This window comes from Rissa tridactyla, chromosome Z (assembly GCF_028500815.1).
Source record: "Rissa tridactyla isolate bRisTri1 chromosome Z, bRisTri1.patW.cur.20221130, whole genome shotgun sequence".
NCBI classification, from domain to species: domain Eukaryota; kingdom Metazoa; phylum Chordata; class Aves; order Charadriiformes; family Laridae; genus Rissa; species Rissa tridactyla.
The window spans coordinates 36770448-36831395 of record NC_071497.1 but is presented as its reverse complement, the minus strand read 5'-3'; the positions used below and the strand labels follow the sequence as shown (position 1 = coordinate 36831395).

Sequence of the window (60948 nt, the reverse complement as noted above, 5' to 3'; positions counted from 1 at the left end):
GATTTTCGCCAACACTGGATCCCCTGGTGGAAAATGCAGCTCAGTTATCTAAAGAACTAGCAAAGTCAGGTGGTAACACCTTTAATAGCAGGGGTAAAAAGAGAAATCTTCTCCATATAACATGATAGGCAAAATTGCAGTATTTCCTTCTGTAAAGGTCTTTCAAAGCTGAGGCGTATTTCATCTGGACTTCAAAGTTTGTTGATACATCAGAAATTCTATACTGAGTCACAGCAAAACTGTATCTGTCCCAGTGCTTAGTCTCCAACAGCAGTTTTCCTTAAATATTTGCTACCTAAGTATTAGAAATTTGTCATATAGAAAACTGTTCTTCGTTCATAGATACTTCCAGATCTGCAGTTCAGCTGATTTATTAGTTTATGTGACTTTTATTACGTGTATTTTCCTAGCACACACTGGACATGAAATTAAAATTTGAAAAATCCATCAACAGCTAGACAGAGTAAGTCCATTATCTTATTAGCATGAAAACAGCCAAAGATAAGAACGCAACAAGAAATGTTATCCAGACACTTGCTTTTATTAGGACACTGAAACAGTTTAATATAAAAATTCTTAGTGTTAGTGGTAAATATTTCCTCTGTTTAAGCAGCATTTACAGCTCATGTACATTTCTCAAGTCATCTTAAAGACGCAAGACACTTTTGCGGTAGCAACTTCATAGACCAGTGAATGCCAACACACCCACCACCCTGTTTAAAATAATAAAGTCCAGATGGAGTGACAGAAAGGAGACAGTACACCATTCTGTGCAGTGACTGGGATCATATTTCAAAAGAGAAAAAAAATAATCAAAGTTATTCAGCCATACCTCCCTCTCTTTCTTAATACTCTCCTTATGCATTTCACCTCCTATTAAAAAATGATTACTATAGTAAACAGAAAAGGCATCTGTAGGTTTTCCTATAAAAGCAATGAATCTACACAAATAACAATCAATTATTTTTAAGTATTCAAGAAAAATAGATCTGTTTAAAAAAAAGAGTATATATATCATGTAGGCATGTTTCTCCAAGCCAAAATACCTTAAAAGTATACATTCTTTCCAGTCCATCCCAGTCCCCACATATTGCAAACAATTGCTTTCATCTGGACAATTTCAATAAATGTCCACCTTATTACAGTTAAAATGCATTCCTTCTCAACTACCAGATACCAATCTTCAAAAAAAAAAAAAATTAACATTTATTTTTGATCACTATTTCTTATCCTGATGCTTCCACTTAGCTGAAACTCTGTTCCAAATACCTGGCAGGGCAAAATACCTAAGTTAGTTGAATTCGAATTAAAAATCCAGATATTTGTTTTCAATAGAAACTTTGAAGTTCAGGATAAGGCCCTTATGTGTTTCATTCACCTCACGGTATCCTGCTGAATAGCTTTCCACTTATTTACTAAGACCCCCAGCCTAGCTCCCACATCTGAAGAAGAGGATGAAAAAGTCCCGCTTCATACAAACAACCACAAAGCAACTAAAACAGCCTTGTTCATATATTTTTCAGCCTAGAGCACTGAGAATTTAAGCACCTTAACAGGCTTCTGATTTTTTAAATGTCAAAAGTTTAACGAGAATCACTTGCTGTCTCCCAAACCCCAACCAACTTTTTTCCCCAGAGCTGTCCTTCCCTTCATCTGTCTGCCATGTCAGAGACATTTATCAAAAAAGCCAAAATAAAGAGGGACAGACATGCTTAACTTGACCAGGTATACCTCTCTCCATCAGCTAAATCTCATAAGTGTCTTAACTCCTCACAGAGACCACGTATATAACCTGTCATTAAAAGACACATTATAATAGTACTTTAACTGCTATCACCCATAAGGTGTTCACTTTACTGTGACTTAAATGCTTCTTTTCTATACACTTATAAACAACAAAAATGGACAAGGCGGTTTTACCGGTGTTTTAATGCTGCCTATGTGTTTGCCAAATGAATTGGATGATAGTATCTCTTAGTAACGTACTTGAACTTTTGTTTCATCAGAACTGCAGCTTTGAAACTGTCAGAAAATCCATGCTGCTTCCTGACAATTTAGGTGTTACCACTTCATTTTAAAGCAACAACCAAAACCCACAAAACCCATGTATCTAAAGATTGTTGCTAGTTCTCAAAACTGAAACAAAAAAATTGCCCCCACTTGCAGACAACCTAAAACAAAATGCAAAAAGTGAAATAGATTCCACAACCTAGTATTTCAATGCTAACTGGTGATTTGCTTACCTTCACAGGTTTACCTTGAACTCTAAAACCATTTATTACGCTGCACTGGAATCCAAGTACCTCTTTTGTTCCCAGCTTCTACATCAAAAGCTTGAGTTTACTTGAATATTCAGGTTTCAATTATCAAACCAAAAATGGCTCAAAAGTTTGAAGTATAGCAGTAAATTTTAATTTCCATTTCTCACAATCTCTGAAGGTCTTGAGAAGGTTGACTGTTCCGCACTTTGGTTCCAGTCTGTAAAATGGGAATCGGCTTCCTTCCCCACATTTTTGTTCTTCTAAATTGTCGGTTTCTCACAGGCTTTTACTCACAGTTAATTGTGAAAAACATAAGTGTCAGTGAAACAGGAATACTCTTTCACAGTGGGATGAAGGTTTCTCTACATTGCACAGATGATGATTAGACTATTTCAAATAGTCAAGCAACAATCACAAAAGTGCCCCAACACAACTTTGGACGGTTTATCTGACTGTACACAGGTGAGAAGTTTTGAAAACCAGTGCAGAGACAGTCACTTTGAACTGAAAGAGGCGACACGCTATGCTTATCTGATGCAGAATATTCAACAAAATATGGTTGATCATGCTACAAAATGTAACTATATAAGAAATAAAAATCTGAAACAAACATGATTAAATTTTTATTTAAACAATGATGTTTCTCAAAAATAGTCCTGTAGTCCTTGTAGCAGCAACCAAAAAGGCACATAAGTACAAAATAACCCAGAATACAGATCAGGCAGAATATAAAATTTTAAAATGGGCATTCTTAAAGCAAAATCCTGAAATACATGGCTAGGTTTTGTTTTTTAAAAAGGTACAGCTTACTGTCATCCTTCCTTAGCAGTTTTCTATGATTGGTGTAGTGTGTCCATCTGCATAATGTCCATCTATGCTTACTGAAAATCCTGACAGCATAACATCCAATCATTACTAGCCAAATACGTGGGGGTTTTATGTGCACATATTGAATTGTATTTCAGTAGTATTTGTACCATCTAAACTCTAATTAGCTATCTGTGAGCCTTTCCCTCTAAGGTGCAGCTGTTTAGAGATAAAAGTTAGCATACGCCTTTTTAGTACTTCAAAGTAGTTTGACTAAGCTAGTATTTAGTTGCTGTTTCAAAACCTTGGTTTATTCTTCATTTTGCTTATGATTCCTCTTCAAGACTGGTGCAAAGCCCCCCTGACTAACCATACTATAATGGAATTACACCAGTTTCACAAGTCAGAGGTTTCAGTTTAAATGTTTTAAAGTTAATAATATGAAAACCCTCGCCCATAATATCAAACATGCACATAATTACATATGAAATGCAGGAAGAAAGTCATATTTAATATGAATTTACCATTTAGATGATGGTATTCTCTGGCCAGGCATTTTTAAAAGCTGGCTGACCAAAATGGTTAAAGAAAGATACAAACAAAAAAGAACTGAAGTTCCTCCTATAATTCAATAATAAGTTATGTAATATAGCACAAAATTATCTCTTAATTATGTTATCTTCTCCCTTTTGGCAGTATTAGGAACTGTCTTCGTTTGGGGGGAGCAGGGAATAATTCCTTGAAATTTATTTGAAGTTCCTACATTCTGAGAACATGCAGAGAAAACGATACATTTTAGATGTTTTGGGAGAAAACTAAATGTTCATATACATTTTTGAAAATGTTTAAGGATTTGAAGAAATAAATTTAAAACTTTTTAAGATGCAACTTATGAAAGTGTCCTGTATGCAAGAATGATATCCCATTTTAAGGAATGGAGGTAAATGCTAGAGTTTAAATTGCGAGTACACTGTGTCATTCACCAGTTCCAAAATTCAGCATTCTTCCCCTCACTGCACTTGTACTGTTCTGGGACAATCTTGTTACTCAGTCAGGTTTCTATGCCATCAGTGGAAGAACTTGAATATCTGAAGTGAAGTCACTATACAGTGTTAAACACCTATCCTGATACTCTGGGGAAAGAGTAATCCAAAACAGCAGTCTAATTCAATACAGCCTGTGCAGCTTCCTTAAGAAGTGATGCAGCTTTGTCCAGTTCTTGTTCTGTTTGTTCCACTGTTATCACTACTCGAATACTAGAAAAAGAAAACCAGAACATACACAAGAAACATTACTCCTTGCCAGCTTTAGACTTTTCTTGTACTAATTTTAACACATTAAGATCACTATCTCTAGGGAAATTATTACAAATTAAAATTCAACCAGAAACAAGACATATGACTAACCAGAAATGGCCAGACTACTTTTTTTCCCCCTCCTATACATACCACAGAAATGTGATTGTTACCTTTTTTACCTGTGCACGTGCAGGTCATGGAAACGTGCTCAGTAACAGGCAACATGCTGATCACTGAGATTCATGTAGTCACTGAAAATATACTTCAAAATGGAGCCTCTTTCATTTTTTACAGGATCAACTATTCAATCCAGTCTACTGAACAAAACGCCATAAATGTATAAAAAGAGACAGAGAGTCATACCCAATAAAATGAAATAACGTATCGACTTTCTACTAACCTGGGTGGAGGAAGACACTTTTCTTCTTTCTCCAGATAGCGGGCCTGAGTTAAGGCAATACCACTATTCATGCACTATAAATAAAGAAAATACAACAGTCAATCTGGGAACTTCTGATAGCATATCTTTATTATCACCAAATAAATATAACTAACTTTCAAGTTTGATGTCAGGATAACTCTTTCCCAAATGGAAGTTTTAAAGGTTGGGCAAACACATAAAACAGATTAGGGAGTAGCTTCTTTAGCTTTTACCTCCAAGTAATCATATGAAAATGCTGTATTAAATAGGTTATTAAATTATATTTAAGCATATTTTCAAGGAAATCAACTTCAGAGTTTCTTTTTGTTGTGCAGTCTTGTTTACCTGCCACCTGAAATATAAAACTTCCTCATCGACCTTCACCTCCTTCATGTGGGAGGAAGAGAAACAATGTGTATTGGAGATGGAAAAAATACTACATACAAAAGATGAGATTCTTCACACAAAAAAGCATGTTCATGGACTCAAATAAGCAAAATTACAGAAAGCTAGACCTCAAATGGTCAAAATACACGACCAGAACTCTGTTCAAACGAAAGCCTTTATTCTTACAAACATCATAAGTTTTCTAAGCAACAGTTTATATGCAAATTTAACTTGAGTTTTGAAGTACATAACAGGAAATAATTATTTTCTGAAGTAAAAGGTCTAATATATGTTTTTATCCAGTGCTACAGACCTAAGCATCTACAGCATGAAATGGTTAGAAGATGGTCTTTAACGTAGCCCTGATATAGCAAAGAAAATGAGTGTCTTGCAGCATTCCTGCAAGACATTCCAACAAGCCTCCCTACCTGTATGCAATTCATTCATTATTCACAGTCAAAGGTAATGATATATTTTAATTGCTACGGGGTCACTTACATAATCCACAACTCTTTTGAGTAACTTCACATCATTTTGTCGAGATCCACAGCTCTCTTCCAACTGTAGGTGCAATGCTGGAGAAAAAGATTCTCCCACTAATTTTAAGCCAGAGATCCTAAAACAAATAAAATACCTTTAATGCACATCCTACTTGAATACACATGTTAAAGATCTATACAGTACAGTAAGTGTTTCCCCTTACTAGGTGTCAAGTGAAAAGAGAGGGATATTTCACTTTAGTAATATTAATGCAGACAAAACATTTCAGCTCGCAATAGGTAAAGATAACAAAACTTATCAAGTGAATGCCTTTCCTAAGGGGTTTACTAAATGTAGTTTCAGCAAGTTTGTGTAACAATAGCGACTCCTCCTTTTGCAAAAAGGATTAACAATTCAGAAGTTTTGTCAGGATCCTTATTAAGATGTAAGGGAAATGTTAGTGTTAGGCCTGTATGTTGCTGATAAAAACACAGCTAGCCAGGTCAAGTCTTTGGAGTCTATATTAAGAAAATAAATAATAATAAATCTTTTTACTCACTTACGTGATAAAGACGAAACAAGGTTTATTTTTCTGGCAAATTTTAAGTTATTTCCTGTAGAAAATCTTTACAACATCATTTGCCACCTAGTCAGAAGCTCCTCTAAAACTAGCTGTATTACTAGAATTGCTCCCACATCTGTATGTAGGGACAGCTGTTAATCAGGTTCCTAGAATTTGACTGAATGATTGACATTTGATTGTTGCTGTTCTGACACATATCATCATATTCAGGACTGAGTTATTCCCCACCAAAAAAAAAATAAATGTATCCAATACCCAAGCAAGACCTCTTGTCTCCAAAATTAACACGTCCCATAAGCGCGTGTTTACCTAATCAGCCATAATTTTGATTTCCAGACTTCGATGGGCTTGCCTCATCCATTCTAAGTTTATACCCCCGTTTTCAAATAAGTTTTCTATTTTTACAAAAAGTCCAAGACCCATTCAGAGCAGAAGAGATGTTAAATCCATAAACACCAGAACTGGAGCCTACAGGAGAGAGAATTGCCACTACAAACATACTGAATCAATTATAACCTTTGAAGAATAAAATTATACCCTAGCACAGAAAGCATCTTGCATTATTTCTACAATACTACTTCAATTCCCAGTCCATTCCAGAAAAACAAATCAAACTGATATTCTTCTTCAGCCACAAAACTGCAAACATTCTGATGTCATTCACCTACACTTGCAAGCTTACCAAACACAGGCAATTTCTTTAATACAGAAGAACACACACAGCATTTGCTTCACGTATCTATGGATCAGGGATACAACATTTGGTAACACAAGGGACAAGGAAAAGCAGTCCAAGGTCCAGCTACAAGGCAGAAAACCAATACACAGTATAGCCAAATAACACACCCATTCTTAGTTATGTTCCCTAGGAGTGACCTAACTTGTAAGAAGTGTTTACAAGTAGGGGGATGAGAGTAGAAGTCAGATGAAGTTTCACTGTAATTTAAATCTATTTTACGGAGAACAGAGTTTAAGACAAGCTAATAAAACAACTAGGTTTTGTTTAGAGAGACACAGTATTAGCTTCTAGTTATAAAATAGACACAATTCTTTAACTGAAACAGATAATCATAAACTGCCCCCCTCCAGAGTAAATGAGAAAAGATGAGTAGGAAGCAAGCTTACTATCATAGAATCTTCATGGTTGGAAAGGACCTTTGAGATCGAGTCCAACCATACACACACAAAAAAAACCAAACCCCTACAATCTCTGCCACTAGAGCATGCCCTGAAGTGCCACATCTAGATGTTTCTTAAATACCTCTAGGGATGGTGACTCAACCAACTCCCTGGGCAGGCTGTTCCAGTGCCTGACCACTCTTTCAGTAAAGTAATTCTTCCTAATATCTAACCTAAACCTCCCCTGCCCCAACTTCAGACCATTTCCTCTGGTCCTGTCATTATTCACCTGGGAGAAGAGGCCAACACCCCCCTCTCTACAACCTCCTTTCAGGTAGTTGTAGAGGGCAATAAGGTCTCCCCTCAGCCTCCTCTTCTCCAAACTAAACATGCCCAGCTCCCTCAGCCTCTCCTCATATGACTTGGCCTCCAGACCCCTCACCAGCCTGGTGGCTCTCCTCTGGACCCGCTCCAGCACTTCAATGTCCCTCTTGTACAGAGGGGCCCAGAACTGAACACAGCACTCGAGGTGAGGTCTCACCAGTGCCGAATACAGAGGCACGATCACTTCCCTACTCCTGCTGGCCATGCTATTCCTGATACAAGCCAGAATGCTGTTGGCCTTCTTGGCCACCTGGGCACACTGCTGGCTCATGTTAAGCTGGCCGTCCACCAGTGAGCACACGTCATTTTCTGCTGGGCAGCTGTGGAATAATTACTAAATTGGCCAAGAATACAAAAATACAGCATTGTTCACACTTTAAGGAAAGTCATAAAATCAAGAGGCTTTTGAGGTAGAATACAGCCACAGTTGGCACGCGAAGAATGCAACATCTGCAATTCCCTGTACAAGGCTGTTTGCGAAACTACACGAGGGATGGAACGGAACGCGATTGTTCTGTGGCCTCCCCTTGTGATGAATAGCAGATATGGGGACGAGATGGTACTATGGAACAGATAAGCGGCCTACACGCTACCCGAGCCAACATTTCGTCAAATGTTGATGAAATGCTGTCCTTTGTGCGAACTTTGCTCCCTACAATGTACCAAAACACACCTCCATCCTGGAGGCTATCCGCCCCCGAGGTGTGAACACTCCTCCTTGAGTACATTAATCATAAAAAAAGTATGTATGACTAAAGTCACTCAAACTCCACTTTGAAGATAAAAAAATAGTATACAAATAGCCTGAGAGAGGGGATGTCAGGGAAGACACCATCGCGAAGAATTCCATCGCTGATTTCTGGGATCAGTCGACGGGCTGAGCCTTTCTTCCCCCTCATGGGGATGCCTTTGGGTAAGACTTCGATTACACCGAGTGCTTTCTCAGGGACTTAGAAATTTCTCTAGAGAATCTCTACCCTACATTTCTAGCCAGGCTGTATCGTTTATAATTTTGTCACGCGTTTGTATACTTAACAATATCTTTATTTGCACATGCTTTGCAGACAGTGTATTTATCACCAGCAATCCTAAAGAACCTGTATATCTGTTGTTTAAATAAACTGCACTGTTTCAGTAGCTAGTCGTTTCACTTTCTCACTGAACGCGACCAAAAACTTGAGAGAGGGCGTGCTAGTTCATGAGCACGACTAGACTGAAGGTGCAGTCCACTATTAGTGTATCCAAATCATAATAGTTTAATACATATTAAACGCGATTGGACTGATAGTGCTGCATTGGGCATCACTCAGAATTTAAACCTAGCCACACCTAGCCTCCCACCTCGGTGAGGAGTGTTAGAATGCAAGGGGGTTTATCTTCTGCCAAAACCGCTTGGCCCCTTTTCACGCAACAGCGGCTTTCCAGCCACTCTTCCCCAAGCTTGTAGCGTTGCTTGGGGTTGTTGTGACCAAAACGCAGGACCCGGCACTTGGCCTTATTAAACCTCATACAGTTGGCCTTGGCCCATCGATCCAGCCTGTCCAGGTCCCTCTGTAGAGCCTTCCTACCCTCAAGCAGATCAACACTCCCACCTAGTTTGGTGTCATCTGCAAACTTACTGAGGGTGCACTCAATCCCCTCATCCAGATCATTGATAAAGATATTAAACAAAACTGGCCCCAAAACTGAGCCCTGAGGGACACCACTGGTGACCGGCTGCCAAGAGGATTTCACCCCATTAATCACAACTCTCTGGGCATGGCCATCCAGCCAGTTTTTAACCCAGTGAAGAGTACACTTGTCTATGCCATGATTCGCCAGCTTCTCCAGGAGAATGCTGTGGGAGACGGTGTCAAAGGCCTTACCAAAGTCCATACAGACAATGTCCACAGCCTTCCCTGTGTCCAGAAGGAGAGTCACATGGTCACAGAAAGAGATCAGGCTGATTAAGCAGGACCTCCCTTTCCTAAACCCATGCTGGCTGGCCCTGATCCCTTGGCTGCCCTGCACTTGCTGTGAGAGCTCACTCAAGATGATCCTCTCCATGATCTTTCCTGGTATCGAGGTCAGGCTGACGGGCCTGTAGTTCCCCAGATCCTCCCTCTGACCCTTCTTGTAGATGGGCATCACATTAGCCATCCTCCAGTCACCTGGTACCTCCCCTGTTGACCAAGATTGTTGATAAATGATGGAGAGAGGCTTGGTGAGCTCTCCTGCCAGCTCCCTGAGTACTCTTGGGTGAATCCCATCCAGCCCCATAGACTTATGTGCATCTAGGTGCAGAAGCAGACCATTGACTACTTCCTCCTGGATTATGGGTCGGTTGTTCTGCTCTCCATCCTTATCTTCCAGCTTAGGAGGCTGAGCACCCTGGGGATAGCTGGTGTGACTATTGAAGACAGAGGCAAAGAAGGCATTAAATATCTCAGCTTTCTTCTTGTCCTTGGTTGCAACTTTCCCCCCCACATCCAGTAAGGGATGGAGATTCTCCCTGGCTCTCTTTTTGTTGATGTATTTATAGAAACCTTTTTTGTTGTCCTTAATGTTGGTGGCCAAGTTGAGCTCCCGCTGGGCTTTTGCCTTCCTAATTTTCTCTTTGTATAACCTAACAAGATCTCTGGACTCCTCCTGAGTTGCCTGTCCCTTCTTCCAAAGGTGGTAAACCCTCCTTTTATTCCTAAGTCCCATCAGAAGTTCCTTATTCATCCAGACTGGCTGTTTTCCCCACCCTTTAGACTTGCAACACTTGGGGACAGCCTGCTCCTGGGCCTTTAAGATTTCCTTCTTGAAGAGTGTCCAGCCTTCCTGGACCCCTTTGCCCTTCAGGACTATCTTCCAAGGGACTCTCTCAACCAGTGTTCTGAACAAGCCAAAGTCCGCCCTCCAGAAGTCCAAGGTGGAGGTTTTGCTAACCCCCCTCCTTACATCACTACGAATTGAAAACGTGACCATTTCATGATCACTAAACCCAAGACGACCTTCGACCACCACATCTCCCACTAGTCCTTCACCGTTTGTGAACAGTAGGTCTAGCAAGGCACTTCCCCTGGTAGGCTCACCTACCAGTTGTGTCAGGAAGTTATCTTCCATGCACTTGAGGAACCTCCTAGCCTGCCTGCTCTCTGCTGTGTTGTATTTCCAGCAGATACCCGGCAGGTTGAAATCCCCAACCAGAACAAGGGCTGGCGATTGCAAGACTTCAGCCAGCTGCTTACAGAATACTTCATCTGTCTCTTCATCCTGGTTGGGTGGTCTATAGCATACCCCCAGCACAAGATGTCCCTTATTTGCCTTCCCCTTTCATCCTTACCCATAAACACTCGACTTTATCATCACTGGAATCTAGCTCTATACAATCAAAACATTCCCTAATGCACAGAGCTACACCCCCGCCTCTCCTTCCTTGCCTATCCCTTCTGAAGAGCTCATAGCCATTCATCGCAGCATTCCAGTCATGACAGTCATCCCACCACGTCTCCGTGATGGCAACTACATCATAGCTGTCCTGCTGCGCAATGGCTTCCAGCTCATCCCGTTTGTTGCCCATGCTGCGTGCATTCGTGTAGATGCACCTGAGCTGGGCTACTGATTTCACCCCCATCCTTGGCCCTTTATCCCTAGGCTCATTACTTGTGGGCCTGGTTTTATCCCCTTCCCCCTTCGATTCTAGTTTAAAGCCCTGTCCATGAGCCTTGCTAACTTTTCGCCTAGTACCCTTTTCCCGTTTTGGGATAGGGTTTTCCCATTCTTAGCAAGCAGGCCCGGTGTCCTGTAGATCAAACTATGATCACAGAACCCAAAGCCCTGCTCGTAGCACCAGTTTTGGAGCCAGGTGTTGATCTTTCCAATTTTCTCTTTTACCCATTCATCAGTCCCCAAAACTGGAAGGGCAGAGGAGAACACAATTTGTGCCCCTGAACCCTTGACAAGCCGTCCCAAGGCCCTGAAATCTTTCTTCATTGCCCTCAGATTTCTACTCTCCAGCTCATCACTGCCTGCCTGTAAGATCAAAAGAGGGTAATAACCTGAGGGCCGTATCAGGCCAGGAAGCTTCCTGGTTATATCCCTAACACGGGCCCCAGGGAGGCAGCAGACCTCCCTGTGGGAAGGGTCTGGCCTGCATATGGGACCCCCAGTTCCCCTCAGAATGGAACACCCTGTGACTATTGCCCTCCTCCTGCTTTTCACAGAAGCAGTCTTAATGCGTGGAGCTGGCTGCTCTGACAACTCCCTGGATGGGGCTTCCATTCAAACCAAGTCTTTCCCTGAACAACCTGCTTTATATTTGTAATATGCTTACTCATAAAGGCTGCTTACAAGTTTCAAACAATTTTAATCTTAAAGCTTTTTCTGTCTGTCACAGCTGTAATAAACTGAACTACATAATTCATCTTGCACAATTATTTGAAGAAACCCAGGAGTTTACCGTGAGGTCTTCTGATGGCAACACTTTAACTTTCATATGAAGTATTAACTACATTTTCCTAAGCCTCTGCCAAATAAAGATTCAACAAGTATTTGAGAATCCAATGCCTGCACACTGTAACTTTCCTGGAATAAGAATTCCCTTTCCTAAGACATGCTGAGAAAGTTTCATTTTCAAACAAAAATACACAACTTCTACACAAAAAAGAGAGGTCTGAAAGATCTGATTTTGAAGTAACAAAGGATTAAAACTAGCCTCCTGAACTCCAACGTTCCTTCTAAGGCTAGTTCTGCATTAGTAAATTAAATATGCCTTGGACCGTTTTCTGGCCCTGTGGTGAATGGGTATGGAATGACTCACATGCATATTTCTAAAATCTGAGTCTCCACGTCAGGGTGGCCACATCCAAACTGACTACTGGGAACAGCTCCTGGCTCATGCCAACTCTTGAACAGCATCCAGGAGTCCTTTCAAAGAGCGTTGCTTGGCCTGGGCCAAAAATATGCCACAGATCAACAATTTGACAGAGTAGACAATCAAGATCCAGTGCCCAGAAATGCTTCCTGACGTTAACAGACCAGTATGGATGTAGCCTCGGGGAGCTCTCTCCTCATAGCTCTCCACGCCCCACCTACAAGGGCGGGCTGCAGAATTGAGTGGCAGGACCAGTCCCTTGGCGGTAGGGAACCCTGTGTAACCGGGCTGCCCTGAACTCCATAAAAATTTCAGCCATTTTTGATAACAGAAAACTAGAATGAGATCTCATTGAAAAAAATCATCACATTCCTCTGGAAGGGAAAAATCTTTAAAAATAAATCTGCTTTTCCCCAATGAAAACTTGCTTTATTGGAAAATTCTCAGCCAGGTGTGCAATAAGCAATATACTATTTAAGGGATACTACCTACTACTGTCATGCTTTTTAAAAAAACCACAAAATTCTGTCCTGTTCATCCTGTCTTCCTGCAACAGAGCTTCTTCATTTCTATTTACTAAGACACAAATATTTTTAAATAAAAGACAGAAATCTACTTTAGCTAAGATTGTTAAGAAGATTAAAAACATTCCTGATTTGTGTTAATCATCCCACCTCTTACTGGATTTTCTTACGCTTTATAAACTGCCATAGACAATTAGAAATTAGTTGTATGCACGATTCAGAAGAATTCTTCCTTTTCTTCCACAAACTGGCACTTGGGTTTGTACCCGGAACAGGAATAAACACCAGTGGTTCCTCTAGCTTACAATACTACGATTTCTTCCCCCACCATAGTCCATATAAAGACCAACATTTTTTGGAACCGTAAACATGCACTGATCCTTACATATCAATTCCTAAATTTCATGGGTTAGTTGCACTTTGGCTAAAAGAAAGGTTTCCTTTACTTTTAATTTGTCCCTCTTGCTGTATTTGTTCTATTATGAGAAAGGCTAAAGGCTGTGTATTCTTTCACACTTTCTTTGTGTACAGTTCTACCACCATTTTACGCTCTCTTTTAAACCAACAGTTAGTTCCACTCTATCATAGTGAGAGCACCACAAAGAACTGGAGTAAAGCAGCAGCCATGGTTCAGGATGGAAGATGAGTGCATTTAACACCACAGTATTAAAAAAAGCTTCTTCTGAAAACTTTGCCTCCTCTTCAAACCATCACATACTTTTTCTAGTGTGGTTATTAATTAAAAAAAAGAAAAACACACTGAACCCTTGCAAATACTGGTTCAAATCTTCTCTCTGATATCGCTTTATGCAATTGTTAGGATAGTTTTTCTGCTACAGGGCTTCCCAATTTTCTGATGCTGTTAAACCTTTCAAGTTCTTTCCCAGTATGACCCAGAAGAACTATTTCCTTTGCAATTTTTTTGGACCTCTATATTACCACACTGTTTTGCATCAGGGAAAAATATAAAACTCCCATTACAGACACTAAGGCACTTTGCCTACCTGTTGGTTTGTGACTATACTAATCACTGAATTTAAGTGAAAAGTAGAATCAGTCACAGGATAGAAAAGTACCAGCCATGGCTTATTGACTTCTGTTTTGCAGTAAATATTAAAAAGTAAAAGATTGACAATTTTTCCTTACCAAAACACACTTACCCCTGTAAAGCTTTATGAATTCGTTCGCATTTAGCCCGGAGAGTCTGAAAAATGTCTACATACACACACAAAAAAAAACCAAGACAAAAAAGAAAAAGGAAAAGGCTTAGATATCCCGTTCCTACTTTACGTTTCTATAAGGCTAAGGTTTAAAAAAAAAAATAGCATCTGTAAGGAAAACTAAGATATACATATGTATTAAAGTACTAAGTCTCTTCACTACTCTTCATAATGTTCCTGATTCCCATTTCTGCCAGGAATGACAGGCTTTTAAGATCTGACAAATGCATTACTTCCCTTTATCTCATTACTCCAGCTGCATTGGTTCACGATCATATGAAAAGGATGACACAAACACTTGGTAATGGCATTGAAATAGCAGATCCAACTTATTTATATGTATAAGATATCTATGGCAAGGCATACTCTGCTCCTTGATCCTTTCACCAACTCACTGCAGATTCTTAAATGGGAAACTTTGACTCCTGGATCTGCAAATCTTGGTTCTTTTCCTTGGTAAATGCTAACCCTCCACTACAGCTAACAGTCCCATAATTTACTCTTAATTTTTTCTTGCTTTTGTTTAACTTCTGAGGACCAGGCATGGGCTACCCATTAGTTTTTATTTAATTTGTGACAAACTAAGTACTACATCTCTCCAAAGATGTCCTCCAATCTGTTTGTGCTAACGAAGGTTAAAAAAAAAAATACAAGATTTGGGCAATTTTGTCCTCCTCATATGCCTCTCACCCTCTCCACCTCGGCGCAAAAAAAAAAAAAAAAAAAAAAAAAAAAAAAAAAAATCTTTCTTAGGTTATAGCAACAAGTTTGCTGACTCATACAGCAGTCCTCCTGCCTGCCAACTTTATCTAAATGTTCTGTACTTGGTCCTGCCAAAATTGCAGTTGTTTGCACGATAATCATTCCTGAGATTCTTGCCTGGATTCTCACTTGGAGAAGAAAAAAAAATAATTATGTAGTGCAAGTGGAAAGGACAGGGCTGAGCAAATACACTCCTATTTGTTTCTCTTTAGCCTTCCCTTCCGCCATTTGTCTTGAAGGAATTTGTTTCCAAGGAAGAAACATATCAGTAGTCTATAAAGCAGAATAATAATTTCTTATTTGATTAGTGATAGCCATTTCTCTCCCTCCCAGCCTAACCTAACTCACTTATTTGCAGCTGGAAGAAGGAAAGGGGAGGAAACATTGAAGAAGAAAAGCGGGATTGGAAGCTATATGAATAAAAAAACCCATACATGCAAAATTAATTATCTGAACAAAAGAGAGGACTTAAAGTAAAACGGTGAGGAATCAAAGTAGGGAGAGGTATGAGTTATTAGTTTTGGGTGAAAAAAGACTGAAGAATAAGATTTTCCTGAATTAAGTACCTGGATTATCTTCCATAATATTTAGAGCCTCAATAGCAGCAGCAGCTAACAAAGGAGGTAGGGATGCAGAAAAGCAGTAGCCTTGACCAGACAATCGCTGTGTGAGAAAAAGAAAAAAAAAGGAAAAAAATTCCACTTTTTTCTTTGTAGCAGTATAGACAATGTTTTAAAAGTTAATTCACATACAGTCAAACAACCTCTTCTCCACATCTACAGGTTCACGGAAGGATTTAAAAGTAGGTCTCCAATTCATCTACATATTTCACACAACCAGACAGTTTCTGTATGGAATCAAATGTTGCATAATAATTTATATCATAACACTCCTTGCAAATTGATATTAGTAACTAACTCTGTATTTCTAAGTAATTAATCTTGCCACACCACATAAAAGTGAGACCTGGCTTACCTGATGGTCAATAATAAAAGATCTTCCACAGCAAAATCCTCCAATGGAAGCCAGTGAATTTTCCATGTTTGCACTAATAAGATCTATATCATCAATCTGCCAGTTAAATTAACAAGTTACTAAAACATGCTTTTGATTACGTCACAACAATTTATAAGACAAATCTATTAAAGACGTATCATTTTATATTATCATGAATACTAGAGAAGATCCAACAAACTACCACATATTAAAATGAAGCTACAATTGAAACAGCAATTTTAAGCAATACAAAAAAGGACTTTAGAAATTGAGATTTATACATCCGTAGATAGTTTACTTAGGATCACTCTTTTCCAGGCATTGCAATGTGAAGAACAAAGAAAAAATGTATTATATACATACTGGTGACAATTCCTCAAAGCACTCAGTCTGACAGTGTCCTTCAAGAATGTAAGTAGTCCCACTGCAGTCAGCAGGAGTTAGAATGTGATTAAAATTGAGCATAAGTCTAGTTAAATCAGAGTTTGAACCTTAGAGACACAACTGTCTTATTTAACTTACTAGTTGCAAACATTTTTTTTGCCAGGCTCTGTAATGCATGATGACGACCACTGCAAATTCCCATCCTGAGCTGACAAGACTGAAAGATTATGTTTCTAAGGGAATTTAACATAGAAGCCAATTAATCAGATGGTACTTGGCAAGCATCACAGCAGCACTGTTTATTTCCTTATCTAAAGCTGCTTAACATTCATTTTCTCTTTTCCACATTTGGTATTAAGACACTTAAAGTGAAAGCAGTAGGAGATAGCGGAAGACCGAATGAATTCTCAGAATTTGATATTTCACTTCCAAGCTGAAGTCAGACACTGTCAGAATGCAGTGAGAGATACTCCATACTAAGACAGCGGAAACCAAAAAGCACTTCTTCCTTCCCCAGCTCAGGTGGCTGTTGTAGCAAACAACTGCAAGGACATTGCTTTGTATTTCCAAAGTACTCCTCAGCTGAATAAGCACCACAAAAGGTTGACTCTTGGAAAAATAGTTTGTCTTAATCTGGCAGTAAAGTAGTAAGACAACATCTTTGAAAGGATCATCAAAAGCTTTACCTGTTTTTTCCCCACTGGAGTAAAAGGCAATAGAGCGAACTAGGCTGGCTATATACACTGAGAAGATTTCTCTGACTTACCCCTAGCCCCCAAATATTTCTGTGTAAGCATGACACTTTTAAGTGTATCTGGCTGGAAAATACTGCAATCATCATCTCACTGAGTGTCGAAAAAAAAATAAAATTATGCATTGCAAAAGTTCTTTTGTTATCTTAATAACTAAAAATAAGTAATATTATTGCTATCGTACACTAAATATTGTTAATGCTACAGGTATAAGAAATCAACTGCACAATTTGCTTCTGTACAAGTCTCTTGTTCACAGTAGCACTCACATTTATTCCACTTACATTTATTCCAAAGTGTTCAGTAATTCCTCTTCCATGTTCTCCAAGGACTCCAAAGGAAAGACTCTCCTCCAAAAATATTCTAACTTTGTATTTATATTTCAATTTTATCTAAAAGAAAGCAAGTGAAATAAAATAAAAAGCCTAGGTCATCAGAACATGGAAACAAAATGGGCGAGGGAGATAAAGTAAAGACAGACAAGTGCAGTATCCTGACTACTGCAAAAATGTCAGCTCTGGAGTTGTGCTATGTCATTAAGACATTTTAAAAGCCTTCTAAATTCTTCCACCAGGTAAGACTAGGGTAATTTTCATCAATATTCATGTACCAAAAAAAAGTTGTTTGTTTTTTTAAATTGGCTATCAGATACTTTCAGGATGATGCCTTTTCTCAGCATTTCTTCAATTGCCTACAAGAATATAGCCTGCACATAAAGCCAATTTATGCTGAATAGCAAATGTTTTCCTTGAAGTCACTGTTTGTGACAGCTGTGTGTGGGTTTCTTTGAAACATCATTGTTTTTTTTTTTACATATAACTTAATTTAATGATTTAGTATCGTACAGCATAGCTGAAAGTTCAGTATGTTTTACAGGTTAAAAACTTAGACAATAACCAGATATTCATCTGCAAGTCTCATTGCATATAGTTTCAGTATCCTAATCCTGATCATAGGTTTCAAAACAATGTAAGACTTGGGATCACCATTTCATGAATGGTTGAGAAAGCAAGCAGATAAAAAAAACTGCATGCAGAGCTTTTCATCAGCCACATGTTTTCAGATGCAGAGTTTAAAAGACAAACTGCAACCACTTACCAATTCTGGAAGAGGGCAAACGTCTCCTGTGTTCATATACAATCCTTCCACAACAATAAACCTTCGAGTTACACGGGCCTTGCGAGGATTCTTCAGAGAAATATATGGTTTCAGTTCATATCAATTGCTACTAACAAGCGAAGTTCTGAATATTTTTTACAGGGAGGACAGTAATGGCAAGGGAAGGAAGATAGTGTCTCTTTTTCAAGTGAGCTTTTAGTTTAAACTTAGTATTTATCATTTGTAACAAAAGTTGAAATGCCTTATTGAAGTAGTTTTTCTTCATTTTGTAATACTTTTATAGCTTTTAACTCTTACACAAGATTTAAGATGCCTTGTTTTCAAACAGATCATAACAAATTCATTTGAATTTTATGAATAAAATGCAAGCAATACAACTACAGAACAAATACGACAAATCTTGGTCTCTACTATATTCATCATTAATCTGAGCAATTAGAAGGGTTTTCAACAAGTGGTTTGTGCACCAGCATTCTCAGTGCAGCACAAACCTCCCACAAGTAGCATCTTCATAAAACACAATCCAAAAGAATTCATAACATTCAAGTTACAATCTCCCTGTCTGATCTCTGGACAATAGAGGCCATAAATATCCCACACTGGTTTCTGTTTAACATTCAATGGTATGATTTGAGTTTAGTTGTCTTAAAATACCATTTGCCTGGTATTTACTATAAACCTGGTTGATATCTTCTGATCAAGGACATTAAATCATGCTTCTTACCATTTCCAGTCTTGTGAAAAGACTCAGAGAACATCTATTTCACTTTTCTGAGTGCTAGGCACCAAAACTACCCACGGTCTACTAAACAAGTTGGACCACCTCTAGCGGTAAGATCTACCTGTTCCTAGTCAGTATGTCTTAGTTATACACACTTGGTCCGTATTAAGCTCTTGGCCACCAACTTTATGTTCACATTCAGCTAATTACATTAAGAAACTTTAACCAAGCAGCTAAATTAAAGCACTGTGCCCTAACAAACCAAATGTGTTACACAAATTGCATCACCCGTCTGTCAACCACATCTAAAAACTCGTGTAAAGATTATCTGACAAAAAGTATTTTCCATGAAGATATGTTAACTATTAAGTTGTCTATAAATTTGCTAATCATCAGATCCATTACTGATTTAAATTGCTGTTAGGCTGATTGGCTTATAATTATGCATTTTATCTACTTTACTTTTTCTAGTGTTAGCACAAAACCAGCTTTCTTCTAATTGTAACTTTCCAGCATTCTGTGAACGAGGCACATAGTGGTCACAGCTCTTCAGCTAATTCTTCTAAAAATCATTTAACCACGTTATCTGTACTTGCTGATCCTGATTTCAGTAGGTGCTTTTTGTGGTACTGTCAGAATGAGAAGCAAGCCATCAAACTGACCCAAATTATTCAAGAGAGAGAACACCTTAAGAGCAGAGTGCAAGACAGGGGAAGAGTCTAAGAAAAAAAAAATCATGCTGATTCTATAAATTAAAGACCTCGGACTAAATGCTTTTGTGTTGATTTTACAGTATGGTATTCAAACTGATAATTAACTTTCCTGATTTATTAGGTTAATGCAATTATACGTATTTCAAAAAGAACAAAAAAAGCTCTGTAATAGTATTTAAAAAAAATAAAATAACCTCACACTTCAGTCATCTGCCCATAAAGATATTCCCCCACTACCAACGCCTGTGAGTTTGCTTCCAGTGGTTACACAGATAAATGCAAATAAGTAAATAAATAATAAAAAAATCAGTTGTATAGAGATTTATGAAAACCAAATAACTGACTATAAGCATTGCATCCATTCAATTAAACAACTCAGTAAAAAAAAGTGGGGGAGGTGGCACAAAAGAGTACAAATATTTCTTCAAAGAAATGGTACCTTTTGATCTTCAGCCTCTTGTTCTTTCAACAGTCGTTCAAGGTCAGCCATATCATTATGCTTAAATAACTTGATGTTACTACGAGATGCTTGTAATCCCTTCTGAATAGCAAAGCAAGCAGCTTCATCTCTGTAAATACAGCAAGCCCTTCCAAGTTTGCATTCGGTTTAACAACTATTCAAAGAAAGCTGGCTATTAGGACTGTTCTGCTTTTGAGCAGATATCTGTACCCAGGTGTAGTTAAAACCAGATTTATTAAAGCATCATATATTTTATTTACATTTTGAAAACTCATTTCCAAAGCCTCTCAACTTTCCTATGTGCTATAGCCACTCAAAGCAAGCTTCCAGTTTCCTTCTTGAAGTGTACACTGGTCCTTTTGTTTGTATTTGACAGCAGTTTGAGCACAACATTCCATGGACTGGATACAATACCACGGTAATCATTCCAGAAACCTCTCACTCCATTTGCTCTGGGTCTTAGAAAAAAGGGGTGAAGGTGTGCCTGTAACATTTACAGTGGTCCTCCAAGTATTCAAAACCTGCTTTTTAATATCCCTTGGGAACTACCATATCAGTGTTCAAAGAACTATCTGCCATTTGTAAGTGCTGGAAAAGCAAATCTCTGAGCCTGATGGGGTACGCAATTTCACAGCTGCTTTAAGTCAAGTAATCTTTTAAAAGTGGCAACTAAATCAAACCTTCTGCACATGCTAAATGCAGTAATTTCAACCAAGTTGCTTTTAAATATTGTGAGATCTTTTGTCAGTGAGAAGCTGTAACAGTACAAGATAGCTGAATCCAGGATACACTAGCATCTTGAACAGCGTGCACAATCCTAGTCTCAAAAAAGCTGATCCAGAAAATGTTCAAAGATAACCAAAAAACGTGATCAAAAGTTGTGAAAGAACTTTGGTAGAAGAAGTCAAATAGGCTGCAAGCCTACACTTGGGAAAGAAAGCACTGAAGAAAGATTTTGGCAGATAAATACAAACAGCATCAGCGTGCTGTGGCCTAATACCAGCAGGCAGCTAAACCCCACATAGCCACTCACTCACACCCTCCATGCAGAAGATGTATCAGTTCACTGACTAAAAATCAAATGCATCAATTGAAACTAGAAGCTGTTATATTCAAACCAATTATTTCCTCATATTTTTTCATAAAATGTTCAAGTTAAACTGTGAAATTACATGTCATATAAGCATTATGGATACTAAAGATTTACAAAAGTACTAAAAGAATAGGAAGGCTAAGAAAAATCCATCGGCTACTACTAAAAGCAAACCCTCCTCTTTGGCTCAGAAAGCTTTGAGTATTGTTATATTTTTTTGTCCTGTTTTTTCTCTCTTCCCTCGACAAATTATAACTGGCTACTCTCTGTGTCCAGATACTAGGCTTGCTGAACCCTTAGTTTGACCCTGAGTAGCTGTTCTTATGTTATTTTAACATGTACCAATATTTATCCAACTAATCTGTTGCAAATATACATGAGAGGAATAACTGTCCTGCAAGAAAGGTAAAAAGCCAGCAGTAAACAGGAGAAAAGCAGATATGACTGTACAGTTTCTTAAGAAAACTAGGTATTAAACTTCCATTAGTTCTTGCATGCACAAGTTTGGTTGTGTTTTTTTCAGCTGAGTGCCCAAGACTGCTCTTCCATGATAAAAACAGTAACTGATTTGATTTGGAGTATTTGGCAAAGAAAAGATACTTGACATTTGTACAACAAGATACTTGCTCAAAACTAGCATTATTTTCTAAATGGTTAACTTAATAAGATTAACAATAATGAAAAAAAAATAAAGAAAAATTGAAAAACTCTGCAATCTGTAATTTCCCAAGAAGAAAACAATACTTACACAAACACAATGTCCCCTCTTTTTGAATATGCAGGAATAGCACTGGCAATTGTTGCAAATCCATATGAGTATATAATAGCTTCCTCTGTCCTCATGAATTTTGCTAGTCGTTCTTCTAATTCTAAGTGCACATCTATTTACGAGAAAAACTGAAATATCTTAGATAGATGCATGCTAAAAGCAATGATAGTCTTTCTGATATGAAAACAAACTAATTGAAGCAAACAGATATTTATCTGCAGGAAAAGCATTCCTTACTTAAACTGACAAGTAACCCAATATTAATCAGAAGCTTTGACAGATCTGAAAATATTTATGTGGTAATGTGTTTCTCATGTTCTGTTGCAATGGCAAGTAAAATCTACTTGTGATTAAACCACAAGTAATGATGTAGTGTTCCTGGATTGTGATTAGGGAGCACAGTTATTAAGTCAGACAACAAATTGCTATGTAATTTATAGCAATTAATGAGGTCCTGTTGGCAGACTGTCAGTTCTTTCAAGCTGATGCTTCCACTGCAAATATCACAGCTATCATTGTAACAGAAAACTGCTCTTGTCAGGCTGCGATCACATACCATCTCTTAAACACACTTCAGCCAATTGAAAAGGTCACTATGTCCGTGCCAGTTTACCCACCCTTAAGATAAACTGGCACAATTACACACAAAAGCATTTCCCAAACCATTTAGGTCAAAGTGACCCACGTTAGAAACAAAACGCCACTGAATCAAAAGATTAAGAAGTGTAATACTACATGGTGAGTGGACTGTTGCTGCGGAAAAGTGACTACAGCATTAAGTACTCTGCCTAAGCAAAATAACCTGCATCAGACAAACTGTCATTTTGCCTAACCCTCTTGCCACCACCTGCTTCTGCTAGCAAGTGTTAGTCGAAGAATTATGCCTTTTATCAACTGGAAACAAACAAGAATAAAGGGCAAATAGAGCTCCTTAGTGTGTGACTTGAGAGATCAGCATTGGGCAAAAGCTACCTTTTTGCAATTACTGAAAGTTCATTAAAACAAAAATCAGATGAGGCAACATCAGTTAAAAATACAGATTTTTCAATAGCCTATGAGGCATGGTTATGTCAATGCTGGTATTTTTAGCCAGGTACAAACAGCAAGGGTGTAGGAAGAAACTGCTTGTAAAAATCTTACCTTCACCATGCTAAAGAAACACCTATCAGTAGCTTTCTCCAAAAGAGCACATCCACTTGACTCATGTATTTACATAACAAAAGCAGAAGGTGTATCTTCAAACAACAGCCTCCCAATCACAGTCAAGAGCAATTCTATCCATAAGACTGCAAACTATAAATCTTCAACAATCCTTTCCTAATGTTTACCTGAGCATCAAAAAATTGAATGAAAAGTAATTCTTTCATTTGATCTTCCACCAGTTTTAAAATGAAACAAAAAGTTTAATCACTTATTATTTAAAAGTTTTCTTTTGCTACCTGGGTCACAACAATCCCATGCAGCATTAAAAGCATGGGGAAGAGTGGATGGAAAGTTGCCTGGCAGAAAAGGACCTGGGGGTGTTGATCGACTGGCAGCTGAATATGAGCCAGCAGTGTGCCCAGGTGGGCAAGGCGGACAAGAGCATCCTGGCCTATGTCAGCAATAGTGAGGCCAGCAGGACGAGGGAAGTGGTTGTCCCCCTGTACTCAGCACTGGTGAGGCTGCACCTTGAATACTGTGTTCAGTTTTGGGCCCCTCACCACAAAAAAGACATTGAGGTGCTGGAGTATGTCCACAGAAGGGCAACGAAGCTGGTGAGGGGTCTTGAGAATAAGTCTTATGAGGAGTGGCTGAGGGAGCTGGGGTTGTTTAGCCTGGAGAAAAGGAGGCTGAGGGGAGACCTTATCACTCCCTACAACTACCTGAAAGGAGGTTGTAGAGAGGTGGGGGTCGGTCTCTTCTCCCAAGTAACAGGCAATAGGACACGAGGAAACGGCCTCAAGTTGCGCCAGGAGAGGTTTAGACTGGATATTAGGAAAAATTTTTACACTGAAAGGGTTATTAAGCATTGGAACAGGCTACCCAGGGAAATGGTTGAGACACCATACCTGAAGGTATTTAAAAGATGGGTAGACACAGTCCTTAGAGATAGAGTTTAGTGATGGTTTTTGTCAGAGTTAGGTTGATGGTTGGACTAGATGATCTGAAAGGTCCCTTCCAACCTAGGCAATTCTATGATTCTATCACTTTGATCCAGCCATATTAGAGATACCAAACATTTGGAGAAACACAGAACCAGAACAACCTTTCTTCTCCAAAATCTTTGGAAGGAAGGATACTGATTGAAGTTATGTAATCTACTTTCTGATAGAAATTTTAAATAGTCCTTTTTCAGAAATTTTGTATCTTTTTCTTTATTGTTACATAGACTTCAGGACCAATGAAGCAACCACCAGTCAGGCTTCAAAATAGGTTGGATGAACTTTGATTCAATTATTGAATAGAAAGCCCAAGAAAGATCTTTTTCTGGCAGCAAATACCAAAAGAAGAGGCCACATGGCACTTAAAACATGCAATATAAATAACATTCAGCCAAAAACATTCCTTCTTGAAGCCCTGCCAGTAAAGAATAACAAATTAGGGGATATATGGACTGAACGACTACTATGCACGCCTACCTATTGATACCTAATGGGGAAAAATGCTTTGTTTGAGGGTAAAAGATCACCTACATCCTTTAACTAAAAAACTGGATGACAAGACCATCACAGTTAAAAATGAAAACTTGCGTGCTTCTCACTGAGCTTTACTCACCAACAACCATCACTACACTGAGCAAGGGCGAGGTAAAAACAGTAGGTGAAAGAAATACTATCAGCAATAATGAGCTAAGAAATATAATCAGATTTGTGTTAAGGAAAAGAAAATTTGCAAGCCCAGTAAATTTTGCCAAGGGCAAGAAGACATAAGTTCAGAATGACATACAGCATACACAAATTTGATGCATCATTACATAACGGAATGAATGCTTTGTATAATTGTGAGGTTGAAAAGCTTAAAACGGTATTAAGTAAGGCTTCACTACTATTCCACTGTGATAAAAAACAGAATACTATCTGACTCTCCTATTCCTTATTGCAATGATTTGCTTTTGTCTGGTTACATCACTTGGATTAGCCTAGCTAAAGTGAAAGCTCCAAACTATCCTGACAGGATAGAGTGCACCCTCAGCAAGTTTGCCAATGACACAAAGCTGGAGGGGGGTGGCTGACACACTGGAAGGCTGTGCCACCATCCAGAGAGACCTGGACAGGCTGGAGAGTTGGACATAGACGAACCTTATGAAATGCAACAAGGGCTAGTGTAGGGTGCTGCACCTGGGGAGGAATAACCCCATGCACCAGTACAGGTTGGGGGCTGACCTGCTGGAGAGCAGCTCAGTGGAAAGAGACCTGGAGTCCTGGTGGACAACAGGATGACCATGAGCCAGCAATGTGCCCTTGTGGCTGAAAAGGCCAATGGCATCCTGGGGTGCATCAAGAAGAGTGTGGCAAGCAGATCAAGGGAGGTCATCCTCCCCCTCTACTCTGCCCTGGTGAAGCCACACCTGGAGTACTGTGTCCAGTTCTGGGCTCCCCAGTCCAAGAAGGACAGGGAACTGCTGGAGAGGGTACAGCAGAAAGCTACAAAGATGATTAGGGGACTGGAACATCTCTCTTATGAAGAAAGACTGAGGGATTTGGGTCTCTTCAGTCTGGAAAAGAGACGACTGAGGGGGGACTTTATCACCACTTATAAATACTTAAAGGGTGGGTGTCAGGAGGATGGGGCCAGGCCCTTTTCGGTGGTGCCCAGTGACAGGACAAGAGGTAATGGCCACAAACTTGAGCATAGGAAGTTCCACCTAAACATGAGGAGGAACTTCTTTACCTTGAGGGTGGCAGAGCACTGGAACAGGCTGCCCAGAGAGGTGGTGGAGTCTCCATCTCTGGAGACATTCAAAACCCGCCCAGACGCGATCCTGTGCAACCTGCTCTAAGTGAGCTCTGGCAGAGGGGTTGCACCAGATGATCTCCAAAGGTCCCTTCCAACCCTATGATTCTGTAACACTACCTAGAGTACACTTGCATAGAGGAGGATACAACTGGAACAGCTTTCTACATAATTACGAAATCTTAATAAAGCTATTAATTGTCAACAATGTCTACGAAAAGACAGTTTCCTGCATAGCATGAGCTTGCATGCAAGTCAAAAGCAGGAGAACTGAGGCCAAATACCACATAATTTTTAATATATTTTTTCGGGTAGCCAGTCCTGATCTTCAGTGATTTCAGTAGCACTGAAATTGTGGCTGACAGGTAATCAACAATAGCCTTAAAAACACCCACCACCAAAGAAATAATCAGCTATCCTTATGGAGAAAATAACCATAAAGATTCAGTCATGTGTGAATATGCTAGTATTTCAAGCTTATCATAGGATAAAGGCGTGGATACAGTTTTCAGGGATACAGCACAAAGTAAAAATGTCTTAATAGGGACTCATTAAATCCCTTCAAACAGGCACAGATACAAATAATAAGTCTACATTTAAAAAAAATATTTGGAAACATAGATATTATGCTATAAAGAGATCATATAAAGAATCACAGAATCATTTAGGTTGGAAAAGACCTTTAAAATCATCGAGTCCAACTGCTAACCTAGTGCTGCCAAGTCCACTACTACACCATGTCCTTAAGTGCCATATCTACATGTCTTTGAAATACTTCCAGGGATGGTGACTCTATCACTTCCCTGGGCAGCTTGTTCCAGAGCTTAATAACCCTTTTGGTGAAGAAATTTCTCCTAATATCCAACTTAAACCTCCCCTGGCACAACTTGAGGCTATTTTCTCTTCTCCCACCACCTGTTACGTGGGAGAAGAGACCCCCACCTCTCTACAGCCTCCTTTCAGGTAATTGTAGAGAGCAATAAGGTCTCCCCTCAGCCTCCTTTTCTCCAGGCTAAACAATCCCAGCTCCCTCAGCCGTTTCTCCTAAGACTTGTGCTCCAAACCTCTCACCAGCTTCGTTGCTCTTCTCTGGACACACTCCAGAATCTCAACGACTTTCTTGTAGTGAGGGGCCCAAAACTGAACACAGTATTTGAGGTGCAGCCTCATCAGTGCCCAGTACAGGAGGACGATCATATTCCTAGTCCTGCTGGCCATATTATTTCTGATACAGGCCAGGATGCTGTTGGCCTTCTTGGCCACCTGGGCACACTAATGGTTCATATTCAGACGGCAGTCAACCGCCCCCCCCTCCCCAGGTCCTTTTCTGCCAGGCAGCTCTCTAGCCACTCTTCCCTAGGCCTGTAGCACTACATGGGGCTGGTGTGAGTCAAGTGCAGGACCTGGCACTTGGCCTTGTTGAACCTCACACCACTGGCCTCAGCCCATCAACCCCAGCTGTCCAGATCCCTCTGTAGAGCCATCCTACCCTCAAGCTCAACACTCCTGCCGAACTTGGTGTCATCTGCAGACTTCCTTCATACAGGTCATTGACAAAGATATAAACAGAACCGGCCCCAATACTGAGCCCTGGGCAACACCACTCGTGATCGGCCACCAACTGGATTTAACTCCATTCACCACCACTCTTTGGGCCCACCCCTCCAGCCAGTTTTCACCCGGTGAATAGTACCCCCATCCAAGCCATGGGCAGCCAGTTTCTCCAGGAGAATGCTGTGGGAAATGCTGTCAAAAGGCTTTACTAAAGTCCAGGTAGACAACATCCACAGCCCTTCCCTCATCCATTAAATGGGTTACTTTCTCATAGAAGGAGATCAGGTTTGTCAAAAAGGACCTACCTGCCCTTCATGAACCCATGCTGACCGGCCCTGATTGCCTGGTTGTCCTTTACGTGCCACATAATGGCACTCAAGATGATAAGCTCCATAACTTTCCCCAGCACTGAGGTCAGACTGACAGGCCTAGAGTTCCCTAGATCTTCCTTCTGGCCCTTCTTGTAGATGGGTGTCACATTTACTAACCTCCAGTCAACTGGGTGACAGAATTGACACTCATCAATTAAATTTTATATAGTTAAGTAAGAGAAAACTAAACAACTCATTTACCAAAGTCACGGCACATGAAAAATAGTGTGAAAAGTCTGTGGCATACAACATTACTGATGTAAGTAGTGTTTCTTATTAGAGATTCATAATACTCAAATGTTTAAAGTCAAGGGAAGATGGGAAGACAGTCTGAGATACAAGAAGAACAGTACATGTATGTCTCAAATTTTAAAGCAATTCTCCATTACTTTATCTGTAAAAGATGGCATATCAAATAGTTGATAATAACATCATTTCTTCACTAGTGATGTCATACAGCAATACCACAGATTATATCCCCTGCTTTGTGAAATGGAGCATTTATCAAAAAAACTCAGAAGCAATGAACAGCACCCAAACTAAATGAAAAAGCTATACAGATTCTATCTTAGGATTAGACCCCAAAAGAGAGCAGGAAACAACCAGAGAAAACCCACTTTTAACCAGTCTCTTTCGAATAACTACTAGAAAGAAGCAAAGTGAAAGATTTCACAAAACTTAAAATCAGCATGGACTCAAAAGGCAGGAGGCATTAGTCCACAAGTTTCTTTGAGCTTTTCAGTGTTTTGGGGGGAAAAAAGAAAAAAGAAAAATTGCCTGTGTGAATTCAGGTTGAATTCACTGCAGAACTGTGATCCAATGAGGGAATCTTTCTAAAAGCTCTCTACTAATCAACAGGCTACCAACACCTTCTTTAGAAATGAATTATGGTTCTAGACTAACAAACACTCTAAGATTGATATCAAAGACTCAACTTCATTCTGATATATAGACTTCTAATAAATTAAAATAGGTACAGCACCTGATTGATCACTTAAAGGACTAGTGCGATTAACTAAGAAAAGTTCAAGTTAGTCTTGAATTCAAATCAAGGCTATAGGAAGCTAACTCTATGAAGTCATTTGAGTACAGACACACTGTGAACTCCATCACCTCTGAGAAGAGACCAGAAAGCTCACAAGATGATGAGTTGATGGTTTTAGCCTGCAACTGTGCAGCTATTTATGTATTACTCTTTGGTTTCCATGCCCTATTTCAAAATACCAATGCCTGTAAAGAATTATTTCCAGAGGCTGATATTTAACAACTTGGAATTTCTTAAAAAGAACAAAAAACCCCACCCACTCATGTTATAAAACATCTTAATTACATCTTTAAATTTATCAGTAAAGGAAAACTTCATTCTGACTACAGCATTACATAAACTTAACTAATAATCTTTATCAAAGAAATCAGACTGCCCTCTTGTGGTCTCTTGGAAACTTTTTACTAATTTACACTTAAATTCACCATGCATGATTAAGTTCTAATATGTTTATTTTCTCTTTCTACTATGGTGACCAGAACTAAAACAGATTACATCTAACTTCACAACTCTCCTCCAATTCCAGCATTAGAAAGAATAAGAAAATAAAATAAGAGAAAAAGCTATGAACAATGAATCCTACCAATCCTTAACAATTACAGTAAAAAAATATGTTAGAAGGTAACTGTTTTTGACAGCGATAGAAATAACCTGCTGCTTACATATAGGAATGTTTTGGCTGACTTACCAAACAGTCTTAATACCTCTAAACACAGATCAAAGAAATTTACTCACCAAAAGTACCATAGAATCCTCTAGGTCCACAAGTGCCAACACCGTATTTCTTCAGAGATGCCTGGGCCGCACTCTTTAACAGAAAAGAATTACACTAAATATTTATTCCTACACTAGATGTCCAACTTTTCTATATACTTCACATTGACAATTTTATAACAATGCATACAGGCCAGTTCTTGCACCACGTAACATGACTGCTTTACAGAAAGTATAATAATGTACTGAATTCTATTAATTGATTTCACATCAAAACTATTTTAGCAAGGTGTTTAAGCATCATTCGCTGTATCCTAATTAGTAAGGACATTACTATTCTGACTTGATAATAAGCTAGTAAGCAGTAAATACATCAGTACTTACAGCAGTAACTAACTTTAGTAAAAAGAAACAAATAGCACAAAATTACAAGGTTTATAATGTTCCTTGCTGCTTTAGAAGTATATTTCCTTGACAAAGTTTGTGCTTTCTGAAGTAATTTTTAATTTCAGGAAAACATACAAAGTAAAAAAAGAATAATCACACAAATACAGTAACTGGAAGAACTCACCTTAACCTTTTCATTATCCAAAAGTCCAAGAAAGTTAAATGATGCAAAGTTTATGCATTCCTTGCCATTAACAGTGATTATATGGGTGGGAGGACTGAAAAAAAATTACAGACTTATTATTATGAATGAACAGTTACCATTTTCACAAACAGTCAAACAGTACAGGACTTTTGTTTTTCAACAGTAAAAGGCACACAGCTTTTTCAAGATTCCCTCTTTCCACTTCTTCCTTTAGAGCTGCCAATCAATATTTAAGTTTAGTGTCAAGTCAGAAATATACTACCATACTCAGCAAAAACTGTATTCCTGTAGTTTAATAAAGAAACTGTAAACACCTTTCTGAGATATTTAGTTTCATGATTCCTTGTTGAAAGCTTAATTTATACAAAGATGACTCCTGAAGAGATAAAGCATTTCCTTTAAAAGCAAAGTGAGATCTATCTGAAAGAAGGAATACTATAAATAAAAAGGAAATTTCATTGCTACTTACTTCCACAATAGAAATTAATTTAAACCTGATGTTTTTGTCATAAAGCAAACCCAAAATACCTATCTTGTAGTGAACAGGGCTCCTGAAATATAGGTACTAGCTGTAAGCAGACAGAAGTCTAGTATTATCTGTCATCTCAAGTTTCCAATTCTGTTTAATCTGTAACCATTTGAATAACTTCTGTAATCAGGAAACACAGAAAATGTAAAAATACCCAATATTAACAAATGAACAAGAGCACAATATATATGAAGCAAAGGGCAGAGAAATCTTCTGCCTTAAAAAATTATGGTTTAGATAAACAGTTATTAAAAAACGGGAGATAAAAATAGCTATTACCTCTTTTAATGCAAGCATCACACCCATGTGCTGTATTCTAAAAGCAATCCTGTTTTGGCAATTATATACAAAATCAAAAGTTTTCAATTAATCACTCAGAGTGTTGAAAAGTCTCAACGATAAGCCTAATACAAAACCTTATGTCTGCCCACTTCTGTATGTGTTGTCAAATATTACAGCTGAGATCCTATACTATTCCTCAAACACACTAGTTTCAACAAGCTTTTCCCATGTGGAAATGAGAACTGAGCAATTTTCAACGATCAAAATTAAACAGGGCTGCTCAAATGTCAAATGCCTGTGCACAGCTGCTCCAAATCCGGTTGCTGACAATATTTCAATGGGTACATTTGGTGCGCAAAGCAAATGAACTTTAAGCCCAAGCTATTCACTACAAGTTAAGAAAAACACGTAACTGCCTGAACTTCGTTTACAAAAACCTCCATTTTTGTTTTGTATCTGTTCACTTTAGAAATTAAGTATGTGTTGCTTCAACCAAGCAATTGCAAAGCTTACAGAACAGTAACACAGTGCATGTGCCATGCATCTTCAACACTGTCATTCCGTGACATTGAAGTGACACAAGCTGAACCTGACCCCACAAAGGAGCAGTCCTGCACTACTGCAGTGCACCTTCTGCACAGTAGTAGCGTTATACAGTGCACAGCAAACTGTCTTGGGGAACTGACTACCATTAAAAATATACCTGGATTTGTTCCTCCATCTTACTCATTAACAAGCTGCACCAAATGTTGAAAATCCTATTAGGCAAAACAACTACGCAGATACTCACAAGAGCAGACATACACAGGCATTCTGGCACTAATACCTGGTTCAGTACATTCCCAGCATACTATAAATCCAGTAAATTCACAATTTGTCCTCACAGCTCCACCTCTCAAACCCAGAAAATATACCAATGTTCACCAACAACTTGCCCCTAACAAAGCTGCAGCCCTCACAAAAACATGACCACACTTTGCTATCAGAATTTTACCCAGCCTTCTAAAGGAACACCCCTGGTTAGGAACACTCATGGAAAAGCTTATTCCAGTCAGTAATTACATCCAAAACATGGATGTTAACACTACCATAAAACCTTCCTTGCAACGTCAAAAACAACAAGTCTTTGCAAAAGGCAAACAGTGAAACACTTGATTTTTTTAGTTTCATGCATTTCCCTTCCACTAGTATAACGCAGCTCATTAGGTATCATGGTTAGGGCCAACAGTTATGAGATACTGAGTGATCCATCTGAAACCGTGAAAAAAAAAAAAGTCATTTCAAGCTATATTCAAAGAACTTGCTAGTCTTTTAGAAATTCTATCTTTTAAGGACTGAAAGCACTCCATCTGTACTTGGACCTCTCACCTCTTAAGTGTTGCACGTATTGAAAAATCAGTCACAGAAGATGATAAAGTTAAAAGCCAGATCATGTGCCCTTTTTATTTTAAAGCAAAATGACAATCGGCATGAAAATTTCGCAGACATACTGATTTAGGAAACAGGTTTACAGTTTCTAAATGACATCTTGTACAACTAAGCTATCTTGCATAGACTAGTGCACAGAAAGGCTACCACAAGAAGTAACTAATTTCCGGACTGTGACCAAGCCATCACAGGTAACTTCTTCAACACCGATTCAAGATGGGTCATTTTTTTTGCTTGGACAAGTCTCTGCATTATTAGCTTTGTTTATCATTTGGCAACATTATGCAAGTCTTCAGCAGAAAGACATGTACTAACATAAGGCACAATCTGCCTTGCATATTGAGGGAGAAGGAAGTCTCCCTCCCTCACACAATAGGTAAAAAAATTTACTGAAGTATTTAATATTTCCTAAGTGGTTACGAGCCTATATAAACCACATCCACACATTACTGCCAATATGCAATATTAAACCACTGCATACTAAGATAATTAAGATTTATGTAAATCATCATTCACAGTAGACATTAACATATGTAAACCACTGAAAGAAGACTACCTCATTAGCATCAGTATGGACCCCCTAAGATACTAACCAAAAAGAGGTAGAAATGCTCTTGAGCTGGAATTAGCATGTATTAATTCTGAAACATGTGTTAAGTTTATAGGCCAAGTTACAATCTCATAGCCGTTGAGCCACTTACAGGAAGGTAGATAGTTGACAGTTTAAATGTTACAAGCCAAGCGCCAAGTTTTCTCCATAGTCCCTCTTAAATTTAACAGCCACAACACTTCAACATTCTTCATACATTCCCTAGCTGTAACTACTGGTAAGTTTTAAGTAATTTAAACATTTTCTGAACCAATCTAAACAATGTATTTTTTCATATTTTTTTTTAAACATCCAACACTTCCTTTAACTCCGCAGTACTGCTTGTTTCAGAATTCTGAACAATAACATAAGGAGTGTCCACATCATAGTTGATTGAAATAGGCATCCAAGACAGCCTTTCCTGTGGTGGCAGAACCATCAAAATGGAGCTCCATATGACAGCGAATAATTGTGCTCTGTCACTAAATTATTTTAAATTATTAGAGTCACTAGAAGGGTATTAAGAATGCTTATATTGTAAAAGTTACTGACATAAACAAATCCGCAGTTTGTGAAAGAAACTTCAAAGCAATTTCTGAAGTCCTGTGACTCTTGCCTAAGTCAGCAAACATTTTAAAAGCCTCATAACACACAAGAAAGTAATGCTGAGCCATAATCTCCTCAGAAAACAATTTTGCCATCAAGCATCTCCAATTCTGGCTGTCCAAAGAAGAACAACGTTTCACGAAGTGCCAAGTGGCTAGCCACAAAATCAGTTTCTTCTGAAGTGATTTGTGATGACACAGTTTCCCCCCAGTCCCTACACAGCAGGTGGTAACCACTTTTGGAGTTCTAAGTTTACATATCCAGAAAAAAAATGAAACTACCAAACAATATAGACCCACAATGAAGGCAAGGATAAAGTGTGTCACCACTCCCAATATTTAAAAAAAAAAAATTACAACACTTAAAGTAAGAAAGGTTTTCTTAGTATGATTGTCTTGATAATGTTGCAAAACCATGACCATCTCTTCAGTTGCTAATTCAGTCCTGCTATCTAAAAATGCAATGAATTTATGAAAGGTTTTAAGGATATGGAAATGTTTAGTAAGAAATAAGCTTAAAAATACGGACATCAAGTATTTGAATTGAAATAAAAAGCAGAATGTATTTTGGCTACATTTACCCTGACACAATGTTGTAGTTGAGAGCTGGGTGATCTTTCGGTACAGGAGGTACAAGAGGCTCTGGCTGCCATTCTTCAATCAGCTCTTCTTTTTCCTGAAGAGGGGAAAAGAAATACTGCTCAAAAAGGATTTCCATTAGAAAAGACACTATGTGCTAACAGACGCTTGGTAATGGTTGTATGAAAAATTATGTATGCTAACGTGTGTCACCTTTCTGAGACACTTAGAATTTATATTCTCTCAGTATGTTCAATTGAGGGACTCTGAATTCTTCACAGGGAAATGGATGTAAAGAAAGACAGACCAGTTGTGTCTGTGCATTAAAGATCTCACGATACGACAACTAAGAGAAAAGATAATAACTTGCTGTCCCTGCCAAATTTTAATCAATACTGTTTCATTCAATCTATTAATTATGAAAATCCTCCCCTACAGTTTATGTAATTGAACACAAATTACATAATAATTGAATATGAATTACCTCACCTTACATTCTCAAGTCTTCAACAGTGCTGTTTAAGCAACTGTGACACTAAAATACTTAGCTAAGTAACACATAGGCGAGCAGGACACAATGGAGAAAAACTGCCAAATGCTCAAAAAATGGTTACACCTACTAAACCATGCATCTCTCACCTAACCATGGAGGAATACTGAACGCACACTCAATTTCAAAGTACTTTAAACTATTTGGAAAACCTCAGTTCAATGATTTTCCAAAGGGCATGCAGTGGACCAGCATAACAGTTAAGACTAGTTCCACATAAATGAGCAACCACTCCGGCAAATCACCAAAGTTGTATTTCATACCATGAAAACAGAACTTTCCCAGAGGATTATTTACTAGTACAGCAAGACACCTGATAACATCTTTGTTAACACACTAACTCCGAACAGTATGACTACAATGGGTTTATATTACTCTATCGTTTCAAAAAGCAGCAGACCATTTTAGGCTATTTATTTCAATACCAAAATATAAATTCTGCAATTGATTTTTGAAAACATCACACCAATATCTTTTTCCATGTTTATTTTTTTTCCAAATACACTTTTCAAAGCCTTCAAAGTACTAAAACAAATTAAGATATGAAAAAATCAAAAGGAAACTACATGCAACAGTACAACTAGTCTCCTTCATTTCCACCACTTCCCTTTTACTAAACTAATAACTTTGTTTCTAGCTATTTCCAGAGTATTAGTTAACATCCCAGGAGCTCCACAAAGGTCTATTTCAAAACACAAATGGAAACATCAGTAGCCCTGTATTTCAGAAAAGATTCTTTTTATGTGAGCATAGTTACTTGTGTTTCCAACATGTTGCAGATGTACTTTAAATACCGTTTTATTTAACTTTCTTGTGTTAGATTTCTTACTGAAATTTAACCTATGTGGCATATATTTTAAAGGAAATAAAATACCATTAATATGTGCAACAGAATTAAATATACTCAATTTTTTTGAAGTGACTACACTTACGTTAAAAAAGTGCTTAGTTTCTTTAGCCACCATAGGACAGACCCGAGATTGAGCCTTGCACGCATTGTGTATGTGTTATAATGCTGCTCTACACATTAAGGAAAGCATTAAAGTAGTGGGTTTATTGATTTACCCTATACTAGGGCCATTCATCGCATGTCAAATAGCAGATTTTAATGCTTCAATTAAAAAAATCCAAACAGATAACTGAGGACCATAGAACGTAACAATAATAAATTAAGCTGTGTGTATTGACTACTATTCATTGCTGCATCCTGTTATCAAACCTCATGTTTGACATGACTCAGCAAATACCTCAAGAACCCTATGGGAGAAGATTACCAGATGATTACACCACGTAAAGATTAACATGCAACATAGTACCAAAATTGTGGAAAAGTAGTACTCAAATTCAGGTTAATCTCAGAGTGGAACCACAACCATAACCCTGTATGCTAAACTCCACTAATCTAATACAGAGAGTAGCAATTCTATCCTTGACCCAGGACAGGTACTAGTGTGTATCTCTATACCGTATTGCTACTTAAAAAAAAAATAATAAATCAAAGACGTAATTTAACAGTAAGTGTGCTGATCCACCATGCAGCACAGCAACTGATATACAAATTCAATTAATTTTTTTTCGCCATGGAACATAGCAGAAAGAAAAATATTATTTACGGAAGGGCACTGTAACTACAATAAATTAGCACAGTACAATTGCAGTTTAGATCTGTGAACATAATGAGCAATTCTTAATTAGTGTTTCTCTCCCTCGTTCATGCTAAGTTGTAAGAAGTTTCCATTCTTCCCTTTGAAATGTTTGCAGTACACAAACTAACAGCATAGATGAGATGTAGCAACATCCTGTTTTTTAACACAAAATAAAACAAACAGAAGACGACTAATCCTCATTTCAAACAACACCTTTTCACTAATTCTAGCTCACATTCCTTCTTCTCGTCCACTACACGGTGTTTTGCTTTTTGATGGATATAGGAACATAAACAACAAACAACTGCATCTTCACATCTTACGTCTTCTGTCTCCATACGTACTTAGCACAGGCAGTAGTTTATCAAAAACTTTTGTGATAGAAGTTCCTTTATTATGGTGGGGGATTGGAGATATTGGCAATGAAAATGAGTGCCAATCTTACTCTAAAACGGCCATCCACACTGCAGATGGGACAGTCCATATCCCTTTCTCCTTGCATTTGCCAAATACCTCAGTACACTGCCTTGCCCAGCTCACTTTTCAGGGTAAACTTGACCATCTCCCTTATACCAAAAAGACAGAACAGAAGCAGGCCTTCATAGTGACCCCACACTCAGAACAGCACTTTGGTTGTCTAAACAGGCACCAAATTTTAGACCAATAACAAGCATAAAAATGTTACTTTTCAAACATATAGAGAAATTAGACTTCAATTTACAATGTAACATCCTCAGTAAATAGTTGATTCACTTATTTCTCGTTAGTTCGTTGTACAGAAAGTATCCACTTGATGAAAAGAATGAACTCAAAACTTTGAATTTCCACTCTCTCAGGGTGCAGCATAAACGAACTCTCAGCTCTTCCTCTTTCCCTTTTATCATTATTTTCAATTTATATAAGCATAAATGTTAAATAAAATATAAATATCAATATAAAAATATATTTTTTATTTTTATGACTAATATACAACACAAAAATATAAGACACAAAATGTTTATAAGTATATTTTATAAATTATAATATACACACTTATTTATACATTTCTGCATATATAAACATTTTAAATACATTTATCCAAATAAATGAAATGGGTTTGGGTGGTTATATTTTGTTGGTTGTGGTTTTTACTTTTTTAACACCAGACGCCTTGGTTACGAGAAATACTTGGGTGCAAACATATCCAAACCAAATTATTTAAATAAGTTGCCTTGTTGTCCCGGGTTTTAAGAAAAGGTAGAAGTTATGTTCCTGAAGACAGTTCTTAGCCAGCAGTAGCATTCTGAAACAGTGTCATGCATGTACCTGAGTCAATATCCAAAGAGTAATAATATTTTTTTTATTTGCTGGTCCTCAAATAACAGGTCTTTAATTTCATGGTATTTATAGAATTATATATTAGCATGGCATAAATTGGCACAAAAAAAGGTGCATGCTAGTTAGAAATTTCTCTCTCAAACTATGCTAATACTTAAGAGAATCTTTACCTACATAGAGAGTCTTGGCTCAAAATGACTGAAAACCTTTACAAGAACAGACTACATCTGCGCTTCCCTCTAGAACAACATCTGATCAATCCGAAATTCCCGCAAGTTCCTGCAAGAGAGCTTTTGTGGCCTACAGTATTTCTTATCCATACATGAAACATTTGTCTCTGACAGGAACTTACCAGCCTCCTGACTAATAAATTCTAATAAAACTGTTCCCATGCTACTACTGCAGCAAAAAGACTAAAACCAAAGAAAACCACTATTCCTCCCATCCACAACTGGTAAGATGTGGCTCCTCCTAGTAGGACTTCTGAGATTTTGAGAGAAAAGCCAAGGATCATTTACTGCAGACTGAAAGACATATATCTGCAGGGCACCTTCCTTCCACACAAATGGTTGCTGGCTGGAGCATGAGCTCGTAGCTAAATGATGCCATACAACCTCCCACAGCCCGCTCCAGTCCTTAGCGGCATTTTGCTGCTTTTCTGTACATTTTGTGTGAAAAGCCTGCAAGAGTCGATATGTCTAGCACCCTGTCTGGCCACAGACTTATTGTACTTCCCAAAATCCTCGACTATCGGGAACTTCCAGTCACCGAGAAGTACTCTTTTTAGTTAATGATTTGGGAGATTTCATTATTTTGGAATAGAACCAATAGGAATACCTACAAACACTGTTATTAAAGGGTGACAGACAATCAGTTGAAAGCTGATTCCTGCACTGGATTTCGTAGTGCTCTTGCTACACATTTGACTAAACCCAGAGGCCACCTTCAGGGTGGATTTCTTCACTGTTTTAGAAGTATGACTCCTAAGAGCACCAGATTGCACAATCTATCATCTACCTCTGGTTCCCCAGGACAGACTGGTCCTGACAGATCACATTAAGATGGCTGTGCAATAGTGGTATTCTTCGGTAATATGTGCAGCCAGCTCCGGTCTGGCAGCATCCCTAACAATAGTTCACAGAGAAACTCCAAGTATCATTACACAAGGGGCTGACAAAGGGTAGCCTGAGCTCCACCACCTGAGCCGTCCTATCTCCAGTGCCTGTACCTGAGCAACCTGGTATTTCTTTCTGGTGTGGTAAAGACCAGACACCACAGCATGAATCAAACTAGAACGAATTAGACGGCAAACCAGCAGCCTCCTCACCAAAGAGCTGGCATGTTACAACATGCAGCTCAAGACACACACAGAAGCCTGGGATCCCATATTGCATGAAACAGACTGAACGGGTCTGGCTGGGATGGTGTTAGTTTTCTTCATAGCAGCTCCTATACCGCTGTGTTTTAGATCTGTGACCAAAACAATGCTGATAATACACTAATGTTGTAGCTCTTGCCTTCTGTTTCTCACTTTGCCCCCACAGTGAATAGATCAGGGGGTGCACAAGAGGTTGGGAGGGTACACAACCAGGCAGATGGGCTGAACTAACCAAACAGATATTCCATACCATATAATGTCACGCTTACCATCTGTGGATTTTTAACGAAGGACTTTTAGTGCAGGGTTTTTTTCCCCACAGCTATTTTCCTATACAAAATAAATGATCTCTTTTCACAGCAGCTACATTGTAGAAAAAGAGATGGAATCACCCCATACCTCCCATGTATCAATGTGCTTAAGATTTCTGGAACCCACATAACACTATAAACTCTCAGTTATTACTCACGGACACCACACGTACAGACCGATCACTGCCCTACTCTCTACACTCTTCTAGTTCATTTTGTTTGGTGGTGTTTTTTTAGTATAGCTTCCATTTTTAAAACAAAGCCATCCATTGATTAGAGCTAATGCTAGCTTTTCATAGCTTAGCAGTCATGGTCACACCAATTCTTTTGTATTACACAGAATGTCAAACATGGCGCTACTTTAAAAGCACTAACTGAAGTGTTTAAACAATAAGCAGTTTTGTAGTCCAAAGTAAGCTTACCCTTTGAAATCCTAAGAAAAAATAGCAAAATTTGTGATGCAACAGTGGTTCAACAGCTAAATATATCAATAGCTATAAACTGTTCCCCTAAAGAAAAATAATTTTCCACCACACCTTAGGTGTTAGATCAGATCGCTCTTGAAGCTTGTATGTCTTGGAGAAAAGAAGTCTGATTATCCATAGAATTAGAATACCTTCCAAAATGAGATGGTAAGCAGGAGCCTGAAAATAAAAGCACAAAAATAAGTCGATACAGAATTCTGTTTGAATCAGTGTGACACTATGCAACAGTTTTGTCTCTACTAGTACACTCAGAAAAAAAACCACAAAGCTGATCATCAGCTGATATGTATTTCTAAATCACTAAAAATCAAAATGATACGAAAGTGGATTGCTTTGCAACTATTACTTGTAGCTGTTAGCTTGAGTTTGAATGAATTTATTATGTTGTTAATAAACAAGGCACACTCTAAATTGATAAGCGGTTTCAGTTCCACATATGCAGATAAACTGAATTTTGAGAGTAAAGGCAGATAAGCCGCACAGGTTGCACCAACACCTGTGAAGGTAAAAAGCTTTCACAACAAGCAGAAGTCTCCTGAAAGCTTGAAGGTCTGTGTCATCTCTACACACCCACTTCAACCCTACATTCTTATAACTTATAGTCCACCAGCGGCTGCAGCTACTACTATTTACAAAGAAACCTAATCCTGTCCTCATTGCTCATTTTTGTTAGTTTTACAAGCACTTTGAGCAGGTAGAACCCAACACAGTTACCAGAACCAGTTTTGCCTCTGTGTCATTCACTCTCTTGTGTGGGCACAGTATTTAGGAATATATAAAGCAAACCAGAACAGAGAATTGATCCAAGTTAAATTTAGCCTCTATGGACTGCTTGGAGGGAAGAAAGTAACTTTCTTCTGGCAGCACAGTTAGTTTAAAGTATATGTGGAGTTATAGCATTAGCATTTGACACCTCATTTTATGGATGGCTTCAGTTATTCCATTTCAGAAAAGCTCCTGTCTACACCATGGCTATCTACTATTTTTGAAAGACTCAAAGTGCACACACACTAGTGCACTCCCCTCTTCAACTCAGTGGAAGAGCTCATGCGCATCAGTTTTCTGGTGGGATCTGACCTGCCAAGAAAGGAAGTGGAATGCACCACACATCCAGAAGCTAAAGGAAATTGAATGGAATTTTTTAAAACCAGTAAGGAGTCCTATAGCATATGAAACTGCAAATAACACATTTGCAAAGTACTTTTCAGTTCACCAAACACATTAAGAATACTTTTGTACCTCATGACAGTTAGAGAACACATGGTGCAAGTAGCAGCAGAGATCCACACAAACTACTTCCTCGTGCTTTTCTGTGCCTACAATTATCCTGAATTCACCATGCTACCAGCTTCAGTAGCTAAGCAATTTTACATTTGTACTGCATACCCTAAAATAAATGCTTTAAAAGTTACCAACCTTTGCCAAAGGAAGGGAGGGAAACAGACTGTTGATACAAGAACACTGTCTATCGCCAGGACATCCTTTTTAATACCATGAAACAAACGCTGCGTACAAACGTGCCACGCTGATCCCCTCCGGGGAGAACTCAAGCATAAGCATTTAAAAGTTGTTTCTTCCTCTGTAAATAACGCTTGTAAGTTACAAACCCTGACCTTACACGCAAAGAACACTGTGAACCTTATTAAGGTTTAATGCTCTGGTATACACCTTCACTGTAGCTTTATACCTAAATAGAGAAAAATCTAAGTGTGTGCACTTGTTGTTTTCAATACGTAAATCCGGCGCATTCCCCATGTTGCGAGGGCCGTCTCCCGCGGCGGCACTGATCGGGGGCACGGCCCGGCGCCGCCCTGACGCCCGACGCCCCGCGGGGCAGCGGCGACCCTATTGCCCGCCCCCCGCGCCGCCACCCCACCGCCGACCGCCCCGCCGCGCCCGGGGCCCTGTCCGCCGCGCCTCGGCGGTGGGGTCCCTTCGGCACACCCACCCGCCCTCAGCGGTCGGGCAGCACCCCGCGCCCGTGGCCATGCCCAAGACGCACCTCGTAGAAGGCCTGCACCATCTCCACCAGCACCCACTGCTGCCCCATGCCCGCCGCCGCCATCGCCGCGCCCGTCCGCTTCCGCCTCTACCGCCCGCCCGGCCTCCGCCGCCACCGCCCCACGCCGGCGTCAGGGGCGGGTCCACGTCCGGGAGAGAGCGCCCCCTGCGGCCCGGAGGCCCGCTGAAGCACTGGCACCAAGGCGGGGGGAGGTGCGGGCCTTTCTTAAATTCAGTCACGGTGCTTTACCAAGAAACGCCTTTTCCGCCAAGGCGTGCGGCCGTGCCGTGCCGTGCCGTGCCCCGGCGTGGGTAACGGCGGCGGCACAAACTGCGGTTTCCTCTGGCGGCCCCGATCAGGGAGCCAGGAGGACTGGGAAGTTGTGCTCCTCGGGTTAAATAGATGAAATTAGCTATAAATTGAACTTGCATAAGAAGATAAACTCGGATGCGCTGGTGTGTGCTCCCTCACTACACTTCAAACCTGGTCCTCTTTCTTGAACGCGCTGGTGCAATCGCGGTGTCACCTTCTCCGCACCCACAGGCTTCTGAGCCCCTCACCCACCTGGGCTGGAGGTGGCCGAGGGGCAGAGCCCGGGCTTTGGCACCTGTTGGCACACGCTAGGCGTGCCACCTCTATACCTGTAACTGGTGACTTTGTTGCTCTAAGAAAGTGTTCAGATCCTTGGCTAAACTGAACAGCAAAAGCGAAACTATAGTGGAAATAATAAGTAAATTCAAACAGGAGGAGAAGTTACGACTTTCAGAGTCTTGCCAAAGTGATCAGCCATAAAAGCTGAACATTGCTGGGGAGAGATATACCTCATGAAGAAACAGAGTAATGGTGAAGACCTTGCACGCATCCACCCAAGTGTGGGGAGGTGACTGAGTCCATGTGCACAGCTGCGCAGGACTTGAGCGACTGCCTAAAAAGGCTGTGGAGAGGACGGGGAGATGGAAAGAAGTTTGCTTAGGAAGTGAGGTAGCACTTGATGGAAGGGGAACAAAGGACATATTGCTGCTTAAGGAAATGTTTGGGAGCTGCTTCACTGAAGCTAAACAGCTGTGGAGAGCTTCTCATGGTCTGCTGGGAGAGCACTGTGGAAGTGCACCCCTGGGGCTTCACACACTGGTCTTCACCATGGTTAGAGAAGAGGAACCTGGGGCAGCAGTTGTTTAAACAGATGATAGTGAAAAACTTGGGTGCAGTGGTTAACAACAAGCAATGAGTTACAGTTTTACAGTAGCGGAAGGTTAAAATCAGTGAACTTCACTTTCATAATGACTGAAATGCGTAATAGTTAATCTTCTCCCTGAGGTTCTGAACTTAATGGTACGCTTGTCAAATTCCAGGCTGTACACAGTAAAGACAAAAAATGTGGTTTAAGGCAGGCTATCTGAAAAGTCAAGACAGAGACAGTAAAAGTCCCTTTTGGTTTTTAGATGCATGAAGATTATTCTGTTCACTGTTAAGTACTTCTGTGGGTATTCATCGTGCTGGAGAGGAGTCTTGGGCTTTTGGGAGATGGCTGCTACTACCAGCCTCAAAGAATGTGTCTGGTATGCACCCGAGTCCCAAATTGCCCCCAGAAGAGTGGGCCACTTTAGTTGTCTTGGTGGGCTGCAGATTAAGTTACACCCCTGCTTTCAACATCAGATTCTGACTTTCAATGTTTGACATACATGTGTATGATTGGGACACCAAGAAATTGATTTTGTGAAACAGCAGATGAATTCTTTCCAGCTTGGAATGCAGTGCAGTTAATAAGATACAAACCAGTAATTCTTCTGGCAGTGAATTCGGAGTTCCTGGTCTGGATTATCATAGGGCTGGGTCTCTCAGAATAATAAGCCTATCCCTATTGTTCAGCAGTTTCGTTGTTCCAACACAAGGCAGCTGTTGCTAATTGCTTAAGGCTGCTGTACTTCTGACAGCAAAAAAAAGAGGGGGAGTTGAAGGGAGAAGTCTTTTGCAGTGGCAGTTTATGGCTGGGAAGAAAGGGGAGAGGAAAAGCATCTTGGGTCTATCTCTGTACTTAAAGTCCTGACAAAAGCTATTGAGATAGTGCCCTATGGAAATTCCTGCTCTGGAAGTGTCAAATTTTGTCTTCCCCTCATATCCTCCAGTTGCACGGTATTCCTAAACTGCTCTTATTGTGGACCTTCCTCCAACCCACTTGTTTCCCACACCCTGCATTGAATTCCCAGCTCGATTCCTCTGGGTCAGCTCTGGCATGGCAGTTATCCAGAGTTGTTCTCTGGTCACTCCAGAAGCAGAAAAATGTGACTTGGTATGCCTATCAGGAATTTTATTTTTCCTAAATATCACAGAGGTAGCCAGTGCCAGTTATCTTTGGTTCTCTTTGCTCTATTAGCTCTTCCTCTAGCTTCTTCATTCTTACTCTGTCAAGTATGAGATGGAGAGTAGGAGCTGGAAGTAGAAGAGAGGGAATAATGTCCACCCTTTTTCTGCACTCTGGGTCTCAGCCATGGCTCCTTTCGACCTGGTACTTTGTCAGCTAGCAAGGAGAGAGAATGGCAGTAGGAAGTTATGCATAACTGTGAGGGGATGGCGATGGTTACTGCCATCCTACTTGTATTGCTCTGTTGGAGATATGTACATGTAGGGGATGGTAGGAACAGAAATGTGGGAACAAGTCCTGAGAGACATTCACTTCCCACCACCCCCCCCAGCCTCCTCCAGCCACACCCAAGGAGGAGGATGATGGTTGAGGAGATTAGGGACATAAGGGAGTCTTTGCAACCATTTTCACATGTTCTGGGTGGTAAAAGCTTAGCTTATATTACTGTGTTTTTAGTGCGCCTAGTTGTAACTTGCTGGATCTGTGGCTACCCTCAAAAAATAATAAAAAAAAAAATAAAGCATTGGGAAAGCAGTCCTGTACCGGCAAGGAGAACAGCAGGATAGTGCTAGTTAGTCTTTTCCGGTTTTTGTTGTCTTGAAACCTGATGCTCAACCAAGATGATGCTGGCAGCAAGCACAGAAAATATCCAAAGTCAGTTGGAAGCTTAGTATTAAAGCCCAAAAATGGAGTCCCAGATCCCAGTGTGAAGCAGAAAGATGTTGCAAGAGTACTGTGCAAGTGCCAAGAAGAACTTCAATATCAAGTTCTGTAATTTACCTGATATGTGGAGGAGTAATTGTTCACAAGGCAAGCGGAACACAGGAGAAATTTAGTGTTATCTTAAGCGATGCATCACTGCATCTTGGAAATGTGCTTATTCCTGGATATACAGTGAATGAGTTCTGGATTAGCTTCACCTGCAGAAACCTCTCTTAGCTCTGCCTGGGAAGCATCTGGAGATCGCAACCTTTGACAAAAGCTCTGTGTAGGAATAAGGGTACCTACTGGTGAGACCACTGATGCGCTCTTGCTATCCCAAACTTTACTGCGGCACCCCTACAATTGTAGTGACAAAAAGGCATAAAGTGGAAATGCCATGATGCTTTCCTGGCATACAATGGGGACCAAATTTGACCTTAGCTGTTTGGAGTTAATGACTCTTGTAACTGTGTAAGAGTGGCCAGAGTCCTCTTTTTAAAGCATATCCACCCAAAGCTGGACCTTTGGAACAAAAAGCTAACTTATCACAGCGATGGATGTAGGCACAGCAGTCTGTCTCCTGCTTACACTTCTTTTCAGTGCCTGTTTCCTGTGGACTTGGCAGCAATGGACTGCGTACCTAAGTTTCCAATGCATGGCACAACTAAGAGTCTTAAAATGGAATTGACAACAGATAGGCCCAGTTCTGTGATGACTAACGCAAACTTGTTATAGAAACTTCTAGGAAACCCTCAGCCAGGCTGCTGGGACCACTAACAGAACAGACACTGTTTAAATGGGAATGTTAGCCTTGCAGAGAGCCAGTTACCCATATGTGGTGGTGTAATATTGCTGTTGCAGAGTTAGATCTTGTATCCTGTGTGGCTGAATCCCACACATCCCTGATTCAAGACTTCAGACATATTCATGTTGGGGATTTGCAGCTCTGAACTTTCCGCTGGGCTGGTTGCCTATACTGCGGAAGGAAATAGATGGGTGGCTCACCTATTTCTCTCACCCCACAGCTGAACTGATGGCCACCTTCAAAACCTTAGTCCAAACAGCACATGATTTACCCCAAATTGTGTCAGTTTAAATATCATTTCTGTTAGAAATACAGGCACTGTATTAAATAGAATAACTTTGAATTTGTGTTCTTCACTTCTTCTTGTCACACTTTTTGCTCACACTGAATTGACTAATTGCTATTTCCCACAGCATATATGGATTAGAAACATGGCAGACACCATGTTCGGACTTGTACCCAAAGTCACTCTGATGGAGTTAAAGCAGATTTGCCACGATGAAGTCAGGATGACTTCAGGAAGAGAGTAATTCTGTCGAAATAAATAATGCAGTATGTTGTGAAGTACTATCAGCTCTTCACATGCAAATTGTCCAAACTGACTGCATTCAAACGTGTGTGCAGAGTGATATGTCATAAAGGTATGTGCCTGCATCAGACTGACTTTTTCTAGGCTGAAAAGTTTCATATGCTATTTTTAAAAAGTGGTCTGATGGGCTAATCTGACATGAATTTTATGTAACAGACATGATATGCACCATATGCAAGGTAGAGCTCGTGAGTTGCAAGATGAGAAAGAAAACTACAATTGGCATAAATTCTAGCCATTGGTAAGGTGGCCAATAAAAGTTCATGTGGTTTGGCCCTGAAGGTTCACATTCCATACCTCCTCTGACTACCACCATGAGGCCTCCTCTCTTGAGAGTGAAACTAGAAGAGAAACAGAGGGATATTAACCCCGAGTCAATTCAGCTTATATACCTGAAGATTTGGACTCTGGTCTAAAACAGAATGTCTAAGAAGCTTTCTTGCCAGCAAGTGTTTTCCATACTTACTATTTTGTCATAGAAGTTTTAAAGGAGGACTTCATCTTCTGATGCCCTGACTAGGTAAGAAACAGTAACCTAATGCAGCCCAAATAGCCCTCTGTGTGGTTACAAAAAATGTCACAATGGTTTGTACAAACTCCTCTGCTTCTACAGTACTGTTATCCACTTACATATGTCTTACATAAAAATGGGGTCTCTAATGAGTGCTTTTACAACAGCAAACAGTGGAACTGTCATTTGCAGGTTATTCTGATGCACAGAGCCTTAGATGTTGCAGTACTGAGAAGCACGTAAGTGTGATGTGTGCAGCCATTGCTTCACATAGTTGCAACTAGATGCGTCAGAAAAGGACCCATTAAAAAAACTAAATGAGCATGGAAGCTGCCCATTTAAAGTTGTGAGGGTACCGGTATGCTTTGAGTCCTAGATGGAGGTGAGAATTTTGTTGTTCTAGTCAGATATTGGAATCTTTAAAGGTAAGATAATTCAGTCCATTTTTTGAAAATGGAGCAGTGCGTGCTGTATATTTCATTTGCTTGCAAAGAATAGGCAGATGAATAGACAATTACACAGTCATGATGTAATAGGTACGTGGCTATATCCTACTCCAGTTTCAAAACAGATCTTAAGCAAAGCCTGTGAAAGATTGTGTCCATATCACAGATAAGCTGTTCTCTGTACTGGACTGTGACTGTAAGCGTTGCCCAAAATTTCAGGTTTAGAGTATGGTCCAGATGCAGCAAACCTTATTGGAACAGCGCGTGCTGGATTTAAAACTGCATTTTTAACATTAAAAAGGCAATTTTGTCCTCTTGATATGAAGAAATGCAATAGATACCTATCTTCCAGCACTGGCCTTAATGAATTGCCTTTGGATCAGGTACCACAAACCCAGTTCCTAGTCTTAAATTTGAATGCATGTTAAATCCATTCAGGTAGTGGACCATATTTAAACATTAGCAACAGATTTATCCTCTTCATTCTTCCACAGTTAATTGCCAACAAATCCTTCTGGTGAAAAGTAGAAAAGAACTATTGAACTTTTTGAGGCCTGCAATATTGCAGAACTCAGATCAAAAACTGGATGAGGTTGTGCTCTGTGTAGTTGCTATTTTTGTTGGCCTTCTGAAAAACGGAATGACAGCAAATAGTTGCAGATTTTGGCAAAAGCAAAAGCATCTCTTGATCATACCTTCATTGTGGTGCACGTGGCTGAGTTTCTGGTAGCTTCTTACATCCACGTAACACTATGAGGCATTAAAACATTTTAGTATTCCATGCTGTCTTAACATCCTCAGGCTGAATCTTTATTTCAAGTTTTAAGCAAGCTGTAAATCTTCACAAATAATTTCCAGGAGCTTTGAGAGCAGGTAGAGCTGTCTTTGGGAATATAATCTTTGTTTTTCTCCTTAATGACTGGGTTTCTTCATTGAGGTCTGCAGAATATTCAGTCCTCTTGGCAATTCCATTGCACTGACTTTAGCAAGCATTGATTACTAATGCATTAACTGAGTCTGTGACATCTTCTGCAGATGTTGGTAGGGCTTTTTCTGTTTGTTTTTTCTTCATTTTATCTGAACCACTGTTTAGACGGTTCTGCATTTTAATAGTAACAGTGTAGTGTGCAGCATGTAATTGTAAGACTCTTACTAGCATACTTGAGTTTAGAAACAAGAGACTTCAGATGACGTTATCAGAGTAGAGATAAGGTTGAAAACTTATGGTAACTTCAGCATTTTAATGCATGGTTTTCACGGTGGAGTTTGCTCCTTTTAAGATATGTTTGTAAAATTGCATGTAAATGAAGCAACTAAGTTTCAGCCAGAAAAACACAAAGTAGTCCTTTGCCAACTCATCCTTCTTGCCAATCTACTGAAGAACAGGAAGGCACTGTATTGTTTACAGATCCATGTAACGCATACCAGAACACAAGCTGAAATTCTTTGTGGTTATAGGTAAAATGTGTGTGCATGTGTTGGCAGAGCTAGTCAAGTCTGACAGGCAACACCTTGCATATGTTTGCTACCCAGAGAGTTGCAACATAACCGCTACGAATTCAGAACAGATGTGGCTGAAAACATTTTTGAATTGATAGAGCAATGCTCTTTCAGGCTCCAAAGTTCTTATCTGGCTTTTAAACCTTATTTTACCCTACTAAGGTCTCAGTAAAACCATAGGTCCCTATTCAACTGCTGTTTCATTGCCAATTAGTGGCATACAAACTGTGTTCTCCATTATTAAGCACCCATAGTCACCCCAGATGTTTCACAAAATGAAGTCATTGCAAGCAGCTGACTTCTAGAAGATAAAATAAACTGGATAAAATGATAATGCCAGGAAGTAAAGTGATTGTGAACCCCTCCACACACTTTTCCCACACAAAGTAATTGTTGAAGTGTGTCTTTCAGAGGGACCTGAACAGCCAGGTTGAACAGGGAAATGAGACAACACACCAGTCCTTGTTTAATGGGTGGATGTTGGTGGCTTTATAAGACAGATGCTGATCTTTCTGACACCTCTGAAAATCTAAGTGAAGGTCTGCTGGAATCAAAGATTAGCTTGTTTTTGAAGCTTTTCGGAATTTCCCAGTGCATTCTTCATCATCGTGAAACACTTATTGTAGCTTCGCTTCTGTAAGATATTTGCACTGGAAGACAAGTCTGCAGCGTGCAATTTTTTACGTCAGCTGCTGAAGTGCTCAGTTTCAAGTGAAAAAACTGGCACAACTTAACCTGTGCTCCATCTGAATATTCTCCTAATTATTCCTGATTATCCTGATAGTTTTTTCCTTTCTCTTGAAGGAAATGGCTGCAACTTTGCAGCTATAATGGTAGCATATTTTAAATATAAATTCCTACTTATACCATTGTTTCACTTTAGAATTCATATTAAAATTAGGACAGCCAATCTCTTAAAACAGTCTTCCGAGAAATGCAGTGGACTAGAGGTTGCATAGCTTGTGCCTTTTTGGTTTGAAAAAGCAAGCCAGTTTTCAGTTGCTGTTTCTTCTTTGCAACTTTTTTGTCTGTACTTCTGTGTTACATTCTGACTGATTATTTTAAAAGATGACACTAGTCTTAATTAACATGTAAGATGATAAAGCAGCTTAAAATCAGTTAGTCTTTGCTTAAACATTGTAAAAAAATGGAACAACTCTTCAAAGTTTCTGAGTTATTTTTCCAGGAGACAGAAAAGGACAAACGTTCACTATTATCAAGTAGAGAAGAATGTGAGATGAGAGCTTACTTTCTCCTATTAGTACCAATAACTTGTGGGAGGGAGAGAAATCTGGAGAAAATTCTGATAAGTGCTTCATTCTTGAAAAAGATACTTTTTGCTAAATATTTGTGCAAAGAAGCTGACCAACTCTATCAGCTCTGATGATCGCTATCAAAACCAGAAAGTAAAGTAATCCAATCACTTTCTATCCTGGTAGGTTTGCTGTGTTTTTCAATGATAACACATTTACTTTTTGTCAAAAAAAGAAAAACATTGAGAACATTTAGTGGTACTTCTAAGCAAATCTTAATTCCTTCTGTACCTGGGAAGTAAAAAGTCTTGGTATGATTCTTTGAATTGTGTCTGTATTTATGTAGAAAGAAAAGGAAACCATTAGGTGGATTCTGTGGCATTTCTCCTGTAGTACTTCCTTGAATTTCTGTGTTCAGTTTTGTGATGCTGTAATATTACCTGTGTTTCCTTCTGCTCCAAGCACGGCTGGTGAAGCAGGAATCATATGTTGTTAAATTGCCCAACAGTATTATCATGAAATGGGTGGCTTGTGCAACAGGAGTTTTTACAGTCAATTCATATTTCAAGGCTTTTTGTGTATGGCTCTCATCAGGAAGTGAGCGAGACAGTAAGAATTTAGAGTTGTGGTACCAGCATTCCCAGACGCATTTCTTTATTCCATATGGAGAAACAAATGTGTAAAAACCATTTGCAAAACATTTTCCAAGTGATTTTTCTGTTAAATGTTTTAACCAAAATTGGACATGTGTGGCTAGCTACAGAAACAAGGCCCTTTTTCCCCCTTAACCACACTTGTATTGCCTCATAGAGAAACTTGTGCAAAACTTCTCTACCAGGTTGGTGTTCCTAAGACTGCAAAAGTACATTGCAGGGCTTGAAAGAACATCAATATTGGCTAGATCTGAGACCCCACCACTAAAGTAATTTTTGGTAAGTGGTGTAAATTTCTATAACTCCGCTGAAGTAGCTCTGACAGCTAACAGGGCCTGTCAGCTGCAACTCACTCAAGAGGATTACTCCTGCTCCCACTAACTTAGAAGACAGATAGTGTTCTAGTATCCAAAGCTGTGAACTTACGCTTACTTAAAGTAGTGCACACTCAGAAATGAATTCTGCTACCCTCAGAAATGCAGGGTCAAGTACGGGACATCAAATCCAAATTTTTCCAGTTATTTTACTTGCTTTCTGGTTTAGATCTCTAACCTGCCAAAACCAGGATCTGAGAATGGATATTTAGGTGCCCAATTAAAAAAAACAAATTCTGTGTTAGAGAGGAAATGTATTTAAATCCCAGACAAGAAATCCCAGTGGAGTGTCTTTTATGGATTGATTCATTATTTCGGTGGTAAACTGGCAAAGTTAACTAAGAATAATCATCCTAATTTTCTTAGTTTGAAAGCATAAAGTAGAAACTAAATTGAGATACAAAGAATTTTGGTTTTTTCTTTAGATCCTTCAGTCTTGCGTTTACGAAAACATAGAAGGAACATATTTTGCATATTCCTAGACCTTTGTGGAAATAAGTGAAGTAAAACAATTATGCTGTTCAGCAGATGAAAGTTGTTCATGTAATTTTGCAACTGCTAGCTTTTTTTGCAAATGCAAAGTGGTGGGCACAAGGGGACATCTGCTGCCAGAGAGAGGCAATGCACTGAAGCCACTTGACACTAGAGCTCATGCAATATTGTTGTAGGAAAGTAAGCATAACAGAGGTCATTATGCTTACCTTACACGTTTATGCCAGACTCCAGGAAAGATCTAGGGATTTTTATGTGTGTGTGCTTGTTTTTGTGTGTGTGTTAGGAAAGGGCAGCAAGAAGGCGAGATGAGGTAGCTGGAAAACCAGATCTTATTTCTTGATTCGTTCACCTCAGAGCTGTAAGAAGGGCTTGCTCACCCAGATGCTTCAGCAACTGTTTGAAGTGGTGTTATGTTCTATGTTCTACGTTCTCTGCTGCAGTCCCTAAAAATCCTGAAAGCCCTTTCATTCAGCCAAACAAGGTGCTAGCCCAGCACTAGAAGGCTCCTACGTGAAACAGTTGTGCACTGCAAGTGAATGGTAGGACCAGGAAGTTGTCGGTTTGGGACTGAGCTGGCAGTGGTCTCATTGCAACTAAATTAATTTTTAAGTATATGCAACTTGCATAGGATTTGTTAGCAGTCTTGAGGCAGTCTGTAGCAAATATATCAATGGATAAAAGGCAACATTAATACGGACAACCTTGTCTTAAATTTATCCAATGTAGAAAGGGCATTGTCAGAGCAATTGTTAGAGGCATTTTAGATCAGGGCACACTGATATTTCACTGGAAAGAAGATGTGCTATTTATTTCCGGCACATCGTCTATTTGTAGTTATAACACTTTCAGATGACACAGCTATGTTAATTTACCATTTGGAAAATCTGTACCAAAGTGTCTATCATTAGATAGCTGCTGAAAATTCTTTCAGACATGCATTTATCTTTTTTTATGGTGTTTACTCTTTGGAAGGGCTAAGCAAGTGCATTTCCTATCAGCAAGAGTATTCCTATCAATAAGGGCATTTGACCTTAAAGTCAAGAGACAAAAAAGTTACTGTAAAGACAAAACTAAGATGTTAGAAAGAATTGTGTTGCTCACATCTGCATTTTTCAAATTTCAAATTATTTTCAAGATTTTTCAAATATCTTTTGACTTCCCAGTGTAATACGTCATCAGTGTGTTTACTGTGACAGTTGTAACAGCATTTCATGTGCTTTACCAATGAAAATACCATGACAGTCAGGAACTGTTTAAGTTTAGCTAGCTAAAGCAATTTCAGAGAAGGCTAAACAAAATAATCATGGGGATCAGAAAAAAATGTGAACTATATGAGCTGGCTCTGTGGTTTTGTTTTTTTTTTTAAAAAAACCACCCAAAACCACGAAAGACAAAACAGTGTAGGAGAAGGTTCAGGACACCACACACTAGACTACCATAAACACTATACATAGATCTTAACCTCAGTACTGCTCAGAAATTGAACATGTCACTGCTTGGTGCCTTGCACCAGTACCAATAATGCTGAGGTGATTGTTGATTGTGTGTCTCTGTATTTCCACATGAAATTCAAGGTATTGGGGTTTGATGTCTGACACTCCTATAGGTGGGCATAAGACCATCTCCCACCCACAAGGTAATACTGCAGTTGCGCTCAGGAGGCTCTTAAGGTGTGCTCTGCCACCCACAAAGGGAACATTGCTGACTCGGTGATGTCTGTCAGGCTGAGTCTGAATGAATTTTCCTTTTTTTGGGACAAAGCTCTGGTAAGTTAATTTTCCGCATGTACTACAAAAAAAAACAACCCCGACAACAAAAGCAAATCCTCTTGAAAACAGAGCTCTTTATGGCATGTTTCCTCCCTGGGGGAAGGATGAGAGTACAAACAACAAATGGCAGCTGTTAGCCACGCTGGTTTAAGCCCTAGCAGGATCTCCGATACTGTGGGGATAGATGCAGAGTGAGAACACACAAGCAGGAGAAAGGTGGTCTTCGTCAGGTGATTCCCGAGGGGTGTTGCAAGGTGCTGACATGGAAAGATGCACCCATGTTGCAGAAAGCTTTTATGCCAGGGTTGGAGGGAAGTAGATTGCTGAAGGGGGAGCTTAACATGTGAAGAATAAGCCATTCATTACTTGTTCTTTCTTATTGAAGTCACAGCAGTTGACCCACAAAAATGTACTGTCTGTTTAATACATTTAAAATTAATATGAACTAAAGGTTTTTCTTGGGTTTTGTTGCTGGGGTTTTTTTTGGAGTGTGTGTTGGTTTGTTGCGTTTTTGTTTGGCTTTTTTCAGGAGCAGGAGAATTAGGATATTTTTCCTTTTAGCACTATTTATCCACATTCTAGACAAGGAATTAGTAAAAAATTTATTTGGGTGAGGAAAAGTGGGGGGAAAAATTGCAGTTGCAAAATTTCAGTTTTGGTAATGAGTGGGGAACAGAATGAAAACCAAGCTATTACCTAATTCTAGGCCCAGTTTTGGGGGTTAGGTGGTCAAGACAGTCTTCCATTTTTATGAAACATACTTTATAGTTTCTTACAAGAGAGTAAACGTGGCTGTCACAAAGCAATGAATGCCCCCAAACCATCATCTTTTATCCTTCATCAAACTGTCAGTTATATGAGACTGTCAAGAGCAATTTTTGGATAATAGTTTAAAAATTAAAAACAGCTAATTGAGGGAGGAAGATTAAGCCAGAAAGGATTAAATGCTGATGCCATGTCACTGAAAAATATCATTCCTGTATCTGACATACTGCCCTACATTCTTCCTGTGGTTAGTAATTCATCCCTGACTGTCCTGCTGTGAGGCATGTTATCTTAACCATACGGCCTTCCCTCCTTTCTCCAGTATTCAGTGTTTCTGCTTTTTGATGGTCACCCCTCACCCTCTCAGGTTTAATGCAGATGTCTCATGACAGTTTGCTCCCCAGATAAAAGCTTAGTTTGCAAATATATGTCTTCCAGCACACTAATTACTTTTCTCATTGACCTTCTGCAAAATATTACCCACGTATGTTTTGAGCAGTTTTGAGCGGTTTCTGCAGTTAATGACTAACTGCTAATGCTGTGAGCAACGCTGCTTTGCCTCTGTTTTCTCAAGTCTTTTAGAAGTGGTGCAAGTATGCCTGACTGAATGATTCCTAAAAGCATCAGGGTATATCAGTACTAATCTCATAATTTTTGGAAAATACAGCTGTGAAGCAGTGACTTAAAATGTGTTAACTTTGGACTGATTTAGCTAGCAACAGTCTTTTATGGTTATACAAATCTTTTATGATTAGGCATGTGCAAAAGGAACAATGTAAACTAGTAATATCCCATTATCAGAGGATGTGACTAGAAGTGGCAATCCTTGCTTTAAAAAAAAGTCATATTGTGTAATTTGGAACTGAGCTAGATCATTGCCTTATGAGGGCAGAGTATGAGATTTCTTTGTACACTTACCATGTGTATGTACACAGATCAGCCAGGGAACAGCAGGTGCATCTGTGTCCTTACCACCTTACCTGTCCTGGGTAGTCCAATTGAAAAACTCAGGTAAGTTATCTGAACTGTTTATTTTGTAGTACTAACTCCATAAGAAATAATATTCAGTTTTTCTTAAAAACATGTGTCTCAAATTTTCATAAAAACTTGTGTCTTTGAATTTAACATCAGTCCTTATGTACATATTTCTGGATTTAAGTTGAATTAAGTTGAGTTGGTATCCCCTGATATTTTAGCATAATCTTGAGCCAAGCTACCTTTGCATTTAGTACCGCAGAAACTATTTTTGTGCTGTAGAATAACATTGTGGGTAGAAATATCAACAGAAGCTTGCAGACTGCCCATCTAAGATATGTCTGGGACAGAACAATAAGGTGTCCTGTTCTTACAGATATGAACAGCTTGCTTCCCCAGGCACTAGTTTCCCATTACTACTTTTTTTCTGTACACAAACCAAAATACCTGTGTCTGCTTCACACAGAGCTCTGATTGACTTTGTACAGCAATCTGGTCGTAACTGGAATGTGCAGGTGCTGCAAAATGCAAGGAACAAGGAACTTCGTACAAACATAAAACAACCTTGTTGCCCCCTCTAAGTATCCCAGCAGATCGTCCTCTGCACCATGCCAGCACAGAGCATTTTTGATAGGCTGATGCACTGTGATGGCTTCTGTAAAGCAGAGCAGTCTGTCTGTCTCCCACGCTCTGTTAAGTATATTCAGAAGTTGTCACATTGGTCCCTTAGATTGCTAACTGTTTGGGCAAGGATTAGCTGTTTTTTAGGTAAAGCTGTTGCCTGGTTACGTTATAAGAAGAGCCAATGCACAACGAGGAACTATTGTGTGCTACTGCAGCGCGAAAACATAGAAGGGGGAAAGTGCTAAAGAATGAGCTATATATAGGTATTCTTGACTGGTAAGTGCACAGGTTATGCAGCTGTATGCATTTGCACATCTGAATGAGTTTCTGTCTTGAAAATCCAGAGTCAGGACTTCAACTGATATAAAAATTTCACTGCAGTGCCTAAAACAAGAGTTTCCAAAAGCTGTTGTTCTGCTTTATCTTCTCAGGTTGAGGGCTGGCAATTAAGAAAGTCATTGTACTCTATGAAGGCCCTGTTTGTCATGAAGTGCAACATCATTTTGTGCCTTAACTCACTCTTTTTCCATTCTTCTTAATCTTTCTTTTACTGAACATGTCTCTTACTGAATATCTGAGAAATCCACCAAATATCAGACAAATACATTGGTATAAGGAGAAATCCAAATATATCCTAAGTCACTTAAATCCTCTTAAATCCTCATAAAACTCAATTTTATCCTGCCAATATGCTCTGTAGTATTAGGTATGTTGGAGATTATAGCAGAACTGGTTACCACCCCCTTCTCTGGGCCCTCAGCTGAAAATGCACACCTAGCTGCTGCTGAACTTCTGGCCAGTTTTGGATAGCCTTTACCTCCTGGGCCAGAAACTGGCAGTTCATTTCTCAATGCATGTAGGTATTTCAGCCAAGTACTGAAAATACAAGTACAAGTACAAGTAAATTCAATTGTGCAATATTTCTTCCCAGTCTTTCTTGAGGTCTCTCTTGAAAACTTATGCAAGGAAAGATGTAACTGGGAAATTATTAAAATGATCTGATGCCATTGCTATCTTCTCTTTCTATGGTTACTTCCTAGCTTAAAGGAAAATAAATGTTACTGATGAGTAATAACACGCTTGTGCATTGACAGTTGACATTCCAGTCTCACAAACTCTCAAGTGTGCTGATTTGAACTGGATAGAACCCTGCACAGTTTACACCATCAGTAAATTAGCTTTTTTTGGTTAAATTTCTTCTTATGGTTACCCAGCCTATGTCAAATACATTTTTAGTCTATATTACAAAAGATTGATCCAGTACTGCCAGAGAAACGAACTAGAATTATCAGATCTAAACAGAGTTCAATACTCTTAGTTTCAGTCACTCAAATTTTTATTTAAGTAATATTTTTTTCTTATTGCCCACTCTTGCAAAACAGCAATGAATTGACTTCGTTACATGAGAATTAACTAAGGATTTTTCTGTAAAATCGGTGTGGTAATTTTTTGCCACTAGAGAGCAGATTTGCACTATAAAGTGTAGTGTATCCTCACCAGAGATGTCAAGGGGCTGGGAATAGCATAATGTAAATAAAAGTTTCAAATACAATTGCCTGGTAATATGCCTGTGTCACTGTCTTCTTCTAAAACTGACTTTAGGCTCTTCCCTTATTATTATAAATTGCTTCTTTCAGAAACTTTAATGGTTAAAAATTATGTGTGTTTGAGGACTTCAGTGGAACTCTACAATCCTCTTCATGTTAACCTGAAATTCAGGAAAGAACATAACATTCATTCATACTGTTTTAAGTATACTATCCTGGCAAATGTTGTATCAACTGATGGAAACTGAACAGCTCAAATTAGTTTATGTCTAATTCTTAAAGGTTTAACTCCCTTAAATCAGCCTTCCTTTACTTTGACATTCCACTAAGCCTTATTTAGAAGGAACCCAGAAAACATGAGCTCAGAAATGCTGTTTGTTTTCCAAATACACTACAAAACTCTCATATTTGGGGTATAATTATGAGTCCATTAAAATCAGTAGTTGTGGTAATTCTTTGATAAAATAGGTGTAAGACCAGATTTCACTGTGGGCCACATATCCTTACATCTAGTGTAGCACTTAATCAAGGACAGTTAATAAATATCAAAAGTGGCATTAGAAGAACCAATGTATTTTTCATGCTTCATTAGCACAGCATGGGGAAAAAAGCATTGCTGAACAAGGTCACAAACTGACATGGTCAATGTTGACAATCAAGTTTCATGGACGAACAGTGATGTATCCCTTTCATTATTCTATACATGCAGTATATATTTTTTAGGTGCAGTTTGTTAACCGCGTTAAGAGTGCAATTGGTAATATCCTGTGATCATGCACTGCAGGATGCTTGAAGAACAGCAAAGTTTTCCTCTATTCAAATTTTGTCGTTGTGTTCTGTCAACACAAACACACAAACTTCTGATAAAAGGGAGTATTATAGCTCTGAAGATTTGAAAAAAGATCTGTATCACAGACAGAGAATGTTTTAAATCTTCCATGATCTCAGTTAGCATTACCTCATAGATTTTAAGATGTACACAGAGGGTCTAGCTCATATTTCAGTTGTGTAGCTGTTTGTGAGGTGTGGCTTGAAGAGTATGAACCACAAAGATTTCAAGTTAAATTTTAGTCATCTGTGAGTTATGTGACAGATACCCTCTGTGAGGGGACGGAGAGAAACATTCATTTCACTTAATCTTGTTAAACCCGAAAAATGGATGAGCTTATTCTTGTACATTCTCACCCATATGCTTGTTCTCTGTTTTGGCTGAAGCTACCATAGGAAACCAAATTAAATTGAGATGCATAAAACACGACTAGGAAAAAGAATTCAAATGCGTGTCCTCAGAAAATTTCAACCATAAAAACTTATGTAACTCAGATATTCCAACATGCTGCTGTACGACATCCATAGTCTCACTATTCTTGCCTTTGGGATATCCGCTTGCTACTGGAGAGCAAGATGACTGGAAACAAAAGGCGTATCTCTCTACTGCCCAGGAAGATACAGTTTGTTGGCTGCTGTACAATAAATAACAATTATATCAATGCTGTTTAAATACCATGGTTTACATGATATCCTAATAGCATTTTAATAGCAGGGTTAAGGTTACCATGAGTAACAGAGCAGACTGGCAAGATCTAGTTCTCTTTAGCAGAGAAGGAATCATCGGATATGGCTCAGTCTTGTCATATGAGGTGCTGAGTACTCACTAAGTACTGGGATGCAGTGGTTTGTGAGAAGTGAGCCAGAATGTGCAGTAAGTTCTGAAGCAAGCTGGAGTTCTTGCTGTTCTTCGTTCTACTCCATTTGCCACTTCTGCCTGTTCTCCTTAGTGCAGTTTTTATCCCAAGATGAGCTTAGAATGGAAATGCCGAGCTCAGACACCCACAGATTTTGGAAAATGAGATGATGTCTCATTTTTGTTCTGAAACCATCAAACAATATATCCACTTCATTATTCCATGTGGTCTATTTCCCTAGCTGTCCTTTCTAAAACACCTTAGAGGTTTAAATAGACTAGCTATCCTTATTTAGTCACTTAACTAGTCGCTGTCCTTATCTAGTGATTTCTCCACCTGTGACTGGGATGTGATTATTCTGTAACCGGCAGTGACCCTTGCTGATGTCAGTTAGGGTTCACTGAGGGGAGAACTGGCCTCCTCAACAGCTGCTGGCAGAATTCATGGAGCAGCTCATGTGGTAGCTGCTCTTATTCCTGTAAGGCAACTGTATCATTAAAAACATTAAGAAAGGAGACAAGGTTCAGCAAAATTTATGCCCATTATGTCTAGCTTAACCATATTAGAACACTCAACTGCAAGTAGATGGTGTGGTTGAAGTATTATCACTTTGGTTAGTTGCCACGCATGCAGCCCTTACTACAAGGATGGCAGAAGGGACGGGTAGTTTGCATTAATCTTGTGCAAAGCTGATCAGGCTGGTCTTAAGTGTAGCCAGCTCATCGGAAAACAGCTGTTGCCCTGAAATACTTATAACAGTAGAAAGTGTATTTGGTGTAAGTCAAAATGGTTCTGTAACAAATTGACATTTGTTTGTGCACCAATAAATTCAGAACTATGGTGCCGAGTAGGCAGCATATTACTGGGCTTAATTGTAGTCACAATGTGTCCTAACTACCATTTCTTCACCACTTTAACATTCATCACAAGAAAGTGGCACCAAGAGAGACCTGATTAGAGTCTTTATAATTGTAATTCTATTTATGGCTATCAACACCGTGGGAAATTCTGATTTCTCGTATTACAACAGGAAAAGGAAGTGAAACACAACTTCCTCCTGTCTTACACTATCCAGCTGAGTTTTCCAGTGTTTGTTACTTTGCAGAAGCTAGTATGCTAAGACTTATGATTTACTTCTGCTGACATAATACAGCAATTTTTTTAAGGCTGCTAGAAGTCAGAATACATCTTCTACTGTTTGATAGAGCAACGTTAGGCTAGATTAATTGACTATTTAGATATTCATATTTACAACCTAGGCAAAGGTAGGTTGTTACACAGAGTGACACTAAGTACTGGGATGCAGTGGTTTGTGAGAAGTGAGCCAGAATGTGCAGTAGGTTCTGAAACAAGCTGGAGTTCTTGCTGTTCTTCCTTCTACTCCATTTGCCACTTCTGCCTGTTCTCCTTAGTGCAGTTTTTATCCCAAGATGAGCTTAGAATGGAAATGCCAAGCTCAGACACCCACAGATTTTGGAAAAATAGATCTGTAAGTAGTCAGAAGCTTCTGCTCATTGCAGAGAAGTGTGATTTCTTCCTGTAGTAGTGTCAACTCTTGCTATTCCAGAATGATCTTTGTGATTGAGGGAAAAAATAGTAGACTATTTTAAACTTTTGAATTTCAGTCAAGAGTTATCATCCAGTGACCTAGTTCCAGCTGAGAACAGTCTTGAAGGATTTCTGGTTCTTTCTAATATCCCTCTTTTTGTTATGTGCAAGAAATTTCTAGGAATATGTCATAGCATTGATTTTGTGTTTCTGTCTCAGGACATAATCGTTACACAATGTGAAACAGTATGTTATGAGCCTCCTAATAAAAGCAATTAAAAATTATAACCCTGGCTTTCTTCATCGAGTAGTGGTCTTCAAGAGTATCTTCAAACAGAA

The 60948-nt window shown here is 39.2% G+C and overlaps 1 protein-coding gene across 3 annotated transcripts; it reads right to left on the bottom strand.

The window, feature by feature from the left end:
* Positions 1-520: 520 nt before the first annotated feature.
* On the bottom strand, positions 521-42145 carry SPTLC1 (serine palmitoyltransferase long chain base subunit 1). 3 transcript variants are annotated; one of them, XM_054186740.1, is made up of 16 exons: positions 42007-42145; positions 40056-40163; positions 34320-34414; positions 30285-30378; positions 29735-29807; positions 22073-22205; positions 20211-20340; positions 18317-18406; positions 17503-17610; positions 16062-16157; positions 15653-15749; positions 14265-14319; positions 5673-5790; positions 4767-4840; positions 4537-4617; positions 521-4324 (listed from the first exon to the last, which is right to left on the bottom strand). In XM_054186740.1, exons 1-15 carry the CDS (start codon positions 42067-42069, stop codon positions 4575-4577), a joined length of 1377 nt encoding a protein of 458 aa, XP_054042715.1. In that variant the 5' UTR covers positions 42070-42145; the 3' UTR covers positions 521-4324; positions 4537-4574. The 3 variants fall into 3 exon arrangements, 2 of the variants coding, with proteins under 2 accessions (XP_054042715.1, XP_054042714.1); XM_054186739.1 differs by lacking the exon at positions 4537-4617; XR_008463917.1 differs by lacking the exons at positions 521-4324; positions 4537-4617; positions 4767-4840; ... (3 more) ...; positions 16062-16157; positions 22073-22205 and having other exon boundaries at positions 17564-17610.
* Positions 42146-60948: the final 18803 nt, after the last annotated feature.

Coding starts and splice junctions, on each gene's coding strand:
- SPTLC1 (XM_054186739.1), bottom strand. CDS start 42,069: ATGGCGGCGGCGGGCATGGGGCAGCAGTGGGTGCTGGTGGAGATGGTG. Junction 22,206..29,734: donor AGGATTCTATGGTACTTTTG/GTGAGTAAATTT, acceptor TCTCGTAAATAG/ATGTGCACTTAGAATTAGAA. Junction 4,325..4,766: donor AAGTGTCTTCCTCCACCCAG/GTTAGTAGAAAG, acceptor TTCTTTTTCTAG/TATTCGAGTAGTGATAACAG.